At 36.4% G+C, this 61499-nt stretch overlaps 3 protein-coding genes across 4 annotated transcripts; all 3 read right to left on the minus strand.

Annotated features, from left to right (window-relative positions):
- Positions 1-15526: 15526 nt before the first annotated feature.
- Positions 15527-25382, minus strand: OR6Y1 (olfactory receptor family 6 subfamily Y member 1). 2 transcript variants are annotated; one of them, NM_001386050.1, is made up of 2 exons: positions 25243-25382; positions 15527-19088 (listed from the first exon to the last, which is right to left on the minus strand). In NM_001386050.1, exon 2 carries the CDS (start codon positions 19080-19082, stop codon positions 18105-18107), a length of 978 nt encoding a protein of 325 aa, NP_001372979.1. In that variant the 5' UTR covers positions 19083-19088; positions 25243-25382; the 3' UTR covers positions 15527-18104. The 2 variants fall into 2 exon arrangements, with proteins under 2 accessions (NP_001372979.1, NP_001005189.1); NM_001005189.2 differs by having other exon boundaries at positions 15527-20514.
- Positions 25383-31582: 6200 nt separating this feature from the next.
- On the minus strand, positions 31583-41557 carry OR6P1 (olfactory receptor family 6 subfamily P member 1). The gene is made up of 3 exons (NM_001160325.2): positions 41419-41557; positions 37741-37835; positions 31583-34603 (listed from the first exon to the last, which is right to left on the minus strand). The coding sequence occupies exon 3, from the start codon at positions 34579-34581 to the stop codon at positions 33628-33630; it is 954 nt and encodes a 317-aa protein (NP_001153797.1). The 5' UTR covers positions 34582-34603; positions 37741-37835; positions 41419-41557; the 3' UTR covers positions 31583-33627.
- Positions 41558-49895: 8338 nt separating this feature from the next.
- OR10X1 (olfactory receptor family 10 subfamily X member 1) lies at positions 49896-50876 on the minus strand. Its single transcript, NM_001004477.1, has one exon. The coding sequence runs from the start codon at positions 50874-50876 to the stop codon at positions 49896-49898; it is 981 nt and encodes a 326-aa protein (NP_001004477.1).
- Between the last annotated feature and the right edge of the window lie 10623 nt (positions 50877-61499).

Consider the following 61499-nt stretch of genomic DNA (forward strand, 5'->3'; position numbering starts at 1 on the left):
TAAAACAGGTACACCTAGGACTACAAAAATATCTAAACAGCCACACAAAAGTGGGGGACTCGACACCACTGACAGTATTAGACAGATCATCGAGGCAGAAAACTATCAGGGAATTCTGGACATAACTTTGACACTTGGCCAGTTGGACTTAAAAGACCTCTACAGGGCTGGGCACGGTGGCTCATGCCTGTAATCCCAGCACTTTGGGAGGCCGAGGTGGGCGGATCACAAGGTCAGGAGATCGAGACCATCCTGGCTAACATGGTGAAACCCCGTCTCTACTAAAAAGACAAAAAATTAGCCAAGCGTGGTGGAGGGCGCCTGTAGTCGCAGCTACTCGGGAGGCTGAGGCAGGAGAATGGTGTGAACCCGGGAGGCGGAGCTCGCAGTAAGCCGAGATTGCACCACTGCACTCCAGCCTGGGTGACAGAACGAGACTCCATCTCAAAAACAAAAAACAAACAAACAAAAATAACAAAAAAAAAACCCTCTACAGACTACTCATCAACCACAGAATATATGCTTTTCTCAACTGCACACAGAATGTACTTTAAGAGTGACCACATGCTAGGCCATAAGGCAAGTCTCAATAAATTCAAACAAATAGCAATCATACCAACCATACTCTTGGACCATAGGGGAATAAAAATTGAAATTAATGCCAGGAGGATCTCTCAAAAACACATAATTACATGGAAACTAAAAAACTTGCTTGTGAATGACTTTTGGATGGACAACGAAATTAAGGGTGAAATAAAACAATTCTTTAAAATAAAGGAAAACAGAGATGCAACATACCAAAATCGCTGGGGTGCAGTGTAAGCAATGTTAAGAGGAAAGTTTATGATGTTAAACTCCTACAACAAGGATTTAAAAAGATCCCAAATTATCAATTTATCATCACACTAAGAGGAACTAGAAAAACAAGAACAAACTAACCTAAAGCTAGCAGAAAAAAATAACCAAAATCAGAGAAGAACTGAACAAAATTGATATTCAAAAATCCATTAAAAGGATCAATAAATCCAAAAGCTGATTACTTGAGAGAATAAACGAGATCAATAAACCACTAGCTTGATTGGCAAAGAGAGAAGATCCAAATAATCACGCTCAAAAATGGCAAAGATGACATTACAATCAATCCCACAAAAATACAAAAGATCCTCAGAGACTTTTATGAACACCTCTATGCACACAAACTGGAAAATCTAGAGGGAATGGATAAACAACTGGAAGCACACCACCTCCCAAGATTGAATCACAAGGAAGTTGAAACCCTGACCAGACCAATATCAAGTTCTGAAATTGAATTGCTCATGAAAAGCCAGCAACCACCACCATCACCACCACCACCAACAAAAGCCCTAGACCAGATAGAATCACAGCAGAATTCTAATAGACATACAAAGAGAAGCTGGTACCAATGCTACTGAAAATATTCCAAAAAATTGAGGAGGAGGGACTTTATTCCGACTCATTCTATTAAGCAAGCAACATACTCATACCAAAGCCTGGCAAATACACAACAAAATAAGAAAACTGCAGACCAATATCCCTGATGAACACAAATGTAATAATCCTCAAGAAAATACCAGCAAAGCAAATTCAGCAGCATATCAAAAATTTAATTCACCATGATCACATAGGTTTTATTCCTGGAATGCAAGTTTAGTTCAACATATGTAAATTAATAAATGTTATTTACCACATAAGCAGGATTAAAGACAAAAACCATATGACAATCTCAATTGATGCAGAAAAAGCATACAAAATTATACCATGTCCCTTCATGATAAAAACCCTCTACAAGCTAGGCATCAAACGAACATACCTTAAAATAGTAAGAGCCATCTATGACAATCCCATGGCCAACATCATACTGAATGGGCAAAAGCTGAAAGCATACTCCCTGAAAATCAGAACAAGACAAAGATACCCTCTCTCACCACTTGTATTCAATACAGTACTGGAAGTCCTGGTCATACTAATTAGGCAAGAGAAAGAAATAAAAGGCATCCAAAAAAAAAAAAAAAGAGAGAGTAAGTCAAACATCCTGCAGAGGATATGATTCTATATCTAGGATATAAACTCTATAGCTTCTGCCTAAAGACTCTGGAACTGATTAAAAATGTCAATAAAGTTTCAGGCTACAAAACAATTTACATTTCTCAGAGGATATACCCAATGATAGAACTGCTGGGTTGAATGGTAGTTGTAGTTTCCTTAAGAAATCTCAGGCCGGGCGCAGTGGCTCACGCCTGTAATTCCAGCACTTTGGGAGGCCGAGACGGGTGGATCACCTGAGGTCGGGAGTTCGAGACCAGCCTAACCAACATGGAGAAACCCCATCTCTACTAAAAATACAAAATTAGCTGGGCTTGGTGGCACATGTCTGTAATCCCAGCTACTTGGGAGGCTGAGGCAGGAGAATCACTTGATCCTGGGAGGCGGAGGTTTTGGTGAGACAAGATCATGCCATTGCACTCCAGCCTGGCCAACAAGAGTGAAACTCCGTCTCTAAAAAAAAAAAAAAAAAGGAAACCTCTACACTGGTTTCCACAATGGCTGAACTAATTGACATTCCCCCCAGCAGTGTATAAGCATTCCCTTTTCTTCTCAATCTTGCTGGCATTCATTATTTTTTAAACTTTTTAATAATAGCCATTTCAACTGGTGTGAGATGGTATCTCATTGTGGTTTTGATTTGGCTTTCTCTGATGTTTAGAGATATTGAGCATTTTTTCATATGCTTGTTGGCCATATGTATGTCTTCTTTTGAAAAGTGTCTGTTTATGTCCTTTTTGACCTTTTAGTGAGGTTGTTTTTTGCTCCTTTAATTGTTTAAGTTTGTTGTAGATTTTGGATATTAGACCTTTGTCAGATGCATAATTTGAAAATCTTTTCTACCATTCTGTAGGTTGCTTATTTACTCTGTTGATAATTTCTGTTGCTGTGCAAAAGTTCTTTAGTTTAATCAGTACCCACTTTTCAATTTTTGTGTTTGTTGCAATTAATTTGGGAGACATAGTCATAAATTCTTTGCCACGGCTAATGTCCAGAATGGTATTTCCTAGGTTTTCTCCTAGGATTTTTATAGTTTGAGGTCTCACATGTAAGTCCTTAACCCATCTTGAGTTAATATGTGTTTATTGTAATAAATCGAGGTCCAGTTTTTTTCTTCTTCATATGGCTATCCATTTGTCCCAGCACCATTTATTGAATAGGGAGTTCTTTCCCTATTGTTTATTTTTGTCAACTTTGTCAAAAAAGAGATGGTTGTAGATATGTGGCTTTATTTCTGGGTTATCTGTTATGTTCTGTGAGGCTGTGTTTTTGTATCAGAATCGTGCTGTTTTGGTTACTGTAGCCTTGTTGCATAAATTGAAGTCTGGTAATGTGAGGCTTCTGGCTTTGTTATTTTTGTTTAGGATTGTTTTGTCTACTCAGGTTTTTTTTTAGTTTCATATGAATATTAGAGTAGTTTTTTAAAAAAAACCGTTTATTTTAAGTTCTGGAGCACATGTGCAGGTGTAGGCTTGTAATATAAGTAAACTTGTGTCACGGTGATTTGTTGTACAGATTATTTTTTCACCCAGGTATTAAGCATAGTACCCATTAGTTATTTTTCCTGATCCTCTCCCTCTTCCCCTTCTGCACCCTTCAATAGGACCCAGTGTGTGTTGGTCCCCTCTGTGTGTCCATGTGTTCTCATCATTTAGCTCCCACTTGTAAGTGAGAACATGTGGGATTTGGTTTTCTGTTCCTGAATTAGTTTGCTAAAGGTGATGGCCTCCAGCTCCATCAATGTTTCTGCAAAGAATACGATCTCATTTTTTTATAGCTGCATAGAATTCCACAGTGTATATGTACCACATTTTCTTTATCCAGTTTACCACTGATGGACATTTAGGTTAATTTCATGTGTTTGCTATTGTGAATAATGCTGCAATGAACATATGCATGCATGTGTCTTTATAATAGAATGATTTGTATTCCTTTGGGTATATATCCAGTAATGGGATTGCTGGGTCAAATGGTATTTCTGTTTTTAGGTCTTTGAGGAAATCACTACACTGTCTTTGGTTACATTGGTTTTGCATCAAAAACTATCAATTTGGAGTTCTTTAGCCAGGAGAAATATCTTCAAAAATTGAGATGAAATAAACTCTTGTTCAGACTGTCCAAAGCTGGGAAAATGTATCACTAGCATACTTTTACCACCAGTAAATACTATATATAGCTTCAGGTATATAAAAAGTTATCAGATGAAAATTTGCATCTACACAAAAATATGATGAGAAAATAACATGCTAGATAGAAGTGTAAATATAAAATTCATTTTCTTTCATTTAAAAAACCTTTGAAAGATAATTGATGGCTTAAAGCAAAAATAATAATAAAGAATTGTATGTTTAGAATAGTTGAAGTAAAATATGTAGCAATAATAGTATAAATAATAGGTAATAAGGATTTTCATTATATATTAAATTATATAATATATGAATGGTGACAGTTATATATTATACATCATATCTAGATCTATGTTAGCTAATGAAGTAATCTTTAGCTATATGTATTTACTTTCAAATTAATTATGATTCAATAAATGTAAAAGTTCAGTACCCTGTTTATATTACCTACATTTTAATGTTTAATTAATAGTCACATGTTGTTGACATTGTATTGGATTGAACAGACATGGAATATTTCCATTATCCCAGAAAGTTGCCCTAAACAAACATTAGTAAGCCAAAAGTGAGGTAAGTGGAAACATTAAAAGAATACTTAATTAATGCTTTTAAGAAGGCGGTAAAAAGAAAAAAATAGTTTAAGAGAAGATGTTGTCAGATTGGATTAAAAACTAAGACCAACTTATACATAACCTATAAGGATGGTATAAGTCTAGAAGAATCTTAGGAGAAAATTTTTGTGACCTTAGACAAAGATCTTTTAATCACAGATGTTAAAAGACGAATTCAATACATTATACTTTAAGAAAATTAAAAACATTTGCTCTTCAAAAGGCCTTTTAAGGAAACAGATAAAGACTACTAAGTCAAAAAAATTAGCAAAACATATAACTGACAAATACTTTCATTGTAATGCAAGAATAATTCAAATACTTAAAAAGAAATAAATCCAATTTAAAAATGGGCAAAATATTTGATTAGATCTCAACAAAGAAGTTTTACAAATTGAAAATAAATAAAAAGATGTTAAACCTCAATAGTCCTTAGGGAAATGCAAGTTAAAATCAACAAGATACCACTATATGCCCTCTAAAATTATCACATCAAAAGACTGACATTATTAATAATTTGTGAAGTTATAGATCAATGGAAATTCTCACAGATTGTTTGTTGGAATGTAAAATCATTCAGCCACTTAGGAAAGTTTTCCAATTTTGCAAAACTTAAGCATAAAATTTCATATTTTCCACTTATAATCTCCCCAACCCAACCCTCATCTCCTAAAGAGAAACAAAAGTCTGTGTTCACAAGAAAACTTGAACATTCATAGCAGCTTTATTACTAATAGTCCAATGTTGGGAAAAAGGCTTATGGGGTGGCTGTATAAACTGGCCATAAAAATATGGGACAATAAGTTGCGGAAAGCCACAGGAGGCCTCTGAGGAGGAAAGCCTCCTTATTGCCGTCACATTCCCTTGACCAGAGCGTGACCTGCTCTCTTATCTATAAACACTGTGCTCAAGGAGAGACACTCCTTTGAAGCATTGGAGTGTGGCCAGATATGCCGGCTCCTAGTTAAGCCCACTCCTCACAGCTGCTCTCCGGTAAGTTAAAGAATAAATCAGTAGTTAAGTTTATGTTGCTTCAGCACAAAAAAAAATTTACCTAAACCACCACTGCTATAGATTAGGTGTATGACACACCGTCTCCCTTTCACCGTTTCACCCCTAAACATCTGCTTCTTAGATCTAAGTGATTGTACTCAATAAATATATTGTGTGGAGACTAGAGCTTGGCGCCTTTGCAGCCTCCAAAAGTGCATTGAACCCCTGGCGCCCCACTCTTTTTGTATTCTCAACCTGTCTCTTCTCATTCCTTCGTCCTCACCAAACTTCGGATACCCTACGGGTGGTGAGGCTGATCCCCAACAGTCCAAACTAAAAATCACCCAGATTTCTATTAACTGATGAATAGAAAAACAATTGTGTTACATCCATATGATGGAATGTCACTCAGTAATTCCATGTAACTGATGCGTGAAACAAAGTGGAAGATAGTCTCAAAGACATTATGGTAAGGGAAAGTAGCCTGACACATAAGACTACATATTGGATGATTCCATTTATGTGAACTGGTATACAAGGCAAAGCTAAAGGAGCAGAAAGAATATTAATTGCTGGTGACTAAGGGTAGGGGGATGGGTAGGAGATTTGATGTTAAGGGGCATGAAGACACTTTATGGGTTGATGAAAATGTCCTAATGAACAAAAACATTCATATTAATTGTTTTTGCTGAAGAATATACCCATTTTCAAAATTCGTTGAACAGTACCCTTAAAAAGGTGAATTTCATTGAATGGAATTACCCTAAAAACATATTTTTAAAAAGGTATTGTAATATCAATGAGAAAGAAGTGAAAAGTAATTTCTAGTGAAAGCTCTGATGAGGAAATATAGAAAAGCTTCTCTTTTAATGCTTAAAATCTTGAAAATATAATGATGTACTTTCTTAATTTTTATTGGTGTTTCCTGAAGCTTGGGCCATTCATTGACTTTGAACTTTCTCATCTACAAATGAGTCAATTATAATTAGATGGTGAGTTTATTTTAATGAACAAATGTCCGTGTCTTTATAGAAAAATTGAAAGGGTCAGAGAAAGTGGAGGGAGAGAGTAAGGAAATCAAAAAATCTATAACTGAAAAGATAGAACAAAAATATAAGCAACTAGAAGAGATGAAAAACTAATAGACAACAAAGTCAGAAGAAAAATATTCATAAAGGAGGAATTGGAAGCACCAAATAGTCAAAATGTATTCAAAATTCCCATTTTCATTTCTATGTCTGAACATATACTTATTCAATTATTCTTTTGACAAATTTATTGAGCACCTAATGTGTGCCATAGTTGAATGTACACATGAAATATTAGTAAACTAAACAGACAAAAATTCCTCCTGGAATCTTCACTTTTGTGGGAGAAAACTATAGACATGAACAAATACATACATGCGAGGGCAAAACAGTATTCTGAAAACAAAAATAAATAAACCAATGAGAAAATTGATAGCAGAGACAGGGCGGTTCAGGAAGCCTTCTTTAATGAGCGATTTTAATGAAGTTAGGAAATCATCCTTGTGTATTCTAGGTCAAGGAAGCAACAGAAAAGAAACTAAGGCAGGAGAGGCTTTGATAGTTTTAGGTACAGAAGAAGGCAATTTATTACATAACTCTTATTCTGTTTTAGATCTTTCCACTGCAGCGGGGTTAGCCTCTCCAAAGAATGCTAGACTTATAACCTCCTTCCTCCCAAAAATTCAGATATGTGGAAATTTCATGAGATATCACAACAGGGAGACAATAGTCAATAATAAATTAATTGTACATTTTAAAATAACTTAAAGAGTGTAACTGGATTGTTTCTAACACAAACGATAAATGTTTGAGGAGATGGATACTCCATTCTCCATGATGCACTTACTTCACATTGCATGCCTATATCAAAACATCTCATGCACCCAATAAATTATACACCTACTGTGTACCTACAAAAATTAAAAATAAAAACAAAAAAGAAAATTATGAGAAAATTTCAGCTCTGAGAAACTGGCCTGATCAGTGATATTATTAAAAGGGTATCTGGTCCTGGCCTACTTGTCTTGCTCCAATGTCCTTGACACCCTGGCTAGTCTCTTCCCATTCTTAACTTGACAGTGCATTTGAGAAAGAGGTCAAATATCCTGAAAGAGATGTGCAGCCACCAAAACTTCTTCCAACTTAAGACCTGTTGGAGTGAGAGAACCTGAACAGGGAAAGAGAATTTGAATTGAAATTTAGTTTGGTTATTTGTTGACTTGACAACAAATAATGCTTGAGAAGTTAGATTCCCTTTGTGGTACTATCGCAAAAGAACAGAGGTGGGGTCTAGGATTCTAATTTATAAGAGTAAGCAGTTACTGTATTTGGGTCTAGAAATGTGTGACCTCAATCCCTGAGAGCAAAAACTGTCTTTATGTGGAAGAGAGAACCACACAAAAGAATGCTGGTTCAATATCCTCTATGTCTTCCCTTCTTGGGAATTTGAACCAAGCAGTATTTTTTTTTCAGACATAGACAAATTGGCATTTTAAGGATTTCTGAAGGTAAAGATTCAAGATGTTTTTCAAGAGCGCACAGGTATAGATTATATGTCAGCATTCTGAAATGGTTTCCAGGGTTATGAAAAAAAATCTCTGCCTTGATCATTTAGGGCCTAGATTTTTAGTGATAGAGTAGGACTATTTGTGAGGACATGGAACGACACAGTATCAGGGCTGAGTAGGATTTAGTTTAAGCTTTCAATCTAAGATAAAATGACAGGTCTAGAGAAGTGTGGGGTGGTTAGTTGTCAGGCTCTGAATGTAGGCATTATCTTAGGTCACAAATTTTGTCTCTCTGCCTTTCTCTCTCTCTCATCTCTCATCTGTCTAGTTTATTATTTTTAAGCATACAATTTCAGCAGTTTTCACTGTTTGCAAAGTTCTGCAAGTGTCATAATTATTTAATTCCAGAACATTTTTATCATCCTCTAAAGAAACCTCATACTGATAAGCAGCCACTCCCCACTGCCCTCTCTCCCTACACTCAGCCCTAGGCAATCACAAATTTACTTTCGGTATCGAAAGATTTGCTTATTCTGAACATTTCATAAAAATTGAATCATACAATATTTGGTTTTCTGTGTTTTGCCAATTTTACTTACTATAATGTTTCAAGGATCATTTATGTTGCATCATATGTCAGTGCTTAATTTATTTTATGGTTATATCATACTTTGTTCATTTGTTCATTGTTCATGGATACTTGGCTTGTTTTCATTTTTAGCTATTATAGATAATGCTGTTATAAACACTTGTGTTTAAGATTTTTGTGTACTTGTGTTTTCAATTCCCTTGGGTAAACCTAGCAGGAAAATTACAGGGTAAACTAATTTTTTGAAGAATTGCCATGCTGTTTTCCAAAGCAGCTGTACCATTTTATATTCTCATCAAGATTACAAGAGAGTTCCAATTTCCCCACATCCTCACTGACGCTTGTTACTATCTTTCTTTCTTTTTTCTTTAGTTGTAACATCCCTAGTGGATGTGCAGTGTATCTTATTGTGGTTTCGATTTCAATTTGTTCAAAATTAATTGAGTATACATGTAAAGGTTTATTTCTGAACTCTCAATTCTATTCAAGTGATTTATATGTCTATCCTGAAGTCAGTACCATGCTATCTTGATTACCATAGCTTCACAGTAAATTGCTAAACTGAAAAATGTAATTTGTTCAACTTTATTCTTCTTTACCCCCAATTTTTGGCTATTTTCTGTCTCTTTCATTTCCACACACACTTTACGATCATTTTGTCAATTTCTGCAAAAAACCAGCTGGTATTTTTGTAAAAAGTGTCTTGAATCTGTATATGAATTTGGGGACTACTGCCATCTATTAACAGTTCTCCGATTCATGAATATAAAATATCTTTGAATTTAAGTTTTCTTTAATTTCTTTAACCGGTGTTTTACAGTTTTTAGTGTATAAGTTGTATTTATTTTGTTAAATTTATTCTTATGTATTTTATTCTTTTTGATGCTATTGTAAATGAAATTGTTTTCTTAATTTCATTTTGGATTGTTCATTGTTAGAGAAATACAACTGATTTTTGTGTATTGACCTTGCAACCTGCAATATTGCTGAAATCAGTTATTAGTTCTAACATTTGTGTATGTGTGTGTGTGTTTGTGTGTGTGTATGTATTGCTTAGGTTTATCTATACACAAGATCATGTCACTTGCAAATGCAGGTAGTTTTAATTCTCCCTGTGTAGAACCTCTGATGCAATGTTGAATGGAAGTAGTGAAAGCAGACATCTTTGTTCCTAACCTTAGGGGTAAAACATCCAGTTTTTTACCAGAAAGCATGATGTTAGCTGTGGATACTCCATAAATGCCCTTTGTCAGACTGAAGAAGTTCCCTTACTGTTCTAGTTTGAGTGTGTGTGTGTGTGTGTGTGTGTGTGTGTGTATGTGTTTTAATTAGGAAGTGGTGTGGGATTTTGTCCAATACATTTTCTGCATCTACTGAGATTATCATGTGATTTTTGTCCTTTATCTTATTATCATATATTACATAGATTGATTTTTATATGTTGAAGCATTCTTGCATCCACTTGTCATGGTATATAAGGCTTCTTATTTGTTGCTAGATTTAGTTTATTAGTATTTTATTGAAGATTTTTGTGTCTATATGCGAAAAAAAAAGGAAACAAATTGCCGTATAGTTTTATTGTCTTGTGATGTTGTAATGTATTTTTCTGGTTTTATTATCAGGTGATATTGGTCTCATAGAATGAGGTGGAACGTATTCTCTCTGCTTCTCCTTTTTGAAAGTTTGTGGAAGTTTAAAATTAATAATTCTTTGAGTGCTGCTAAGATTTGCCATGAAGCCATCTGGTCCTAGTTTTTTATAAATTATGAATTCAATAATTTTCTGGTTATATGTCTATTTGTATTTTCTATTTATTCCTGAGTTAGTTTCAGTAGTTTGTGTATTTCTAGAAATTTGTCTACTTCATCCAGGTTAGCTAGTTTGTTAATACAAATTGTTCATAATATTCCCTTATAATCCTTTTTATTTTTGTAGGTCAGTAGTGAGGTCTTCTTTTTTATTTCTGATTTTGGTAATTTGCATTTCTCTCTCTCCCCTTTTTTGGTCAGTCTAGCTAAAGATTTGTCAATTTTGTTGATGCTCTTAAAGAACCAACTTTTGAGCTTGTCAATTTTCTCTATTGTTTTTTATTCCCAGTTTTCTTCTTTCTCTGGCTTTGGACTTAGTTTGTTCTTATTCTTTGTAATTTTATAAGGTAGAATGGCAAGTTATTAATTTGAGATATCCCTTATTTTTAATATAGGTATTTTCATCTACAAATTCACCCCAGGCACTGTATTAGCTGCATGTCATATATTTTGTCATATATTTTGAGTTTCATTTTTATTAATCTTCAAGTATTTTTAAATTTCCCATTTGCTTTCTTTTTTGATTCATTAGTTATTTGGGAGCATGTAGTTTAACTTCCACATATTTGTACAATTTTCTATTTTTCTTTTGTTATTGATTTCTAGCTTTATTCTATTATGAATTAGAGAACATATTTTATATGATTTCCATGCTTTTTAATTTATTGCGTCTTGTTTTATGTCCTAGGTCTGTCTTCAAGTACGTCCCATGTACAGTTGAGAAAATTTATGTTTTGTTTTGCTGGAGTATTCTACAGATGTCTAAGTGTGTTTAGTTTATAGTGTTTCACTTTTATATATCCTTGCTGTTTTATTGTTTGTTTGTTCTATCAGTTATTGAAGTGGGGTATTGAAACCTTTGTCTATTATTGTTGTATTGTCTTTTTCCACTTCAATATTGCCAGTTTTCAATTCATATATTTTAAGACTCTGTTGTTTGATGAATGTATGCTTACATTTGTTAAGTCCTTTTGATAGATTGAATCTTTTGTCATTATAAAATATCCTACTTTATCTCTAAAAACAATTTTTGTCTTAAAGTCTATTTAGTCTGATATTAACATAATCACTACTGCTCTCTTTTGGTTACTGTTTCAAGTGGTATAGCTTTTCCATCTTTTTACTTTTAACTAACTTTTGTCTTTGAGTCTGAAATACATCTCTTGTGGAAAGCATGTAGCTGGATGTTTTAATCATTCTTATTAATTCTATTGTTGAGAGGCTCTTTTTACCCTAGGATTATGAGGATGACTAACCACACAACACTCAGTGCGTTCTGTTAATTTCTGTTTCGAATTGATATTTAGATTGAAATATCAATCAATTTATATTACTTATAAGACAGATTTATATCTGACATTTTGCTATTTGTTTTCTATATATCTTATGTCTTCTCATTCCTCAATTGCTACATTTTTTGCAATAAATAGATGTTTTATTGTGTATACCTTGAATTTCTTTGTCATTTCTTTTACTATATATATTTTTAGTTATACACAGTGTTTGACCTGGGGATTGCAATTAGTTTCTTAATTCACAACAATCTGTTTCAGATTGATATCAATTTAATTTCAATTGTATTCAAAGTATTTGCTTCTATATATCTCTCCTCCTCTTTGCTTTGTATTCTTATTATCATATCGGTTATGTCTTTATTTATGATAAGCCCATCAACACAGGCTCTTGAAATTTTGATTATTATGCCTCTAGATATAGATTTCTTTAAGTTTATACTATGTAAAGTTTGTTGAGCTTCTTGCATATACTTGGGTATACAGATTTGTGCTTTTATCAAATCTGGAAAGCTTTTGCTTATTTATCCAGGTATTCATTCTTCCTCTTTATCTCTCTCATCTCCTTCTAGAACGTCATTATGTATCTATTGGTCTGCTTGATGGTGTCCCGTGGGTCTCTAGGTGTATTAGTAGTCTGTTCTTGCACTGCTATAAAGAAATACCTGGGTAATTTATTTTAAAAAAGGTTTAATTGGTTCATGGTTCTACAGGCTGTACAGGAAGCATAGAGGTTTCTGCGCAGCTTCTGGGGAGGCCTCAGGAAACTTTCAGTCATGGCAGAAGGCAAAGAGGAAGCAGACAAGACTTACATGTCCTGAGCCAGAGAAAATGAGATCAAAGTAGGAGGTGCCACACACTTTTAAACAACCAGATCTCATAAGAACTCTATCAAGAGAACAGCACTAGGGGGATGGTGCTAGACTATTAGAAACCATCCCCATGATCCAATCACCTCCCACTAGGCTCCACTTCCATCATTACAATTCAACATGAGATTTGGGCAGGGACACAGATCCAATTCACATCACTGGGGTTCTGTTCATTTTTCTTCATTCTTTTTTTCTCTTTTTCCCAGACTAGACAATTTCAATTGTCCTCAAGTTTGCAGATTTTTTTTTTGCCATTTCATATTTAATGTTGAGACTCTAGTAAAATTTTTATTTCAGTTATTGGATTTTAAATCAGGAATTTCTATTTGATTCTTTTTTATAATTTTTCTCCATTGATATTTTCTTTTTTAAAAAAAATTTATAATTTTACATATATATATATATATATATATATATATATTTTTTTTTTTTTTTTTAGACAGTCTCAATCTGTCGCCCAGGCTGGAATGCAGTGGCGTGACCTCAGCTCACTGCAAACTTCATCTCCCGGGTTCAAGTGGTTCTTCTGCCTCAGCCTGCCAAGTAGCTGGGATTACAGACATGCGCCACCACACCCAGCTAATTTTTGTATCTTTAGTAGGGATGAGGTTTCACTATGTTGGCCCGACTGGTCTCAAACTCCTGACCTCAAGTGATCCACCTGCCTCGGCCTCCCAAAGTGTTGGGATTGCAGGCGTGAACCACCATGCCCAGCCTCTCTATTGACATTTTCTACATGGTGAGACATTGTTCTTATGTTTTCCTTAGTTCTTTAGAAATAATATGTCTAATTCTTTAAACTATTTGCAATAGCTCATTTAAAAGATTTATCTAGTAACGTTCATGTTTGGATTTCCTAAGGGACAGTTTCTACTTACTACTTTATCTTTCTGTGCACAGGCCATAATTTCTAGTCTATTTGCATTTTGAAAAGTTGATTTTGACAATTTTTGCCAGTGTTATTGCTTCTTATATGAAAGAATGAATTTTCAGAGGTTCTTAATCCATCATTCTATTTTTAAAAATATTTTATTTTATTTTAAGTTCTGGGATACATGTGCAGGATGTGCAGGTTTGTTGTATAAATGTGTGCCTGGTGGTTTACTGAACCTATCAACTCATCACCTAGGTATTAAGCCCAGTATGTATTAGCTATTTTTCCTAATGCTTTCCCTCACCCAGTCTCCACCCTCCACCGTCAGGCCCCCGTGTGTGTTGTCATATCTGGGAGGAGGGGCCTCTACACATCCCCATTCTCTTTTTCTTCTCTTTGGGAACTGACAAGTCACAAGAGGTTAAAACATTAGGGGAGAACTGAAGGTGTCTGACTATGCCAGTTCATTGGGTACAGAGAAGTCTGTCTAATTGGAGGGTTTAGTGTTCCTCCAACTTAGCCATAAACACTAATAAAGATAGTTTTTTTTTTTTTTTTTGAGACAGGGTTTCACTCTGTCACCCAGGCTAGAGTGCAGTGGTGAGATCACAACTCACTGCACCCCTACCATCCTGGCTCAAGCGATTCTCCCACCTCAGCCCCACTATCCTCGCTCAAGCAATTCTCCCACCTCTGCTTCCCAGGTATCTGGGACCACAGGCGTACACCACCACACCCACCTAATTTTATAATTATTGTAGAGATAAGGTCTTGCTACTTTGCCCAGGCTGAACTCAAATTCCTAGGCTCAAGGGATCCTCCTCCTTTGGCCTCCCAAAGTGCTGGGATCACAGGCATGAGCCACAAAGTCTGTCCAAAGATGAGATTTTGATTTTCATTCTGTTGTCTGATTTGTTTTACTTCTCAAGTGGCTTAAGAACATGGTCAGGCATAAGAGTAGTGATATATGGCTTCATAAAACCCCCAACATAGTATCAGTTACAATCAGGTACTACAGATTACTGAATTTTTATAATCAATGTAATTTAAATGAAGGAAATGTATTCAAGAAAAACAAAAACAAGAGGACATGTTTTCTTTTCCCTCATTGGTTAATATTTTTGGTGAATAGTAATTATAGAGTTAATACATGTTCATTATAGAACTTTTATAAAATACAGGTAATTATAAAGTAAGCCATAACTCTGGAGAAAATAATTTGAAAGTATCACTTAAAATCTCTCTAGAATTTTTTTACATACACACATACACACTTATCTTTCTATCATTAATTATATCTTTATTAATATAGTTGTTCATAATATCAAACTATGCTACAATTTTATATTCTACCTTTTAATTTAATATTATAATTATTTTGTACCATTGTTTTCTTTCAAAATATGACTTGCAATATCTGTATAGTATTCCCTTTCATAGGTAAACCATACTTTACTTAAATATTCCAGTTATTTGGAAAATGTACATGCTTTTAAAATTAAATATGCTTAATTGAATATGTGTGTGCATATAGCTTCATAAATTATAACCCTAATACACACTCCTATATTTGAAATTATAGAGACAAGGGAACTATTTCTAAATTGACTTCCAGAGTTTGAAATAACTTATATAACCACAGGCAGTATTATACAATTTCTTATGTCACTTATGTGATGGGTAATATCTCACATAAATAACCAATTAAAATTTTTGGGTATCTTAATCTTGTCTAAATTTTAATTTTTTAATTTAACTTTTATTTTAAGTTCAGGGGTACATGTGTAGGTTTATTATATAGGTAATCTTGTATTATGGGGGTTTGTTGTACAGATTATTTTGTCACCCAGGTATCAAGCCTATTACCCATTAGTTATTTCTCCTGATCCTCTACCTCCTCCCACCCTGCACCCTCTAATGGGCCCCTACTGTGTTCCCTACTGTGTGTCCAAGAGTTCTCATCATTTAGCTCCTACTTACAAGTGAGAATATGTGGTATTTGGTTTTCTGTTCTTGCATTAGTTTGCTAAAGGTGATGGCCTCCAGTCCCATCCATGTTCCCGGAAAGGACATGATCTAATTTTTTTTTATGGCTGCATAGTATTTCATGTTGTATATGTAGCACATTTTCTTTATCCAGTCTATTATTGATGGGCATTGTGGTTGGTTCCATGTCTTCGCTATTGTAAATAGTGCTGCAATAAACATACATGTGCATGTGTCTTTATAGTAGAATGATTTATATTCCTTTAGGTATATACCCAGTAATGGGATTGCTGGGTCAAATGGTATTTCTGTTTTTAAGTCTTTGAGGAATCGTTACACTGTCTTTTACATAGATTGAACTAATATACACTCCCAACAACATTGAATACGTGTTCCTTTTTCTCCACAACCTCACCAGCATCTGTTATTTTTTTACATTTTAGTAATAGCCATTTGGAGTGGTGTTAGATGGTAACAAAATTAGACGTTACTTCACACCAGTTAGAATGGCTATTATTATGGACACAGGAACATCACACTCCGGGGAATGTTGTGGGTGGGGGGAGGGGGGAGGGATAGCATTAGGAGATATACCTAATGCTAAATGATGAGTTAATGGGTGCAGCACACCAACATGTCACATGTATACATATGTAACAAACCTGCACGTTGTGCACATGTACCCTAAAACTTAAAGTATAATAATAATAAAATAAAATAAAATAAAATAAAACCACTCATTGTGGATTCGATTTTCATTTCTCTAATGATCAGTGAGCCTTTTTTTCATATGATTGTTGGCTGCATGTATGTTTTCTTTTGAAAAGTGTCTGTTCACATCCTTTGCCCACTTTTAAATGGAGTTGTTTGTTTTCATCTTGTAAATATGTTTAAGTTCCTTATAGATGCTGAATATTAGACCTTTGTCAGTTGTATGGTTTGCCAAAAATGTTTTCATTCTGTAGGTTGTTTGTTCACTCTGTTGATAATTTCTTTTGCTGTGCAGAAGCTTGTCAGTTTAATTACATCCCATTTGTCAATTTTTGTTTTTTAATATCTTTTTAAAAATTGCTGAGGTTTATTGGCTCCAGTATTAGTTTCCTAGGGCTGCCATTAAAAAGTACCAAATACTGTCTCAGTATTTTTGATCTTAGGAATCACAAATAAAGTACTTGGGAGGGCCATACTCTCTCTCTCTCTTTCAGCTCTAGGCTAACATCCTTCCTTGCTGCTTCTAGCTTCTGGTGTTTGCCAGCAATACTTCTTCCTTAGCTTATAGATGCATTACTGCAGAAACATGGTTGCTCTCTGCCCTGTGTGTGTGCACATTGTCTTTCCTCTGTGTGTGTCTGTGTCCAAATTTTTCCTTTTTATAATGACACCAGTCATATTGTCTTAGGGCCCACCCTAGCAGTCAAATTTTAGCTCGATTACCACTATAAAAACCCTACTTTCAAATATGGTCACATTCTGAGAGACTGGGGTTAGGACAACATACTTTTTTGGAGGGAGGGAGGAGTGGGACATAACTTTGCCCATAACAACTACCTATTTTTAAAATTATGTTTATATACTTAACTTGTTTTTCCATTGAGAGTTTAATTTTTATAAGTTTATTTTAAAGTGTTTTTTAATATTTAAGGTTGGTATATGTTATTATAACATTAATAATAAAAATTAGTAATAGTTTTCACTTTGTTATTTGGTATAAACTTAATCTTTTGTTTTTAAACGCCTTAACAAATTAGTCATTTATGTTATTTGGAGGGAAGTGGGTGGGGACTCCCTATGTTGACCAGGCTGGGCCCAAGTTCCTGGACTCAGGGGATCCTCCTGCCTCAGTCTCTTGAGTAGCTGGGACTACAGGTATGTGCCACTGTGCCTAACAGGCATTAATTTATGTTGAACTTTTTCTTTTACTTCTACAATATAGAGTGTTTAAAAACCCTTTTCTAACCATCTGAGAGATGAACGATGGTTTTATTCTTTATATTTAATTGTTTGTCCTGTATGGCATTTATTTTGATAAGTTGTGTGGAAAAAGTATTCATCTTCCTCCTTTCCTCCCTCCTACCACCCACTCTCTCTGTCTCTCTCTCTGTGTTTCTTCCTGATTTCAAATAGCTTTTCTAACATTTTAAAACTTGTCTCTCAGCCTGATACCAGAGGTTACTTCTTGAGAACATGTTTCTCCAGTCATGATTGTGTATACACACACACACACATGCACACACACACAGAGGAGAGCAGTGTTACAGTACTGGAGATTGGGGGATAACCAAAGACAAGACTGAGGGGGAAAGTGTGTAGTGATCATCTCTCAGTTCAAGCCTGAAAGGAATCTATACATTTTTTAACTACTGAAAGCCCCATTTCCCTGGGGCCCACTTCCTCTGCAATGTATGGTCTTTCTGAGGGCTGCCTTTACTTCATGGTTCCTCAGACAGTAAATGATGGGGTTGAGGAGTGGAACAATGACAGTGTAGAGAACAGATACCACTTTGTTGGAATTGTAGGCATACATGAGTTTGGGACGGGCATAGGTGAAAAGTGTCATGGAATAGAAGAGAATTACGACGGTCAGGTGGGAGGCACAGGTGGAGAATGCCTTTTGGCGGCCCTGAGCAGAAGGGATCCTGAGGATGGTGGCAAGGATAGCAGCGTAGGATGCCACCACAACACAAAGAGGAATAGCAATGACCATGAGGGCCAAGAAGAAGTCCACCATCTCAGCCTGTGAGGCATCCTCACAGGAGACGTTAAGGAGTGGAGAGATATCACAAAAGTAGTGATTGATCTGAGGCATGCCACAGTAGTGAAGTTGTGCTATAAAAACCATCTTAATCATGGCAGTCATGAGTCCACAGAACCAGCATCCTCCAGCCAGTGTGCCACAGAGCTGGTTGGTCATGATGACTGGGTAGCGTAGTGGATTACAAATGGCTACATAGCGGTCAAAGGCCATGATAGCAAGAAGGATGTACTCAGTGCAGACAAAGGTCACAAAAAAGTAAAGTTGAGTCATGCAGCCATTGAAGGAAATACTCTTGTCATGACTGAGGAAGTCAACAAGCATCTTGGGGCTGATGACTGTGACATACCACATCTCCAGGAAGGAGAGGTGGCTCAAGAAGAAGTACATGGGCTTATGCAGCTGCCCATCACTGTGGATAGCTAAGATGATAAGAAGATTCTCCAGCAGTGTCAGCAGATAGGTTGCCAGGAAAATGGAGAAAAAGAGAAGCTGGAAGGCTGGTCGTGTTGGAAACCCCAGAAGAATGAAACGTGTTGTCACTGTATGATTATCTACTTCCAGAATTATGGTGGTCATGACTGGCTGTGGGCACAGACAAAGTCAGTTCCTTCCATGACACAAGCACTAGTCTATGGTTATTTGTATTGATAGAGCCCACCACCAGCAAATTTATCACAATAGGAGGTTTCTGCTTTTTTATCTTACTGCCTCTTGAATTATGAAGAGAACCAAAGCTTTTGAGAAAAGATGGAATTTAGGGAGCTTATATTTTAACTTGTTTTCAGATTTTCTCAAGAGCAGTAACTTGTCCAAGGTCATACAAAATAGAGTTTATAACTTTCTAAATCCCAGTTCTGTGCTTTACCAATATATCACTTTTGGGCACATAAATGGTCTCCAGACCACCCTTTCACTACAGGCAAAACATCCCCATCTGCTGAATATGGAGAAGAGAAAGAAGGCCCAACTACCCATTCTCTAGGGGCAATTTGGGTGACTCTGGAGTGGTTGCATGACCCCACTTATCTGTAAAATGGAGAGAACGTTCTTGCTTGTGTCTAACAATGTGCTTAAGCTTGAATGAAGCAATAGTTGAGCATACCCACAGGATTAACAGCAAAATCAGGTTTGATGCAATTATTCACCAGCTTTTCAGAGAACAAAATTGAATGGATAACATGAAGGGTAATAGTTTCTTCAATACAATCCATTGTATAAAGTGCTTGCTTAGGAGTTTGACAAAAGTGCATTCAAATCCAACTTTTGTCTTTGTATAGCTAAGTGAGAGTACCACATAATCTTTTAGAATATTAGTTACTTTATTTCTAAAATGGGGATAATACAATGGGGTTCACATTTTGTGAACATCAAATGGGATTTAGAGTTTAAATTCAGTTCCTATGATATTTGCTGTGACCTTTCCAGGCTACTTTACTTACCCCACATACATAGCTCCTCCTCCTTTTAAAAAAACACACACTCCACCCCACACAAAGTTTCCCCCACCCCAACTTCAACCCCTGCCAAAAACAGCAAAAAACTGGTGCAAACAGCAGCCATTGTTAATGAAAAAAGGGAGAGGACCGTGGGACTTTTCCAAGGGTAATAAATTTAAAAACTGTAATCTGTTGGGAGTAATATCAGAGAAAACAAGCAAGAATTCTATTAGTGACTCTTCTGCATTTCTGTTCATTAATTTAGCAAAATGTGTGACCTCTTTTTGTGTTAGGCTGATAATCATTCCCAAACCCATTGATACTAAACACCTTCCCATTTCAAGTCTTGCTCTGTGTCCTATTGCTTCAATTCTCTTTTCTGCTCTTCTCCAGAGCCACAGTCACTCTTGATCCCCATTTCTCAACAGCTCTATTTTATGGCATAAATATGTAGGACAACTAGGGGATGGTTTTTTTTTTTTTTTAAGGAATGATCATGAGGTTGCAGAGCCAGAAAACTACTGCCCATACTATCCATTTCCTCTTCCCACTTAGATTTCAGCTTTAGATTCCTGAAAGAAAGGCAGAATAGAAAGGCAGGATTATTCCTTCTGAGAGAGGGAAATGGACACAGATAACCCAGAAAAGGCAAAGAATATATAACAGTGTAAATGCAAATAATTTTCTTTTCTGTTGGAATATAGTTCCTGAGAAACACATGCACAAACACAAACACACACACAGTCAACACAAAACTTGTCCTTGCTCATTGCAGCTTGGTATTCACTAGGCAGTGTGAGAGTGGGACTTACAAGCAAGGCAAGGTTTATGAATCCTCCTTATCTTTTTCTTCATCCTGATTTAAAAAAATATCTTTGAGTCCAAAAATTCAAACCAACTTAAAATCTATTTGTGAAGAGTGTAGGCCAGTCTCCATCTTGCTCTCTCTTACTATATCACCACCATTTTCAATGAATTGATGAAATGAACATGTTTCTAGCTATTGAGGGTAGTATTACTGTTTGGGAGGCACTTTCTTGGTCCATAGTGATAGGATACCAGTCTCCAGAGCCATGTCCTTGGGCTTAATCTTTGTGTCTATTTTTTAAAAATATTCTGGAAAACTACAGGCAAGACATTATACCCTAATGTCCTCTTTTCTTGGAATCACCCACAGTGTCCTGTAGAAGATGCCTAGCCTAAAAAGCATGGTTAGAATAATTCTACTAATTAATGTAACATATTCTCCATTCCTTTGCAATAGATATTGTCATTCTTGGGTAGCTGCTTCAGACATGAAGCTGGAAATAAAAACATCTAATTTAATTTTAAGAATAAGAATAAGTAAATAAAGTGGGGATATTTTCACAGAACTATGCATTCATTCATTCTTCTTCTAATTCCAGCAGAGTCCAGATGAAGCTCCACAAAGTAAAAATACAAGGAAATAAAAAGGAAAGTGAGTATACAGTATATATAAAGAACATCTGATTAAGCAGCTTTATCATTTGAGCATGGAATTTAGCTTTGAGGTCCCTAGCAGTCAAGCAGAAGAGGAAAACAATTCAAAGCACAATATGCTGACATTCAAGTTTCAAAATTATTCACACATATGTATATATAGAATTATATTTTGATAAGTGTTAAAGTTAATGTATAAAGAGGTAGAGTGCTTTATCAACAGGCACATGCATTGTAGATATAGTAAGGTGTCTAGATTCCTAATTTCTAGGGCTAGATTGTCTGAGTCACATCCCAGTGCCTTCTCAGACTGTTTAGACAGTCCATTGGGCAGGCTTGTGAGGAAGAGAGCAAGGTTCACATAGTTAACAGCCTTCCCTCCAGTGGAAGTTTTATAGCAACTGGATTCTGAGGAGGCTATGCTGAATATATGGAATCATCTTTACTGCCAGATGATAACTCACATTTGTGTATGTGAAAGCACATTCACATCATTCTATCTGATGTTCACCATCATGGAATTAGCACCAATGTCACAGTGCTGACTTGACCCAAAGATATTAAATGTCTAGCTTAATGGTACACAGCTAAATTGCTTAATGGCAGAATTGAAATTAAACAGCAAATTTATTTTTTATAATCCACTGATTTTTGTGTATGAGTATGTAGAGGATGATCTATGAATTGGGTGAGGCTTTTTTTTTTTCTTCTGAGAATTAAATTGTACCTTTAAAAATAGTTTTAATGGCACTCTATGCAAGGAATGAAAATTTAAGGAGAATCAAAGGGCCAGGCTGAGAGCCAAGAGTCAGTTGAAGGTTCCGGTACTCTGAATCTCAAACATATTACCTAGCAGCAGGTTAAACCATCTCACTTTTTCTTGTAGCCAACTCTCAGTCACACATTGTGGACTTGTCTCATGAAATAATAGCATTTTAAAATCAGCGGTATTTTAATTCAAAGTTCTTTTTTTTCCTCAGATAAGGAAATCCCAGAGTGATTTAAGTGATTTTCTCTAAGTTTAAACAACTATATAGTGGCAGAGTAGCAATTTATTAATGATTACATTTTAGTCCCTATCAAGCTTTAACCCCCAATTGTCTTATACAATTCATTCAATTTAATTCCTTCTGTTATCTTACACACTTCATTCAAATTATTTACTTATCTGACCCGATTCTCAAGAAGGACAAATCATCTCAAGTTTTAGCCTGATTTAAATAGAATCATAAAAGTTAGTGCGAGTCTTACAACTATGATTTTCTCAAAAAATATATATATTTTAGCTTTCACAATTGCTTGTCCATTGTAGTGATTACACACACACACACACACACACAAACACACATTGCTAAACAAGTAGAATGAGATCCTTCAGCTCTAGAAACACAGGATTGTAGGACTGCAAAGAACCTGAGAGGTAATATGATTTAGCTCCCTATCACATTTTGTGAATCACCAATGTATAGACACAAGTATTCACCCAGACTTTGCCTGATTTTTTCCAGGAATGGAAATCCAGTATCTATAAAACTAGCCATACTTTAAATAAGAGAAACTTTTGATTTGGGAGATGGAACACTTTCTCTTCTGAAACCCAATGCACCCACATTCAGGGGTCCTGGTTCTGTTTCTGAAAGTAAGTCTCGTCTCGTTCTCAAAGGATAGACTTCACTGTTTGAAAATAGCTGTAAGGTCCATTAAACCTCCAATTGCCCCCCTCATCACCCCCATTACCCCTGTCTCATAATGTCTTTCTTTTTTAGATTAAGCCACTCAATTTACATATATGTATGTATGGAGATATATATATGTATATATATATATATATATATGGCCAGTTTATCGGTTCCCTAAAGTTTGTGATCATCCTCTTTGGATGATTCCAGCTTAACTGGGACATTTAATGGGGACAAATATCATCAGGCTATGGAAAATACAATTGGAATTTAAGGCTTAGTTTCACTCTGGAATCAGAGGATAAGAATATCTTCTTTTTCCCCTTGAGCCTTCCACCAGAGAGGACCAAGAGGCTCTCTTTCTGATTTCCCAGGGAGGGTGGATATGACCTTTCCCACAGCTAGTGGGCAATGAGCCCAGGATAATAATGGGTCTAGGAAATGACCTACTCTGTTGTTTGTGGGAAAATGAGGTATAGGGAAGAAAACGTATATGGTCAAATTGCTCCTGGTAATGGAGGCATTTTAAAAATTGCCATACAAGCTCTGTGGGGATTGGTTTGGCCAAACTGAGGGTCTCAGAAGTCTTCAAAAATGGAACATAGGTAGTGAAAGAAGTAACAAAGCAATCACTTGTGCTCAATCTAGTCTTCTACTAATTCCTGCAGGGAGGTGAGAAAAAAAAGTGTAGGTTAGCCAGAGGTGGACATTGAGGGTCTTGGACCCTCAATAGGCATTTTCTAAAGGGTAGGAACACATTCTTACTCCTTCAAATCAGTTTTAAAGGGATACAATTCTAATCCAGCTCCTTTTTCCCAGGCCTTTTCAGGAACGAATATGCTTCAGGGTGATATGTGTAACAGCCCCTAGGTTTCTGGTAGGACAGAATGCCTTGCTGCTATGTAGTAAGCCCCTCTGCACCTCTCCGTTTCTACTGTGAGTTGGCTTTGAAGACTTTAGTGAAAAAATATCTATTTCATATCCCTGATCCTCTATACTTTATAACTTTCCAAAACCATGACTTGTATTTTGAAATAATTTAATTTCCAACTAGGTCCTTTGGGAAAAGTGGCTTAATTTCTATGGGTCTCACTTGGGTATGATTAATCTTTGCAGTTTATTTCAGGATTTCAAGTTGAAAATAAATGTGGTCACATAATGTGATGCATTTTTTTGCTCTATGGGAATTTTTCTTGCTCTATGGCACTATCACTAGAAGTGAAATTCTAGTGTTCTATAGCACTGTAGGATGACTGTAGTTAACAATAATATGATACATAGTTTCAAATAGCTAGATATTTGAAGGAGGATACTGAATGTTCCCAACACTAAGCAATTGTCAATGTTTGAGATGATGAATATGCTAATTACTCTGATCTGATCATGGTTCATTATATGGATCAAAATACCACTATATACCCCGCAAATACGTACAATTATATATATATACATATTAATTAAAAATAAAAGAAAAAATGTAGCAGGAATAATATTATAAGCCATCTGATCCTCCAGACATCATTTTGTTTGTCAGTCCCTGCTCTTATTTAACATAAAACACACATGCTTACTCACATACCTATGTTCTACCCACCACTTCTCGCATACATGTATTCATTCATCTACACTGGTCCATTCATTTCATCCTCTACTCCATTTTCTCTTTTTTTGTCCCTTATGTCAGAGTAGATTTGGAATCTGTGCTTTGAAAGGCAGAGTTGGGCAGATGCATTAATTTGAGGCATCTTCAGAACAAACCTTTGGGAAATTTTCATTCTCAGGCTTATTTCACCTAGAGTAAGTTATCACAGTAGAGTCTTAAAATGACATGAGAATCCATATTACACTACATTTCTGAATCCTTAACATATTTCATATGGCTAGACATACATAGATGCTGAAAAAAATCTTTGTTGAACTGGAACTAATCTATATATATACTAAATTCCTCTCCATCTATAACTTGTTGTATCACTACGCATTATAGGCTTAAAGATGACAAACTATCTTTAAAAATCAATAAAATAAAATTTTGGATGAATCAGTAATTTACATACAATTTATCTTCCATTATTCCCTACTTTCCTTCATAAAAATAAATAATTAAAAGATGGCTAAATTCCCCTTTGGAAATATCTGAGAGTCTTTTTTTCAACTCACCATTTTCTCAGGAATATAACCCTTTTCCCACCTAGCTTTATCAAAGATGGCCAGCTTGCGCTGAGAAAAGAGAAGAAATCATGTAGACCAAGAGAAGAACAATGTACATAAGCCTAGAGAGTTTCTGGGCAAGTCTGGTTCTGTCTCTGCTTGAAGAAGGCACAGAATGGAGCTATTTGTGCTTCTGCCTGCTTTCAAGCTACTGGAGGAGACAAACCAACTCACTTCTATTCACAAGGGACCTCCCAAGAGGCACAGCCTTCAGGAACATATTTGGCCTTTCCAGGGCTCAAGGGGATCCTGGGAGGATATTAAGGAAGAGCTAGCAAGCTAAGTGGAGTCTCCAGGCACAAAAGAGACCTTAGACTGGCTGGAAGTACTCTGCCTGTCCTCCCCAACGAGACTTGGGAAGAGGAAGGTGGCGAGGGGAAATGTGTGTGCGTGTGTGTGTGTCCTCTTTCTGAGGAACAATCTCACAAATAATAAGGTCTTCCAGAAAAAGACAGTGCTATAACCCAAGTAATTCAGAAAATAAAAATGATAAGTACACTTCCTTATTCGGGAACCCAAGTGTATGAGCACATGCACATTTGCAAACTCCAAACACACTCAGATATTGTGCTTATAAGTATACACAAAAGTAACTGTAATGCATCAGTAACTCAGTAGATGTGAATGATGAATACACTGCATTCAGATGATATCTGTATTTTTTTAAAAAGTAGAACATGCTATGTATTTACTCTTTTTTTTTTTTTGAGACGGTATCTCGCTCTGTCACCCAGGCTAGAGTGCAGTGGCGCGATCTCGGCTTACTGCAAGCTCTGTCTCCCGGATTCATGCCATTCTCCTGCCTCAGCCTCCCGAGTAGCTGGGACTACAGGCACCTGCCACCATACCTGGTTAATTTTTTTTGTATTTTTAGTAGAGACAGGGTTTCACTGTGTTAGCCAGGAGGGTCTCGATCTCTTGACCTTGTGATCCTCCTGCCTCGGCCTCCCAAAGTGCCAGGATTACAGGTGTGAGCCACTGCTCCCGGCCTGTATTTACTCTTATTATCTACAACTAGTACACATTCAGAAGCATACAGATACTCAGAGAACACAAATGACAATAAGATTATATGGAAAATAAACTGGCATGGAAAAAGGACAGTTATCTCTTTAGGTATGTATGTTGCTTCCTGGGTTTGGATACCTGCACATCCAGGATAATTAGCTTTAGAACCACAGACCCAGGACTATAGTAGGAAGTGAGCAGGCTCTGTTGGGTTTTGATATGCACTACTATGAAGGATATTGATCATTGTAGGAGACTGTGCTTTTCTGGAGTTGGGAAAGATGAGAACTAGCCAAAAAAGAATAACAACTCCCAATAAAAAATTAAGTTCTTTATTTTAAAATAACAGAATTCCCCTAAGGAAAATAACAAAACCCGTCAGATTCCAAAAGGCCTAGTTCATATTTTTAGGAGTAACCACTCTTTACTCCTCACCGTTTTTCAATTTGATAAAAAATTTAAAAAGGAAAATTTTTCCCATAGAAAACTGGAATAACACTTCATTTATTTCCAGGCAGTCTCTTAGCTCATTACTGGTTCTGTGGTGATATTCTGTGTTACCATTCTATAGGAACCTGACCATTCATTCAATAAATATGTATTGAGTATCTTCTAAGTGTCAGGAGCCATTCTGGTCACATGTCACTACTCTTTTCAAATAGTTTTACTGTAATAGTTTTATTTAGCCCTTAGGAATTTGATGATAGACTTCAAGAACAAGAACCTCTTCTGATAACAGAGGAGTTTCAAACTGAGTGGTATTAAACCTGTGTCCTATTTGCTATTACCTAAAGTTCAGTAAATAGGAAACATAGGTTTAATACCACTCAGTTTTAATTCCATTCTCTTGAAATAAGGAAAACATGATACAGATAATTAAAAATTGATGCGAAACGTAAAAGAAAGAGGACATGGGTTTCAAGTCAGCAAAACATGGATTTGTATTGCTTTTTGTCAGCTCTTGGATGTAAGTAAGTTCTCAAACCTCTGGAAGTATTACATTCTTCATCTTTAAAAGGTGATACATCAAACCAAAGGTTAATCTTGAGTACCAGCTCCGAGTAAAGACTCTGCAGCTAGAGTGCCATGGTTCAAATCCTGGCTCATCCGTGTCCTATTACATGACCTTGGGCAAATTATTTTGTCTCTCAGTTTTTTTTTTAAATTGGAAAAATAAAACAATAAGAGTACTTATCTCTTAGAATTATTGTGATGATGGTATGGATTATATATGTAAGCTGTTTAGAATAACACTTGCCATGCAAATACATGTTTTTATGTGTGAGTATTTGTATTATGTCAAGCAAATAGAAGGTGTTCAGAAAAATTAATTTAATTTCCAATTTCCTTTATAAGTTACTTGCACATGAACATAAGAATTTTTGCCATTTGTGAAATTTTTAATATATTTGAAAGAAACAATGAAGCTGTTTCTGACTAAGTGACTCATGAGTTAACTGGCTTCTTCATCAAGAGATCATCTCATTTTTCCAGTTTTCATGTGAAAGTAGAGACAGAACCCACTGTATGCTACTTCTTAAATAAGTTCTGTTAACTTAATTTGTAAAATTTGATGAAATATAGAATGACTGAGACTCTTAAAAATTATTTAAAAATTACTGAACTAAGGATTCTCAAGGAGAGAGACTTCTCCCAAGTCATTGCTTTTCACTGCAATGTCTGGTACATAGTAGGCACCTAAAATATCTGCTCAATGAGGAAATGAGCTGAGTCCCATTCTATTTAAATGAATAAAAATGTGTAACTTTAGTGGAGAGGAAAATAAGGAATCGCAGAAGCTCCTGGCTGATTAAGTACTATTGTGAGGAGATTTGTAGAAAAAAATATTACTATCTTAGATCTTTTAAAAAAATCTTCCTAACTAGTATTGTGAACTGAGGAATGAATACAAAGAAAACATGGTCTTTTCTTGGTTTATAATCATTTCTCAATACAAAAATATGTAGTTAGAACTATGAGTGCTTAAAATGAAAAAAAAAATCTGAGTTTGTTATTATTTTCTGTCAAGAAATCATTTTAAAAGTTAATATTAAAAAACAATAGATAGACTACATCTACGAGTAGAGTGACAAAAAGCACATGCGTATACATTGTAAGAAGTTTGGCTCTGAGGAAATATTCAGAATGATTATGCATTTATCTTTGATGAGAAGAAAGAGGGTAATTTTTAAATGAGTAAGTTAAAATTTACTAGGGACCTATTTTTCTTTTGTGTTAGTATTTGGTAATTCTTTCCGAAAATTGTAAAGTTTCTATATTCTCTCTAAAGTCACAAAAATTTAGAAGCAGATAATCATGTCTTGTGTCTTCTATAAAGTGTCTTGTAAATAAAAAACACAAAATTTTTATTTTCTTTTTAAATTCAAGCACATTTTAGTCAATTGGATGAATAGTGCTGCTATTTTAAAAAAGATTAATTTCATTCAAAAAATCATGATACCGCGTTTTCCACAATGTGTTTATTTCACATTGCATGCCTGTGTCAAAACAGCTCATGTGTCCCATAAATATATACAACTACTACGCACTCAATTTTTTAAAAAACAAATGAGATGGCCAAAAAAATAATAAATAAATAAATCATGATAAACTTCACTGCATGCTACTTTACTGTTCCCTCTCTGTTACCTTTATCTGGTGAAAAGCTGGCTGCACTGAGTACAAATTAAGAACCTTAAAAAAATAACAAAACAAAATCAAGTAAAATAAAATAAAACAAAGCAAAGTGCATCAAAATAAAATAAAACAGCCTCAGTAGTAGTTACTGGAATTGCAGATATCAAGTCTGGAAAAAAATAACCTGCTTTTCTCTGGCTAGGCTTTTGAATTGCAACATTAAGGAGACAGTAACTATAACACCTGATAGAAATGGTTCGTTGTTGTTGCGTAGAATAAGAGAAGACAACACTTCAAAATGACTATTTGTTTTCATTTTCACTCATCTTATGGGGAACTAACTTATCGACCTTTTTCACCTTTCCAGTTTCTTCAAATGTCGAACAACCGTAGAATGGTCGACATTAAGTTCTTTGGCAACTTCTCATGTAGTTGTAAAGGATCAGCTTCGATGATTGCTCTCACTTCGTTGTTGTCAACTTCTGATGGCCAGCCACTATGCTCCTCATCTTCAAGGCTCTCGTCTCCTTTGCAAAACTTCTTTTTTTTTTTTTTTTTTTTGAGACGGAGTTTCGCTCTGTCGCCCAGGCTGGAGTGCAGTGGCGCGATCTCGACTCACTGCAAGCTCCGCCTCCCGGGTTCACGCCATTCTCCTGCCTCAGCCTCCTGTGTAGCTGGGACTACAGGCACGCGCCACCATGCCCGGCTAATTTTTGTATTTTTAGTAGAGACGGGGTTTCACCGTGTTAGCCAGGATGGTCTCGATCTCCTGACCTCGTGATCCGCCCGTCTCGGCCTCCCAAAGTGCTGGGATTACAGGCGTGAGCCACCGCGCCCGGCCAAAACTTCTTGAACCACTGCTGCACTGTACATTCGTTAGCAGTTCCTGGGCCAAATGCATTGTGACTTGTGAAGAAAAGTGGATTTTATATAACAACTGGCCACAACCAGCTCAGTGGTTGGATAGAGAAGAAGCTCCAAAGCATTTCTCAAAGCCAAATTTGCACCATGAAAAGGTCATGGTCACTGTTTGGTGGTTTGCTGCCGGTCTGATCCACCACAGCTTTCTGAATCCCAGCAAAACCATTACATCTGAGAAGTATGCTCAGCAAACCGATGAGATGCAGCAAAAGCTGCAACACCTTTAGCTGGCATTGGTCAACAGAAAGCCCAATTCTCCACCACAACGTCCAAATGCATGTCACATTACCAATGCTTCAAAAGTTGAATGAATTGGGCTATGAAGCTTTGGCTTATCCACCACATTCACCTGACCTGTCACCAAACAACTATCACTTCTTCAAGCATCTTGACAACTTTTTGCTGGAAAAACACTTCCACAATCAGCAGGATGCAGAAAATGCTTTCCAAGAGTTCATCAAACCCTGAAGCATGGAATAAACAAATATATTTCTCATTGGCAAAAATGTGTTGGTTGTAATGGTTCCTATTTTGGTTAATAAAGATGTGTTTGAGCCTAGTTGTAATGGTTTAAAATTCACAGTCCAGAACCACAATTCCTTTTGCACCAACCTAGTTCAATTTTTCAGCCATACTACTAAACACCCATGATTTTTATATAGTTCTGCATCTCTAGCCTTAGTGTGTTGAACTTTCCTCCCATATTTATTACCTTCTAGATGGCTGCTGGAATTCCAGCCATCAAATCCAGGTTCAGAAAAGGAAAAGGGGCAGTGCTAGCATGAGCACCAGCCACCTCTTTCTCTCTAAAAGATAACCTCTCCAGCAGAATTCCACTTATGTTTTATTGGGAAAATATTAGATACATAGCCAGTCTTAGTTTCAAGAGAAGCTGAGATATCAACTGTATGGCAGAGATGTAGGTTTATTGCCTGGGTCAGGCATGTTTTCAGCTTCAAAAAATTAGGTTATCGTAGCAATGAAAAATGAGGTCACTTTTGGCCAGGCAACCAAAAAACAACCACTTATTTTCTTAACTGAAACTGAGTTGCAAATAAGAACCATTTGCAAAGCATGTTTTATATTAAAAGCACTGTTGTTGGAGTAAAATAGAATATTTGAAGAAATCTATGAAGTAAGTAGTTAGAAACCCATCAACACCAATTAATGCACTATGGGAAGCTCTCACAGTGGAGGAATAATAAATCCAAAGCACTGTGATCTTCCAATGGGAAAAAATATGACAATGACATCATGAGAGTCATAGAAATAGCATGTTTTAATCATTTTTTAAAGGAGGAACTTCACTGACTCAATCTGATGACATCTTGGCCCAATTTTAGATTGTATAATTGGGAATGCTAAACTTTCTGATCAACTTGTTACCTACTCCGCATAGTTACAAAGTTGCTTGGAGCTTTCCTTTCTATATGTGTCTTAGAGAAAGCCAATTCTCCAATCTCAGTTTGAGTAAGAGTGAGTTTAATACATGATTAATGGAACAGGCATATCCTTTAGAAAGCATATCGTGATATTTGTAATGATAAAATGATAATAATGATGGAGCTTGGCATTTATTAAATGCTTACTGTGAGTTAACGGTATTACATGCCAGAAGGTCTTCTTAGGGTCCAGCAAACAAACTGACACACTATAAAAGACCTCACCTGGCATAAAATTAACTCAGGGAAGCAGGATAGCAAATCCAACATTCTAGAAGGGCAGTTTTAGGAGTTTCTCTTACAGAAAGGAAGTCCTGAAAGCAGTTGAAGGAATAGACTCTGTCATTTAAAGTCTTAGCTCAGGTAGGTGGACATAAGATTTTCATCAAGGGGTGCAGAGTCCACCTTAACTTGGAATTTTCAAGCCCTGTAAGAGCCTATATCACTTGTAACAATTTCATGGGCATCCATAGCTTCTAGAATTCCCTCAAAAGACATGCCAAGTTACAAAAGTAGCTTGAAGCTATTATTTCCCACTAGATATCCTTAATACATTCATCATCCTCCCAGTCCAGAGGTCATTTGCTGCTCAGAGATAATTTGTGCCATAAGTAATTTTGTGTAGTAATGTTTATTAGGTTTCTAGAGAACCAGAACTAGAAATTAATCCAAGATCAAATTTATCCAAAAGGAAAGAGAAAAAAAATGCTAACCCTTTGCCCGCATATGTGTTATTTATTTAATATTCACAACAAGCCCATATGATGGAAAGGGTATTATTTTTATTATCAAAGAGAAACTAAGAGCAGAGATGTAAAGTTTCTTGCCTATGATCACATAACTTGTTATTAGTAAAGCCAGGATCAAATTGAAATTTGCTCGTTCTAGGGTCTGAATTCTGAACTCCATGTCTCTCATAATTCTATGAAAGGAGAGGAGAATGTAATGTAAATTGAGCTATGTTCAGAGCTGTTTCTAAGGCTATTTAGAAATTTTATGAAAACAAAACAACTTAAACTGTTTTAAGTATCAGATCTTTTATTGTTATTTTGTTTTTAATACTGGAAAATCTAAAATGATTGTTGATAAAGTAGCTTGCATTGATGGACACATGTCTTTTTCTCCCTCAAAATCTGTCTCGGAATAGGCAAATGTGCACTGACCAACAATCCGTGTTTACTGGAATTTGTTCCAATATGCATATTTATTGTTATTGCATATTTATTTTGTTTCACATATCCCACATCTAAATAATCATTGAATTTGGTTCAATATGCAGAAATTTGTGTAAATGAGCCTAGATTCAAGATAAGAAAAATTTCTCTGAACAATTCAAGTAACTTTCCAAAAATCAAAGGAACTTGCTAGAATACCTATGATTCAGGCTATGAACCTGAGACATCCCAATTGCCATAGAGATATCTGCATCCTATCTATGGCTCTTCAATCTTCTTTCTTATGAAGGCATTTTCTGTTCTTACAATCCTTTGACTAGGAACACAATTTAAAATATTTCACTATCGGTATAGCCCTGGCACTAATTACTTAAAACAGGTGCTGGCCATAGCGAAGGAGAAGATCTGTATATAAGCTTTCTAGAACATTTTACCTACTACCTGGTCAATATTTGTTAGGTCAACCAGCTTTACATGCCCCTGAGATTCAAAGAAGGGAGATGGAGAGGATAGTTAGCCATATTGAGTCAAGAATATATGGCTGAATATCAGCACTGCATCTCTCTCTGCTTTGACTTTCAGTGAATATGAGTTTTGTAGATAAGATGATATGAAATTAGGTCTTGGGGTATAACCTACTTGTGTAGTTTCTTATGAAAGTGGGATTTGAGAATCTGGATCTTTGAAATTGTTACACTGAAGTCTACCAAATTTTTTTCTTGGCATGTCCACCAGTAAGTTCCCTTGTTTTCTCATATTATATTTTCTCACTTACGAAATAATGGGCTTGGTCTAGACTAGGGAATCCCAAACTGTCTATGAAATAGGAATTCCCAGGAAGTTTTGAATATTATTCACGGCAGGGTTACATTCCACACATACTCAGTAAGACTCTCCACATATTTTTTTGGGGGAATCTGTATTTTAACAAATTCCCAGGTGATTCTTCTGTAGCTAGTCCAACCTTAGTTTGAAAACCCCTGTAAAAAATAAATGATTCATAAAGTTTCATTTGTATCAGAAGGTCCCAGACAATATTTAGAGAAAATGTTGGCAAATTATATTTATGTTCCCTTAAAGCCTATTCTGATTCCTTGAGGAGGCCCTATTAAGATTCTGCTATTTTCACCTCTCCCAAGACCTGTTGTATATCAGTCCTGAACATCCCTAGGATAGTGACATCTGCCCATCACTGTCTTCCTGAAGGCCTCCTTCACCTCCTTGTTCCTCAGGCAGTAGATGGCTGGGTTGAAGAATGGTACAATGATAGTGTAGAGCACAGAGATAATCTTGTTGTGGTTGAAGGTGTACATGGCCCGGGGCCGTGCATAGGTGAAGAGAGTGGAGGAGTAGTAGATAACAACCACTGCCAGATGAGCGGCACAAGTGGAAAAGGCTTTGTGGCGTCCCCTGGACGTAGGGATCCTCAGGATGGCTGCAATGATGGCAGTGTATGATGAAACCACAGCCAATAGAGGGAGTAGAATCATCACCAGGGCCAGAAGGAAGTCTACTAGCTCTGCTTGCTCCTTGTCAGAGCAGGTGAGGTTGAGTAGTGGGGAAATATCACAGAAAAAGTGGTTGATAATGTTGGGTCCACAGTAGGACAATTGGGAAATAAAAAGAAGCTTCATCATGGAGCTGAAGAAGCCACTGCCCCAAGAGGCAGCAGCAAGGCGAGTGGCCAGACTGGAAGGCATGAGACTAGGGTAAAGGAGGGGTCCACAGATGGCCAGGTAGCGATCATAGGCCATAACTGCCAACAGCACACATTCAGTACAGGCTAAGGCAATAAAGAAGTACAGTTGGGTCATGCAACCTACGTAGGAGACTCTACCATCCTGGGTAAGAAAGGCTGCCAAGAGCCGAGGAATGGTGACATTGATGTACCATAGCTCCAGGAAAGAGAGATGGCCAAGGAAAAAGTACATGGGACGATGAAGGCTTGGAGCAAGCCATATTGTGAAGACAATAAGTGCATTCTCCAACAATGTCAGAAGGTAAATTGCAAAAAAAAGGACAAAGAGGAGCAGCTGGAGGGGAGGCGTGGTAGGGAAACCCACCAAGACAAACTCCTCGACATGGCCTCCACTCAAATTTCTCATGGCTCTCTGTCCACTTGAGTGCCTAAAATAAATCACAGGAAGAACAAGAGGTTTGAAAGATAGCTGCAACAAACCACCAACATACTCTCACAGGTTATAACCACTGAAGAGCTTAGTGGCATATTAATTATTATAACATTTTTCCTCTTCACTTTGCTGTTTTTTCTCTCACCTTATAGGAAAAGTTAACAGACCTGAGTACTCAATTACCTAGCAATCTTAACTACAGTGGGTATTTGATAAATACTTTCTGAGTGATTTCAGAACTGCTTGGCATTTTGATTCTTGTTTTCTTGTCCAGGACATGCTCTTCCTTTACATCCCTTAGAAACAACAATAAACTCCTAAGCCCACAGCACCTTTACTCAGTATCTGTTGAATGAGGGAATAAAAGAAAGTGTGACAGCAAGCTAGAGCCTACAAGCTTATTTCTCAAGGGAAATTGTACTAAGGGGAAGTAATAACTCAAGGAGATTGCTTGAACTATAATGCAAGGCAACACGGCAGTATGAAGATTGCTCTGAAAAATATTCATTTCCAAATAGAGAGACAATTCAATACAAAGGAGATAATGAAGTTCTGCTCCAGAGAATAGTTATTTTTCCGTTCACTTTACATATATTTTTGAATACATTTGTAGTGCTAGAATTAGGCAGTCTTATTTCCAGGAGGTATAACAGATTAAAAAATTGAACTTCTGAAAGTTGTACATGTCTTAATTCCTGGAATCTATAAATGTTACATCATACGGCAAATATTTTGCAAATGTGATTAAATTAAGGACTTTGAGATGGAGGGCTTATCCTGGATTTTCTAGGTGGGCCTTAAATACAATGAAAAAGGTCTTTACAAGACAGAGATAGAGTGAAATTTGAAACGGACACACAGAGGAGAAGGCAATGTAAAGATGAAGCAGAGACAGATTTAAGGATGCTGGCCTTGGAGACTGCAATGATTTGGCCACAAGATCTTTATCTTGAATGAATGCCCACAGCCATCAGAAGCTAAAAGAGGCAAGAAGAATTTCTCAAGAGCCTCCAGAGGGAGTGCGGCTCTGCCTGTGCCTTGAATTGAGCCAAGTGATACTGATTTTGGATTTCTGGCCTCCAGAACTGTGAGAAAATAACTCTCTGTTGTTAAAACCCACCATATTTGTGGCAGTTTGTTACAGTAGCCATGGGAAACTGATGCAACTGGTGAGGCAGGAAAATGAAAGAGGAAGTCATTTTCTCAACCATTCTTCTATGCTTTTCCAGTCTTCTTTTAACATTGTCAGTGACCTGACGTCTCCAGGGAGACCCTGGTAAAATTACAAGTCTGACTTGAGATTGGGTGACATGTCATTAAGCATTTTTACTTTTGGTGTGATATAAGTACCTGTCTTTAAACATTATTTTCCTCTAAGAAACTTAAAAAATGATATACTAATTTGCATAGTTTTAACTTGACATCAAATTTTTTATTTTTATTTTTATTTTTAAAGGATGAGTCCTTGCTGTGTTCTTCAGGCTGGACTCAAACTCCTGGGCTCAAGGAATCCTTTCACTTCAGCCTCCTGTGTAGCTAGGACTACAGGCACAACATCTACTTTTTATCAGACATTTATGTGGCCACAGGGAGTCTAATTTTTTACTGCATTATGAGAATTGAACTTTTAAATGAAACTATTAGATTACTTCTTTATGTATTCAATGAAATCTAATGAAATCTAAATATCAGTGCTATGGTAATGATATCCACTGATACTTGTTTAAACAAGTACACAAATGAGCGTATCTTTTTAAAACTGGAAATTTTAAATCATTTATTTCACCAAAGTCACAATTCATGGTATTGTAATATATTTATAATTGCAAGTCTTTTATTGATTTCTCTGTATCATCTACCTACATGTTTATTGTTTCCTGTACTTTTAAGACTATGAGTGCTTTATAAAAGATTTTCTCTAGCTGTTATATAATTAGCATACATTTACCTAAAGCAATATAAATATAAATATATAAAACATCTAAAAATACATTGGACAAAAATTTTTAAATTTACTGGAAAACTATCTCATAATAATGTATATTATGCTTTTGTCCAATGTTTGCGTGTATTGTAAGACTTATTACCACAATGAGAAACATTTTAGCATCGATTCTATTCTGAATTTTCATTTTGGAGGTGTAAACACTAAGCAAACTAGTTCACATATAAGTGATATTGATGTACCATAGCTCCATGAATGAAAGTTAGTTTTGTTATAGAAATAACACTAGATTATTTAAACTTTTTATTAGTTGTGTGCCAGAAAATATTCAGTAACATATCATCAAAATTATTTTCATTCATCTATTAGCTGACAACTTGATTAGCTTCTATTTCAATTGCATTGAAAGAAATAGATTGCAAACCACTGACCTGCAAAAGGATTTGATACCCAGTTATTAGCCATTTACTTTCTCAACACTGACATTGGCAATGGCATTAACTTACACTCTTGGACACTTCCATATGGCAAGATTTTGCTATGCTTTTCCTTGTTAAAAAAAAATTAAAGAGAAGTGGGAAAGGAAAGGACACTTTCTCTAGCAGATCAATTTTAAGAGCTCTTAGAGGAGTTGAAGATGAGAGAATCAGTCCTTTGGAACTATTCTTGCCTGGACATTGGAAGATTTTTATTTTTATTTTTATACCCTCAAGTGTCCAAAAAGTCCAGTTTGGAAACAGTGACTTTAATGCATCAGATACTTTTCGGAGTGAGAGTTTAAAGAGAAGGTATGAGTGGTAAGGTTAGGGACAGGGTAGGAAGGAAGCCCAACATGCCTCAGGAGTAGGTAATAACAGAGGATGGGAAAAACTTGAAAATGATGGCTGGAAATTCTCAAGAGACAAGGTAAGGGAATTGAGATGCTAAGGCAGACTGAACAATGACAGAACATCTGAAAGGGGACTTGTCCTTACCCCTCTATTATCAGTGTAACAGAGCAGTAGCAAATCATAGTAGGCACTCAATAAATATTAGTGGAATGAGTTTCAGTCTTGATTTGTTTAGTCTTGAATTTACATCATTCAGATTGATATTATACTTTGAAAATATAGGTAATTGAACTAAAGGAAAACTAGGGTTCTTTTCCAGTTATTGCACTGCATAAAATTGGTGAAATTCCAACCTACCAGGGTCAGTCCTGAGGGATGTGGGAAAGTTGTTGGAAAACGGAGTGAAGGGTGGGAAGCAGCAAAAGAAACCACCATCAGCGTCAACAGGCAACCTACAGAATGGGAGAAAATTTTTGCAATCCACTCATCTGACAAAGGGCTAATATCCAGAATCTGCAAATAACTCAAACAAATTTACAAGAAAAAAACAAACAACCCCATCAAAAAGTGGGCGAAGGATATGAAGAGACACTTCTCAAAAGAAGACATTTATGCAGCCAAAAGACACATGAGAAAATGCTCACCATCACTGGCCATCAGAGAAATGCAAATCAAAACCACAATGAGATACCATCTCACACCAGTTAGAATGGCCATCATTAAAAAGTCAGGAAACAACAGGTGCTGGAGAGGATGTGGAGAAATAGGAACACTTTTACACTGTTGGTGGGACTGTAAACTAGTTCAACCATTGTGGAAGACAGTGTGGTGATTCCTCAGGGATCTAGAACCAGAAATACCATTTGACCCAGCCATCCCATTACTGGGTATATACCCAAAGGACTATAAATCATGCTGCTATAAAGACACATGCACACGTGTGTTTATTGCGGCACTATTCACAATAGCAAAGACTTGGAACCAACCCAAATGTCCAACAATGATAGACTGGATTAAGAAAATGTGGCACATATACACCATGGAATACTATGCAGCCATAAAAAATGATGAGTTCATGTCCTTTGTAGGGACATGGATGAAATTGGAAATCATCATTCTCAGTAAACTATCGCAAGAACAAAAAACCAAACACCGCATATTCTCACTCATAGGTGGGAATTGAACAATGAGAACACATGGACACAGGAAGGGGAACATCACACTCTGGGGACTGTTGTGGGTTGGGGGAGGGGGGAGGGATAGCATTGGGAGATACACCTAATGCTAGATGACGAGTTAGTGGGTGCAGCGCACCAGCATGGCACATGTATACATATGTAACTAACCTGCACAATGTGCACATGTACCCTAAAACTTAAAGTATAATAATAAATAAATAAATAAATAAATAAAACTAAAACCACACACACACAAAAAAGAAATTTACTGACTGTTCACAAGTTTGTTGGAAGCCAATCCTGCTCTGTAGCCTACAGTGACTTAGATTGTCTGCTGATTCAAAGACAAGACTGCAAGTTGGTCCCCTTGTGCCCAGAGGTGCCTATACCCCTCCCTCCTGCCCACCCCTCAGTCATATTATGACATCACCTTCACGAGTTTCAAGCTCAGTTGCTGAAAACTGAACCCTTTTTGCTATTTAACCTGGCCTGCTACTGCAGAGAAATTTCTTCTCCAACCAAGGCAACTTCAGCCCCTATTGTCCACCAGAAATTGTCTGTTCTTTTATTCTTTTCCTGCTCCCAGTCTGCCCTCCCTGTTTGAAGAGGCCCTCCTCGATAGACTACTTCTGAATCATAGTACTCAGATCCCCTCTGTAGCTCTGAGTATATCACGGCACTGTGCCCACTGAACTCTTCTTGTATTTGTTCTTTCTTTTTGTTTCTTACTTGCTTTAACTTCTAGGTGTGTCTTCTCCATCATCAGTCTGGGAGCCCTTCCTCCTCTATTAGTGCTACAAAATTTTTATATCAAGGGAGGATTCTACCATTAGCCTGCAATGTTAGCAGTCACACAGTGATGATCTCTTTAAACATACCCTTCTCATTTGGCAACTTAGATTCCAAGTAATAATTAATGGGGAACACCTTGAAGAATTCTCCTGTTGTATTTTCCCTCAGAACCAAGAACAGCTCTTTATGGGTTGGTCTTCTCAGGACTAGATGATATTGATGCTATTGTACAATTTATCTTTTATTTGCCTTTGAATGCTCCCCTTCAACATTACCCTCCCCTTTACTCCTGTTTTCCATTCCTCTCATTTATTCCTCCAGTCACAGCAGAGTTCTTCAAGACACCACTCTGTTATTTTACCTCTGGTCTTTTGCACATGAATAAACATAATAAACAACAAAGCCTCTGTGAGGACTTTGTCCAAAAAGTCCTTCACACTCACAGCTGCTATTATGACCATGACTCTATTAATAGATCTATGGGGTAGCTATGTACCTTCCTGGATTTGTCCTCCTTGGTAGCAGAGATCTCACTCATTGCTCTATTCTAGTGAAGTTCATTGCTTTGGCCATAATACATAACCAACGTATATTTATCAAATTAGTTAAGAAATAAATAAGGTAATACTTTAAGAACTTGGAAATTTAAGAGGTAGAATGTCATTTCAGGGGTGGAATGTCGAACCTGTTTTATTATTTGTGAAATAGTTCTGCTGCCACTGCTGGTAATATTTGTCATTCCTACTTCACTAGATTATATCACATTAACAGAGACGATTACCTGAGAATTATTTGCCCATAATATGAAACAACTTATTATTGTAAAGCACATTGGTGATACCATAGCTCTGTGGGCCTGAAACCATGTAGATATCACTTGGATCTTCCAAATTAGCTATTCACACCAGCACATTTGCCTGGATTCCTGTTTAACCTCTACCTTTTAGGTGTTACATAAGTGAAGGTTAGTAGTAGATTGCCTGGTGTTCAGTGGTGCTCTATGGGAAGCAACACAAGCCTTCATCTGGAGACACATTGGGCAGAGCCCTGTGCATAGGTATATCCCACTCCCAGAGAAAACTACCTGTTTTGTTTTTCTTTGTTTCCCTTGAATTCCTCATTTATCATCACAAATTGAAGAATCTTAATGCACCTACCAAAAAACTGGTGAATTAACAACTGAAGACTGTCTGAGATTATTATAATTACTGTCTTCGTCTCTATCTATAAGGCATATGAAGAAGATATAATAATAATTCATTACTCTGTGCAGGGTAGTGAGTATTTTTCATATGCTAACTTAATTCTCACAACAGCCCAGTGAGTTTAAGCACCATTATTTCTATTTGTAAATGACACAGAAAGATGAGTGATTTTTTTCCTCAAGATCATACATCTAGAAAATTGCAGAAGTGGAATAAACTTTGATAATCTCGCTATGCAGGTATGGTGGGAAATTTAACCTCTATCCTGTACATCTTCCATGGAAATAAGTAAATGTCCATGGTTATAGCCAAGTGGACTCATTTACATAACAATAAAGGGTTTTTGTTTGTTTGTCTTCTCTGTGTATGGCAGTCAAATTCATTCAATAGTTTTTGTTTTTTTTTAAATCTCATTCGAATTCGTAGATATAGACTTAATATGATAGGTATTTCTTTGGGTCTTGCCTTAGGGCAAGGGAAGTGCTACAGCCTAAACACACAAAGATTGGCTTCTGCCTCTCTTATCATGGCTTTCTGCTTTCTGGGTTCCCCTTTCCCACACATATTTTCCTGCCCTGACCAATGCCTTCACAAATCTCTAACATTTTACCTCATTGCCACTTAAAAAAAATCCCTCACCCTTGTGAACATTTCAGATGCATTTCTCAGGTGCTATCTCTAGAATCATAAACACATGAACAAAAGATTAAAATGACAGGGTACTCACTCTGAGATGTTCGAATGATTAAGCTTTTTCAAATTTTAAGCACATTTTATATCTCAAGAAATTCAAGCAATTTTCAGGATTATACGGAATTGAAAATCATAGGGAATGGATGAAGGATTTGAGGGTGTCTAACCTGAATAAGAACAAAATTTGTCACAGAAGTTCACCTACTTCTTTGCTTGCCTGTCTTCCACATTCACACATATACCCTGCCTTTTGATATTTGTCAATAGGCTGATTAACTTTTGCCTCTGGGCAGGTATGGTTTGCCCTAGAAACTCTTCAATAAAGTTGATACTTCATGCTGGTCTCTAAGTTGTTTGTGGCACGGTAGGGCTGAGGTTTTGCAGATGGGGCCCTGAAGCAAACAGAGGCAGCAGTAGCAAGCCCTTATTACATTTCCCTTATTATATTCTCATCAGGGACATAGCCCTTAGTATGCATTGTCATGGTGACCTACCTCTCCCCAAGAAGACTGTGTCCAAGTCGCCTCAGGGACCCTTTGTTCTAGGGCATAGGTGATACAATGAAAAAGCATTGTCCAGAGGGACACGGGTGTGCACTGAAGTGGAGTAACGTCCTCGGGTTCATTGCCTGAGTGTCATCCATGTAGTGCTTCCACAAACCCTATTTTCAGAAGTGCCTAAGAGGCGCCTAGATATAATGATAATTCAAAACTAAAATTCTGTTGAGGAAATAACACAATAAAGTAAGAGTTATGGACAAGTTAATTCTGATAGCTTATTTAGACTGTTACATTTTTTGAGAAGATGTTTATTTGTTAAACTCTGTTCACCGTTGCCTCTTATTACTTGTTTGTGCTTATGTATGAGGGAGAAATGCTTTATCTCTCTTCCATAAGTCTACAAGCTCCGTGAGGAAAGCCTGTTTGCTGCTTGCCCTTCTTTACAACCCTTTGTAAATAAAACTTGGTGCACGGGGAAGATCTCAGGATAATTGGTGGGAAGATGTGTAGAGGAGTGCTTGTGAATTCCTGAGTCCTGCCTCAGATCTGAGTCTGTTTCTGAAAATAATGGGGTTTTCTTTCTCTTACCACTCTGGTTTTCCTGACTGTCATTCATACCCAGGTTACTTCTTTGCTTCTTGTTCTTCTGAACTGTAGCAAATGGAGTAGGGTTCCTCGTGGGGTATGTGCTAAGCAGCCTGTCACCGAAAGTGTTCAAGCAGAGCCCAGACGACCTGTTTAGGATGCAATATTGGAGAGGAAGTGCCTCCAGTAAAAATGATGGCTCTCTTCTCTTGGCAATAATGACAATTTGTTGTTACTGCAGAACAATAGAGTTGTAAGTAAATACTTTGCAAAAGATTAAATGATGCTATAAGGAGTTGGAGAAATGCAGTTATTGCAGAGATTTTAGCTCAAATGGTAAGGAGATGGTGACTTTCAGAAAACACAGAAGGCAGAACAACATGAGAAAGCCAGGGATGAGTTCAGTCTTGACATATTAAGCTCAAGGGAAAGGCAGGTATATGCAGCAATAAATCAGAAATATTGGCTTGGATCTTAAGTCTGTCTTCAGTTTATAAACTTGGGAGTCAGCATTAATAAATATGTAAAATCACACTTGATAAATGTAACCAGAGGAACAGAGTTGAGAACAAAAAGAAAGAGAAAGATGGAAAGGAAATGCTTGAGAAATGCAGACCAAAGAAGGAAAAAGACCAAAAATTGTCCAAGAAAGGAATTGTAAGAGTACAGTGTTTTCTGGAAGTTAAGGGGCTAGACAATTTCAGGAAGGTGAGGGTGGTGATAAAACAAGAAAAAAGTATTAAAATAAAAAAGAGGAAGCTGTTTTTACACTTTTTCCTATTGGTGCAAAAAATACACAATTGCCATTTACTGAACAATCACTGTATACTGGACATTTTGCTAAAAACTTTATACATATTTTATTTAATTATCTTAGCAATACAATGTAGCTATAATCCAAACTGCCAAGTTTAGAATGGTACAAAAATACAACTGCTTAAATAAGATAGAATTTATTTCTCTTTCATATAGCCCTACAGTGATGAGTGGTCCATAATTGGCATGGCCTGTGGAGCAGCTTGATTTCACAAGATTGTAAAAAGCACAGGCAGATGGTTGGTCCTCCCAGACTCAATAGAAGGCTTCTATTGGAAGTCCAAGGCACTGTTCTGTTTTTCCCTGTCCTCACCATCAGGAAAGCAGAAAGAGAGAAACTGATCTTCAGAGAGAGAGATACAGAAGTTTCACCCATCATTTCCACTTATATCTCATTGATTAAAAACTTGGTCACTTAATAGTCAAACCCGGCCACAAAGAAAGCTAATAAATGTAGTAACTAACTGGCCATCTGTGTACTCAGCTAAAATTCCAGAGAGTTCTATTACTGAGCTTGTAGTGAGAATATATATTATCACTGGCAGTTTCAGATACAAGAAATTATGATCCTGTTAAAGAGGTAAAAATGATGCTTAAAAAAAGTAAGTGATTATCATAGAATCACACACTTAGTATATGGCAAAGACAGAAATTAAACTCAAATCATATTGATTCTGAGTTTATTTTTAGATGACTGTGGATTCATATGCAATTATCAGAAATAATACAGAAAGATCTCACGTATCCTTTACCCAATTATCCTCAAGAGTAATATCTTACAAAACTATACTATGCTGTGACAGCTAGGATGTTGACATTGTTACAGTGAAGGTACAGAACATGTCAATCACCACATGATTCCATTCTGTTGCTCTTTTATAGGCACATTAACTTTTCTCTCACTCACATTCTTAACCGTTAGCAGCTTGGCAACCACTAATCTACTTTCAATTTTAATAATTGCTTCATTTGAAGGATGCTATACACACACACACACACACACACATATCTCTGTGTATATATATATATGACAGAATCACAAACCTAGTAAGTGACAGAGACAGAAATTAAACTGAAATGTAAATATTTATATATTTATAAATATAGTATGTGTTTATAAATATATATGTATATACATATCTGTATGGATTTATAAATATACATGTATACATTTATAAAGGTACATACGTATATTTTTTAGTGCTCTTGTGAATTCTTCTCTTCAGTGATTATACTTTCAACTCTAGAGTTTTCATTTGGTTCTTATTTATATGTGTTTATAGTATGTACCTTTAATGATATTTTTCATTTGGTATAATTGTCTAGAGATTGATTTAGATTGTGTGTTTCTATCAACAGCTTGTCCCTTTTCATTGTTGAGTAATATTTCAAGATATAGATATACTACAGTTTAAGTAGTTTCTTCTTGAAGAAAATTTTGGTGGTTTCCAGTTTGTGTGTGTGTGTGTGTGTATGTGTGTGTGATGCAGTTTCACTCTTGTTGCCCAGGCTGGTGTGCAATGGTGTGATTCTGGATCACTGCAACCTCTGCCTTCTGGGTTCAAGTGATTCTCCTGCCTCAGCCTCCTGAGTAGCTGGGATTATAGGTGTGTGCCACCATGCCTGGCTAATTTTGTATTTTTAGTAGAGACAGTGTTTCACCATGCTGGTCAGGCTGGTCTCGAACGCCAGACCTCAGGTGATCCGCCTCCCTGAGCCTCCCAAAGTGCTGGGATTACAGGCTTGAGCCACCACGTCTGGCCTCCAGTTTTTGATTATTTTAAATGAAGACAATTTTAAAATCCCTGAGATTGAATTCTTAGTTGACAAGTTTTGTTTTGTTTTTTGAACACTGAGTATGTTATCCCACTTTTTAGTCTTCATTGTTTCTGCTAAAAAGCCATCTGTTAAATTTATTGGGGCTGACTAGTAAATAATCAGCCATTTTTCATTTGATGCTTTCAAAATTTGCTCATTGTCTTTGACTTTCAGCATTTTTACTATGATGTGTCTTTTTGTGTACCTCTTTGCATTTATCCTATGTGAAATTTGTTGAGCTTCCTAGATGTGTAGCTTTATGTTTTTCAATAAATTTGGAAAGTATTCTGCCATTATTTCCTCAAATATTTTTTTCTTCTCCTTTCTCTTTGCTCTTTCTTCCTGGTACTCTCATTACACCAGTTTTGGTGTGTTTAATTGCACCCCAGACTTCTCTAAGGCTCTATTTTTTTCATGTTTTTTTTTTCTCGTTCTCCTTTGAGCTGCATAATCTTTATCACTCTAACTTCAAGTTCATTATTTTCTTTTCCTGTTAGTTCTAATTTATTGTTGAGTGCTCTTGTAAACTTTTCTCTTCAGTGGTTATACTTTCAATTCCACAGTTTTAATTTGTTTTTCATTTATAATTTCTATCTCTCTGTTGGTATTCTGTATTTGATATGATATTGTCATATATCTTCCTTTACTTCTTTAATCATGATTTTCTTTACATCTTTAAATATATTTACAATGGTTACTTTGAAGTCCATCTTTTAGATACGGCATCTAGTCACACTCTCACCAGCAGTTTTTGTTGTCTGATTTTCTTTTTTTTTCATATGGGTAACATTTTTCTCTTTCTTTGCATAGTTTATATTGGAAACTGGAATTTTGCATAATATATTGTAGAAACTCTGGTTACTGGTCTTTCTCCCTTCTCTCCCCACTAGGTCTTTTTTTCATTATTTGCTCGTTTACTTGTTCAGTTGCTGGCTGGATTATTTTTGTAAAGTCTATCCTCCCCTATACTTCTGCTGTGTTAAGTCTTTGATGTTGCTTTTCAGAGGATACACATATGCCTAGTCACCTTGGGGTGACAATAATTTTGGCAGAGCTTATGTTGTCCCTTTTCCTGACTACATCCAGCTTTTAATCTAATAATTACCTGCTGATTGCTCCATTGTTTCCAAAATGCCCTAGAACATAAGTTTCTCTACTGAGTAATGCAATAAAATTCAGACTTCTTTGAAGGAATGATTACTGAGGTCAGTGTTTGCAATTTGTTATTACCCAAAGAGGGTTCCTCCTGGCTCTTTCTTTTTCCTGTTTAGAGGATGTATTAAATGATATTCAGGTGGAACAGTCTATTCTGAGGATGTTGGCCAACAATATAGGTAAATTCTATAGTGATCTTATGTGGGTACTGTATCTCCTGAGTGCTCCCATAAATCTGTATAAACCTTAACTCATATTGCATCATAATTTCTTAGCCTCCCCACTAGCAGAATGTAAGTTTTTTGAGAGAAAAAAATATATCTTGTATGTTCTTGTTTTCCTCATGGTTAGTGTAGCGTCTTGAACAGAATGAGTTATTCATATATATGGAAGAGACAAATGGACATTTTTTTCACAAAAAGCAATCTACATGTAGATGCAGAACAGAAGTAATTTATCTCCTATTTTGATTCTTCATTAATGTCTTACTATATTGCTTATTGACAGGAGAGAATATTTTCATTTCTTCCCATTAAATAAATTTCTTGGGTATAAAAATTTAGAAAACCCTAATGAGAAATTGGGTCAGAGACAAAGTCTTGAATTATAATAATATCTTAGATTATAGAAGAAAGACATGATATAAAAAGGAGAAAAAGAGTTTCACATGTATGCTGAAGTATGTAGCTATAGTTTATTCATTTTTATTACTTCATGCTGATACATACATGAATATGGCATAATTTTTCTATCTATTCTGTAGTATATTAGCTGAGTAATTTTTGGCTCTTGCCATTTTGCAAATATTGTGTCTAAGGACATCTATGTATGTCTTATGACACACACGTGCAGACTAGTCTTTAGGGCATACACATAGGAGTAGAAAAGTTTAACCACAGGGTATGAGAATCTCCAAAATAAATTTATAATACTAGACTGTTTTCTAAAATGACTGAACAAGTATACACTCTTATTAAGAGCACTGAAGGCCAGGTGTGGTGGCTCACGCCTGTAATCCCAGCACTTTGGGAGGCCGAGGTGGGTGGATCACCTGAGGTCAGGAGTTCGAGACCAGCCTGGCCAACATGGTGAAACCCTGTCTCTACTAAAAATACAAAAATAAGCCAGGCGTGGTGGCAGGTGCCTGTAATCCCAGTTACTTGGGAGGCTGAGGCAGGAGAATCGCTTGAACCTGGGAGGTGGAGGTTGCAGTGAGCCGAGATCGCACCATTGCACTCCAGCCTGGGTGACAGAGCAAGACTCAACTCACAAAAAAAAAAAAAAAAAGGAGCACTGAAGAGTTCTTGTTGCTTCATGTTTCTTTTTTGACACTCGTTAATCTAGCCTTTTAATTTTAGCCATTCAAGTGAGTATGTGGTAGTACCTCACTGGGGTTTTAATGTTCATTTTCATGCTTACTAATGAGACCAAGCACCTTTTAAGGTATTTATTGAACATTTGGATATTCTCTTTTATAAAGGATCTATTTGCATCTCTTAGAAATTTTTCTATTGTCTTTTAATTTATTTTTTGAGAATTTTATTTCTTTTAGAAATTATTTATACAGCCATATACCACACAATAATGTTTTGGTCAATGACAGACCACAAAGACAATGATGGTTTCACAAGAGTATAAAACGGTATTTCTACTGTACCTTTTCTATGCTTAGATATGTTTAGATACATAAACACTACTGTGTTAGGACTGCCTACAGTATTCAGTACAGTAACATAATGTACACATTTGTAGCCTAGGAACATTAGGCTATATCATACAGTCTATGTGCATTGTAGGTTTTTGTAAGTACATTCTGTGATGTTTACACATTGACAAAATCACAAAGTGACACATTTCTCAGAATACATCCTTATTGTTAAGTGACGCATGACTGCATATACCAAATGAGGGCCTTTGCCAGTTACATGTTAGAGACTTTTTTATCTTTCTGTGCATTGCTTTGTTTAATCCTTACATTAGAAAATAAAATGTAAGCACAGAAAATTATTTAAACAAATACATAGCTTAGTGAATCTTTCACGGGCAAAAGCCTTTGCAGTTACTACCTAGACCAAGGAAAAGAACTTTGCCCATCAGGAGTTTTTCATGTGCCCCTCATCCTGCCCACTCACAGACCCTCCTTCTAAAAGTAATTATGATCCTAAATTTCATACTTATCAGTCTCTGAAATTTCTTTATAGCTATATGATTTGGCTTTCTTTTCCACTCTCTCAATAGCGTCTTTTTGATGAATAAAATGTCTCAATTTTGATTTAATCAGCCTTTTTCATTTTAGTTAAAAATTTTACATACAGTTTAAACAGTCTTTTCTATCTCAAGTTGGTGAAGATATCTTCTTCATTACCTTTTAAAGTTTTATTGCTTCACTTTTCAAATTTAGTTTTCGATTTCCAGAAATTGATTTTTTTTTTCAGATTTTGTTTTTCTCATATGGATATGCTATTTTCCTAGCACCAGTTATATTGAAAGTCTATCATTTTCTCACTGTACTGAAATGCTTTACTTGTCATAAAGCAAGTGCCCATATGGGTATGAGTCTTTGGGTATTTTCAGCTTCCATTTACTCACTTATTTCTGGCAACTAGCAATCCCCGCCACAGTCACTATATCAGGCACAAGCAGGCTAATTGGTCCAAATTTAGGTTCAGGATCTTGAGTCTAGACTTGACGTAACATCCTCTGCATCCATAATAAGGGAGTAAATAGTATTTATTTTTGAGACTTTTAGCTTCCCTAGATTGAATAACCAATTGTCGGGAGTGGAACCAAAGCAAAAGAAAATGCTTGCCACTAAGGAATGGCTGCAGATTGAAGGTAGCAGAGATTTTTGTCTGCACCTGTATCATGAAAATAATCCCAAAGAAAGAGTGTCATGGTCAGGGGTAAACTTAATCAGTTAATGTGCATAATAAATTTATCCACTATTTCATTTATTTCATAACATTCCCATAAGTAACAGAACTCAAAATTACATCAATACTCTTACATCTCTTATCAGAAATGATTTGTCTCATGGGAGGTGCATTTCAGTGCTTCATAACATTTGCCTAAAAAAAATCCTTAACTTTTACGTCTATTATTATTATTATTATTATTATTATTATTATTATTATTATTTGAGATGGAGTTTTGCTCTTGTCACCTGGGCTGGAGTGCAATGGCATGGTCTCTGCTCACTCTGCCTCCTGGGTTCAAGCTATTCTCCTGCCTCAGCCTCCCGAGTAGCTGGGATTACAGGCACCCACCACCATGCCCAGCTAATTTTTGTATTTTTAGTAGAGATGGGGTTTTACCATGTTGGCCAGGCCGGTCTCAAACCCCTGGCCTCAAGTGATCTGCCCACCTCGGCCTCCCAAAGTGCTGGGATTACAAGCCTGAGCCATGGTTGACATCTTTAGATATTTAAAACATCACTCAGTGCAGTGGATTTATATGCTGTTTTTTCCTTCCACACTTTTTACTCAATTCATGAATACTGCAGGACACCCGGAAGTTGATTATCAGAATCTTTTATCTGCAGGGACATTCTTCTTCTGATACTGGATAGTAGAAGGGTTGGACAGCTTCTCTAACAAGCTAAGTAGATGCCTGTGGCTACTTAGTTCCCAGTCTGTGTCACTTGCTTCTTACATCCCAACCTCTGGAACAAGGCAAATGGTACAAGTTTCTCCAGGGGTCACAGGATAAATGCCCCTATTGAATTCTGGGGACATTGAGCCCTTCTTCAAACAAGCAGCAACAACCCAAGATTATTTTTTCAAGGCAACTGTGTTTCCCATCATTCTTCTAAAAGCATTTTTCATGTCCTTATTCCTCAGGCTGAATATGATGGGGCTGAGGAAGGGGGTAATGACAGTATAAGGGACTGCTATGAGTGTGTCATCTCCTGAGGCTTCTGGCTTCAAATAAACAATAGATGCAAAACCAAAGTGGATTATAACCACGGTGAGGTGGGAGGCACAGGTGGTGAAGGCCTTCTGCTTGCCCTCAGCTGAAGGGATCCTGAGGACAGTAGAAATAATGAAGACATCAGTCAGGATGATGAGCAGAAGGGTACCCAGCAAACCAGACACTGAGATCAGTGTTATAATGAATTCTGTGTGGTTACTGTCTATACAAGACAGCCTAATAACTGCCAGCATATGGCAGAAGAAGTGTTTGACAAGGTTGGGTCTGCAGAAAGAGTCCCTGAATATCAGTGCAGTCTCTGTAAGAGAGATAAAGAAGCCTGCAGTGCAAGCAGAGGCCACAAGTTGTCCACATACAATGTTGGTCATAAGCAGTGGATATCTTAGAGGGTTACAGATGGCCAGGAAGCGGTCATATCCCATCAAAGTGAGAATGATACAGTTTGTGCCACCAAGTCCCAAGAAGAAGCACATCTGTAAGCTACAACCTGTGACTGAAATGCTTCTGTCCTTGGCCAGTAGATCTTCCAGCATCTTGGGGACGATGGTCAGCGTATAGCAGGTCTCAGAGAAGGAGAGTGCACTAAGGAAGAGATACATAGGGGTGTGGAGGGACCTGTCCACCCAAGTTAGACCCATGATGATCAGATTACCTGCAAGGGTGAGAAGGTAGAGACAAAAGAAGACCACAAAAAGAAATGTCTGTACATGTGGGTACACAGAAAAGCCAACAAGAATGAATTCCTTCAGGATTGTCTGGTTGATCTTCATCGTTTGAATGTCTGAAATTTGAAAGAAACAACAATAAACATTCAACACCATTATCTTTTGATACCATCAAAGGAAAATTGTGATGACTAAGATAAATCATCAGAATTACAATTACCAACTGCTTTTTCTTGTAGTTTAGCAAAACTATGTATATGTAGGTAATGTGTTTTTCTCATTTTTCATCCATTCATTTTTTCCTTTATTCAGCAGCTAATTAGTGATGACTTAGTATATGACATCACTATGTATATGACAAGAAGGCTTGCTCTGGCCTATTTTTAAAAGGATTTTATGAGCATGTGGTATAATATGGGAGGAAACACTCCAGTTGATGCTCAGATAAAGGAGGTTCAGATGCATTAGGTGAGCTTTATTTGGATGAGCTTCTGAACACAGAGAAAACTTTTAAGTGGCTAATAGAGTCAGGGTCCAACACAGAAACTTCCACACAATGTATGGTCTATAAATATTTACTGCGTAAATATCAAGAATTGATTTCCAAGTAATTTTAGGACAAAACTTGGACAATCACTTGCAATTGTTGGAGAAGCCCAAAGTCATTAACCCTTCTTGGAGAATATATTTAGGTCCTAGAATTTTAAAAGAAAGTTAAAAAAACATGTGTCATTATTTCTGCTCTGAGAAGAGGGAAAGAAGAAAGATAGGGTAGCCTAGGACTCTTAGGATTAATAGTAATTAATTAAATCTGTGGATGGTTTTGATAAGCAGACTATACAAGCATAGTGCAGGTGGCAATTGAGATTGTGTCTATTTTGTTAATTCCCAGCTCAGCATTCAAAGAAAATAAGTGGCATTTAATAATTGTATAAATTTTTCAATAATGCTACATCTGATTTAATCTCATAGTCCTCTGATTTCTATAGCATGTTGTTAGTCCCTATATTTAACACATTGTTTCAGCCCTGTAGTATATTGAGCTACTGTTTTCCCTGCCCCATATGTCAACATATTTAATAACTAGCATTTGTGGGGTTTATATTTTTCCAAATTATTTCAAATGTTTATTGATTTTACTCTTCACAGCATAAATATAAAGTGAATGGGACGGTTGCGAAATGGGTAGGACAAGTGTGATTACTTATTTTAGAAATAAAATTATGTCTTGGAAGTGGCATATTTGTGACTAGAAGCAAAGAGATTTGACTTGAATTGTATACTCTTTTCATTTATCAATGCTTAGTGCTTCAAGAAAGAGACCATAAGTCTTATATTTTTGTATTTTTCAGAGTAATAATATGGAGCACTTTAAGAAGGTAATAATTCCTGGTGAATGTTAGATGGATGAGTTAATCATCAAAAAAGTGCTTAGTATATAAATGATTTTTGTTTTCCTTTGTTATTCAGCACTGTATAGCATTTGATTTTTGAGCATGGAGGTTAACAGACTTTCCACTCTAATTAGGTTTTGTTTAGGCTAAGATTAAGCATTCTCATGGCAGAGTCTAACTTATCACTGACAGTCAGAAGACACAGTAGAAAAAAGGTCTGAATTATAAGTGGTTCCTAAAATAATCCACAACCCTTTGGACTCTACTTTAAAGGTCCCTTTGGTTCTTTGTCTTCTTAGACCTTACAAGTTTCTTACTCTCTGACAGTCATACATGAATCACATGACTTAATCTTTTCTTATCTCCTATCAACTCTTTCTCCATTCTGTTTCCCTTTCACTTACTGTATCTACTCTTCTTAGTGAGCAGTCATTTCCCAATAAGAAGACCATTTTTCTGTTCTCTTACCTAAGGGAATATTATAGAGGACCATGTCTATTATAACCCGGGGCTTCCTCTTGAGGCCTTTTGGTGTGAGCCTCTTTAGTAACCACATTCAGTACGAGTATCTTTGGTTTCCAAATCTACTTGCAGATGATTGTTCCACTTTTCTCTATGATCAGCTTTCTGCTACATTTCAACTGTTCAGAGGCATCTTTTTCCTTCCAGAAGTATTAGGCTTCAATAGGTTCCTTCTGCTTATTCCTAAGCCACTGCAAAAAATTCCTCCTATCAGTAGAGCACTTCATACACCAATGCTCCCAAGCACTCTTGACCCTTCACAGTAACTCTGTAAGAAAGGAAATTATGTGGATTCTACAACTAAAGGATTAAATATAGCAAAGGGTAAATATGAAATAGATTAGCAAAACAATAAGTTATTTTAGTACTTGATGGCCTTGGTACAAAACCCAAGCTTTTTCTAACATACTACCAGAAAAAAAACAGTCTGATTTTACACGTGTTCTACCTCTTCCAACACAGCCCTGGGATTTGAGGCAGGGACTAGGGGGCAGCGAGGGGGTTGGAGGAGGTGCTGTTTTTAAAGTCACCATTAAATTCATAAGCTTTTTGAAAATGCAAATAATCACCAATACAAATTCCAAGATAGGTCTTTTCTTATCTAGTCCTTACTTGACTGTGTGCTAAATATTTCCTTGGTGAATCATCAGCAGTAGAGTATAAATGTCAGAATCTCCACTTCTGGTATATTCTAAATGTGTGCGTGATTTTGTATGTGTGTGTGTGTGTGTTGTGAGGATATTATGTCCCACCCTACCTCATCTATCTCTGAAGTTGTCCCTAAATCCACCTGTGTCAAATTTAATTTGGGTTATGAATCCACTGACATATATATATGTCATATATGACATATACGTGACATATATATATACACACGCACACACACTCGCACATACACACACACACTTTCCAAAGAGAAATGGTGATATGGAAAAGATATGTAATGTTATCCCAATGACCGTTTCTTTTTGTAGTGACAATTAGTTATGAGGAGAAGAGAGTAAAACCGTCTAAAATAGTTTCCTACCTTGTTTATTTTATCAGGCTCCAAAGCCAATTAATTCACTGTCACGATTATATTCTTCCAAAAGATAATCTTCACAATATTGCTGGAAGCATACTTTTTTTCACCACTCAAAAGAGACTGAGATTGATTTAATATGAAAAACACTGGTGCTAGCTTAGTGACATTGGGAAAGCTGCTGTATCTTCTAGATTTGAATTTCTCCAGATGGGAAGTAAGAAAAAAGATCCTGAGTTTATGCAAGCTTTAATATTCTATGTCTTTAGAGTTCTGTGACATGAGTTGTGAGGTTAGGCCATATGTGATGTGATCAACCCCCACAGCCCACTAAATTACAATGGTTTAGAACCTTCCTTTCTACTGATTTAGAGATATAGTTTGATTATTATGAGTGCTTGAGATTCCTGAGCTCTAGAGGTTTGGTTTTGGTTAGGAGATCCTAAGGGATTCCTCTCTCTTTCATCAGAGAAAGCAGATAACTTCCCCACCCAACTTTGTAATTTGCTCTCATTAGTTACAGTGCTTTGTGTAACATGTGACTTTTTAAACTCTTTTGGGAGTCTCTGGAGATTTTAAACTTGCAGAGTTTATATCCTGCCCATAAACAATGCTTTCTGCTACTTTATAAGTTTTGTTTTGGCAGGGAGGGTGAATAAAATTTGCAACCCTAATGCTTATTCGATTCATTCTTTCAGTGTCAAAAATGCTCACCTAGACCAGACTTTAGTCACACTCCTTTAAGCTCTCTTCTCAACTGGGCTTCAAATTATCCATCCTTGTTGAGTCTGTACCACCTAGTTGTAGCAAGAACATTGCTAAGTCAGTTTGGAGAGAATCCCTTACCCTTGATATTCAGTCACCTCAACATCTAATAAAATTCCTCATCCTCCACCATCCTCTGGGTAATATCTAATCATCCTGGCCTGTCTTCAGCAATTGTCCTGTTACATCAGTTCAGTGAGAATTCCTCCTTACTCCTGATGTGGAGTCCTATTCACTGACTCCACTACCCATCCTTTGGCTATGGATCCCCAGTTTTCCACAGTGTATTCAAAATTGAGCCCAGTATTAAATGGACGTCTGTTTTTCTCTATTGCGATAGCTCCTGAATAAAATATATTTTGCTATCTTAACTACTGCGTAGTTCTGGATTTCATTGACACCACTCACCACAAATATATTCACTATTTCCCTTTCATCACTGACTCCCTTTCTGGGTACTTAAGAAAGATCTACAGTGTGTAAAAGACTGCTCCAAGCATTGCAGGAGAACTCAGAAAAATACAAGCAATGATATCTTCTTACAAGAGGTTTATACTTCTTTGGAGGAAAGAAGGTTGTGCCCATGAAAAGTGTATTGTAGTAAGCAGCACTGTAGTAAGCTGAGAACTACAACAATGATTAGATGAGGTAAGATAAAAGCAACTGGACCAGGTTGTCAGAAAGACGTATAGAGTAGGGGTGTTAGGAAAGACTTCTAAAAATAAGCAGCAAGTCAGTGGTGTTTGCTCATGCCTGTAATCCCAGTGACTCAGGAGGCTAAGACAGGGAGGATTGCCTTAGACCAGGAGTTTGATACAAGCCTGGATAAACATAGCGAGATCCCATCTCTAAAAATAAATAAAATAATAAATAAAATAGAGTTGAAATTCCGGTTTCCGTTGTACTGTAGGTTGTACTATCTTGTAGCAGTTCAGTACAAAGATATAATTAGATGGGAAATAAGTACTTGAAAAGATACTCAGCCTTATCATTTATTAGACAATACAAATTAAAAACACAAGATGATTCTACTACATAAGTGTTCAAATACTTAAGAAAAAAAGATTGACCATACCAGTATTGGTGAGGATTTGAAAGAACTGTAACTCATACACTATTCTTAGAGATGTGTAAGTGATAAAATAGTCCGGAATTTTGAAAAATAATTTGTCAATCTCTTGAAAAGTTTAATCTATTCAGGTTCCCAGACAAGATGATGTATATTCACTATTTTTCTGTCCTTCTGTAAATACAACCAAATAACCTGGAAAGAATTCAATAAACAATCATAAAATGACTCTAAAAGGTGAAAAAGAAAGAGAAGGTGGACTGACCACATACCTCAGGACTTGAAGAACACCACAGTAAGCTCCCTAGGATTTATTTTATCTCTCATTTATTTTATGTTTCATCCCAGACTGGGATGTGGAAAGCCCTACAGCTCAAAACCTTGAACTGGCAACAGGCATAGACAAAAACAAAGAGAGGAAAGGTAAAGTCCATTGTCTTTGGTCAAAGGAAAAGAAAAAGGAAGCCCAACAGAGGCTTCATAGGGAGACTCATAACCAATGGCAATGAGAACTCTAATCTGTTCATAGCTGCAATACCAAGAAAGCTTGAATCCTAATTCAATCTCCATCTTGCACCAGCTATTTAGACCTCATCTGCTCATAGTTGCATGGCCAGCAGTGCCTAGAAGAGCAATCTATCCTCTGCCTCACACAAGCTGACAGTAGCAGGATGATCATTGCCAGAAAAACCTGGGAAGCTCAACTTGTCTCTTGGCCCAGTGTTGATAGGTGGTGAGCTCTTTGGCTCCAGAGTCTATGTCAACAAGGCCTGGGATGGTTTCCAGAACCTATACACTAAGCCTAAATATGGAGACCTTACCATAATATTAAATATGCCAAGATTCAACTGAAAATCATCCCTGATACCAAGAACCAATAAAATCTCAATTAAGCGAGAAAAGACAACCATTTGATGCCAGTACCAAGTGAACCAGATAGTAGAATTGAAAATGATTTTAAAGTAGCCTCCATAAGATGGATTCAATAAGTAATTACAAATTTCCTTGAAACATTAAAAAAATAAAAAGTATAAAAGCAATAACAAAATCGGATTACAGAAATGAAAAATATAATAAGTAATATCTCAATTTATTTCAGATCTGCTTGGGAAGTTCCCTTTATATTGGGGACTGCTAAATATTTATTTACATATGGAGATAAATACCTATCTATCATATATTATATATATGACTGTTTTAACTTAGCTCATTTAAAAAAATTTATTCAACACAATTTAAATGCAACAGTAATTTGTTGTTTTACATCTTCCATTAAAATATATCTTATTTTTCTTTTTGAACATTTCTAATACACACACACACACACGTATATATATAATGTGTATATATCTTTGGTTGACTGCCTTATACCTTTACTTACACTTTTCAACATTTACTTATAGTTTTGAACATTTCTAATACACACACACACACACACGTTATATATATGTATATATATATATGTATGTGTATACCTCTTTGGTTGACTGCCTTATACTTCTCTATAACAAAATATTCATTTGTTGATTGTAAAATAAGTTTTTATTATACATTATATAAAAGAGAAAGTGTTATTAAATGTGATAGTTAAAATTTTAAAGTACAATTATCCCTGAATAAAAACACTGCTTTAAAATTACTTCATATATCCATGACTAGCATTTATTTTTATAAAAACAAAACAGACCAGAATCAATTTCATTGCAAAATGTTTTATTTTTACAAATAGAAACACTGGAAATTCTTATTTATGGTAACATGAAGAAAGTCATTAAAGGAGCTTTAATGAATTTATTTTTTAATAGTAATGCTACTTGATTCTTTGAATTCCATCCAAGTTATATACCATTCATAGATTAATGATCTATCACATAAAGTTCAATTCAATGATTTAATTAGAGGATAATTTATCAGTTCCTTTTTCTATGTTCCCAAAATAATAAGGACTCTACTTGACCTGTACAAAAAGGTATTCACTGTTTTTCATTAACATTCAATTTTCTTTCAGTTTCTGAGTAATTCATCATAAGTTTTCCAGTTATTATCAAATGATTGTTAGGTATGATTGTTCAGCTCTTTCTTCTGAACACTTTGTTTAATGTTTTATGTCCAGAAGTTTGGGAGAAATGAAAATACTGTTGATTTCAATCACCTTGGTTCATAGATATTTTGGTAAAATCCTTTTAGCCTACAATATGCTCTAGCTATTTTATACTCTTCTATTCACCCCATCTCCCACAGAGGTGTTTGTGGAGACCATGTAGGAACCTGGGATTTCCACCGTCACTTGGAAGAAGCAAGGCACTCTGTGGTGTCAAAGACACTTACTGCAGAGCCAGGACTTTCACCACTTCCCAGAGGTAATAAAAATGAAGTAGAGGTTCCTCTTCAAAGGGACTTTTCTCCCAGTCAAATTGAGAATAAATAGTAACCTCTCTGAGAAGCAAAATTTACTCAAATACCTGTGCTAATATTCTTAAATATCTGCTAGCCATAATAAAGAAATCAATATACTTTGTGTTTTTAGATCCTACATTTTAGCCTAAGATATCTGCTCTGGCATGCCTAAACAGGTCCAAGTAAGCATTAGGGCATAGCCTGCTCCTCTTCCTTATTTGGAGGTGTTTTTGCCTTTCTCAGCATTCCACAAATTACTTCCTCTATTCCTTTGTTCTCCTCTGCTTTCACCTCTTTTGGAAAGTTCTAAGTTGCTAGTCAGTTGGGACAAGGATAGAATGTGAGGTCTTGTTCCAGCTGATGGAAACTGGACACAACCGTAGGGTGGATGCATCAGGTTATAAATGACCCTGTCTCCTTTTTTCATGTGTGCTCTTGTGGCAAGGCTGCTAGCAAGTGGCACCCTTTCTGCAGAAAGTAAATTAGCCTTGCTGAGAGATCCTTTGTCTCAGTGTCAATTCTTGTGACACCGAATGCCCATTCCCAACATAATCCTCAGTGATGTCAGTGGAGGCTAAGGGAGCCCTAAAGGGGCACCCCTTCAGAATGGTCAAGGCAGGGTAAGCAAAAGAGAGTGGGGAGCTGGAAATCCTACCCAGCCCAGCAGTAAGGAGGATTCTCTTGCTGTCCCTGAAGTCGACAGAGGCTGAATGGAGAATCTGGACTTCCAGCCTAACTAGTAGTAAACGTCAGCACTCCCACTTTCCCCTGTTGCAGCAGTGTTAGAAGAAGCCAGGTAAAACAGAAGGTTTAGGCCGGGCGTGGTAGCTCACACCTGTAATCCCAGCACTTTGGCAGGCTGAGACAGGCGGATCATGAGGTCAGGAGATCGAGACCATCCTGGCTAACACGGTGAAACCCTGTCTCTACTAAAAATACAAAAAAAAAAAAAATTAGCCAGGAATAGTGGCAGGTGCCTGTAGTCCCAGCTACTTGGGAAGCTGAGGCAGGAGATGGCGTGAACCCGGGAGGCAGAGGTTGCAGTGAGCTGAGATCGTGCCACTGCACTCCAGCCTGGGAGACTGAGTGAGACTGTCTCCAAAAAATACTAAAAACAACAACAACAACAACAACAACAAAAACCAGAAGGTTTAAATGAGATCCAAAGTGTCATAACAAGATAACTCAAATACCCAGGTTCCAACAGAAAATAACTCATCATGCTAAAAACCAAGAAAATTTCCATTTACTTTTTCTTTTGTTGTTGAGCAAATACCAAACAGGATAAAACCAAATAATTCTATACGAAGACACATCATAGTCGAAATTCCAAAAGACTAAAGACAAAAGTATCTTGCAATTAGCAGAAAAAGTGACATTTTACCTACAGGGAAAAACATGTTTAGCAAAGAAGTGAACGCTTTTGGCAGTTGATGAGTGTTATGTGTTTTCAGTATTCCATTAAAGCATGAGCCCTTAATGGAAAACTAAATTATCAGTTTAGCCAACAGCTCCAGCTTAATATCATTTAATTGTCTCAATATCAGATACAAACGGTCTAACTCTGACAATCATCTCATTTCAAGCTTTTAGCATCAAAAAGAATACAAACTCATAAGTAAGACACATTGAGGTATAGTTATAATGCAGTTTACTTGCCTCAAAGAACTTATGTCTTTTTTAGGAACTAACATATATAGTATTTTATTTAACTTAAACACCAATTCACATGTTTACTTTTAATGGAAATACGAGTTAGGTTTATGACAGTCATAAAAACAGAGTTGACTCATCCAAAAGTGAACATCACATTTCATTTTAAAAAGCATCATAAACCAAGGTAATTTTACAATGTATATTTTCTCTAAACTGCAAATATTTATTGATTCTCTCTTCAATGGAAAATTGTTTTCCTGGCTATTAAAAAGTCAAAAAATAACAGATGTTTGCAAAGTTGTGGAGAGAAGGGAATGCTTATACACTGCTGGTGGGAATGTAAATTACTTCAGGCACTGTGAGAAGTAGCCTGGAGATTTCTCAAAGACCTAGAGGCAGAAATTTGACCCAGCAATATCATCACTGGGCATATACCCAAAGAAATATAAATAATTCTACCATTAAGACACAAGCATATGTATGTTCATCACAGTACTATTCACAATATGAAAGACATGGAGTCAATCCAGATGTTCATCAATGGTAGAGTGGATAAGGAAAATGTGGTACATGTACACCATGGAATACTACACAGCCTTAAAAAAGAATGAGATCATGTCCTTTGCAGCAACATGGATGAAGCTGTAGGCCATTATTCTGAGCAATTAACATAGTAACAGAAAACCAAATACTGAATGTTCTCATTTGTAAGTGGGAGCTAAACATTGAATACACATAGACACAAAGAAGGAAAAAATAGACACCAGGGCCTACTTGAGGGTGAAAGGTGGCAGGAGGGTGAGGATTGGAAAATTATCAGGTATTATGTTGATTACCTAGGTTACAAAATTATCTGTACATCAAACCCCTGTGAAATGCAATTTACTCATGTAAAAAACTTGCACTTATACCCCTTGAACCTAAAATAAAAGTTGGACTGTGAACAAACAACAGCAAAAAACCTAAAAAAATTAGCGACAATACCACATGCTGACAAGGCTGTGAATACATAGAATCTCTCGTAAACTGCTGGTGAGAATGCAAAATAGTGCCGCTACTTTGGAAAAATAGTTTGTCAGTTCCTTTTTAAATGAAACATATACTTATCATACCACTTTATAATTACTTTGGGCTTTTCTCTCAGGGAGATAAAAATTTATATCTATACAAAACCCTGTATTCAAATGTTAATAACAGCTTTATTTGTAATAGCCCAAAACTGGAAATTAAACGACGTCCCTCAATAGATGAATGGTAAAACAAACTGTAGTATATCCATATCATGGCATATTTCTCAGCATTAAAGTGAATGAACTATTGATATTGATTTAGATGAGTCTCAAGTGTATTACGTTGAGGGAAAAAATTGTAAAAGGTCACATACTTTATGACTCTATTTATATACAATTCTGAAAATAGCAATTATAAAGAATGAGAACAAATTAGTGTTTGTCAGGGGTCATTAATGGTGAGGGTAGGTGGTGAATGTGGCTATAAAGAAGTAGCACAGGAGAGATGGAATACATCTTGATTTTGGTGAAGGTTAAATAAACCTACACGTGCCATAAAATAACATAAAAATATACACATATTCCAACATCAATTTCCTGGTTTTGTTATTGTCTTATAATTATGAAAAATGTAATGATTGAAGTAAACTAAATTAAGATTTTAAAAAAAGAATCATTTTCCAAGAAGACCTTGTCAAGCTTTTGTATCTGCAATTCACATCAAGAAGACAACATATTTTAAAACTGAGATATTATTTAATACAGTAGGATGCACAGATCATGAGTGTAGAGTGAGTGTTGACAAACACATGTGCATAGGAAATCAAATCTGAATGCAAGATCCAGAACATTTTTATTACTCCAGAGAGGTCCCTCATGTTCCTTTCCAATCAAAATGCCAGAGACAATCACTGAGCTGATTTCTGTAACCATTATAACATTTTC

The sequence above is a fragment of the Homo sapiens genome, chromosome 1 (assembly GCF_000001405.40).
Source record: "Homo sapiens chromosome 1, GRCh38.p14 Primary Assembly".
Lineage (NCBI taxonomy): Eukaryota > Metazoa > Chordata > Mammalia > Primates > Hominidae > Homo > Homo sapiens.

Bases quoted from the DNA above. Each gene is read 5' to 3' on its own strand.
- OR6Y1 (NM_001386050.1), bottom strand. From the start codon at position 19,082: ATGACCACCATAATTCTGGAAGTAGATAATCATACAGTGACAACACGT.
- OR6P1 (NM_001160325.2), bottom strand. From the start codon at position 34,581: ATGAGAAATTTGAGTGGAGGCCATGTCGAGGAGTTTGTCTTGGTGGGT.
- OR10X1 (NM_001004477.1), bottom strand. From the start codon at position 50,876: ATGGTGTTGAATGTTTATTGTTGTTTCTTTCAAATTTCAGACATTCAA.